A 72,089-nucleotide genomic window follows, 5' to 3' on the forward strand; every position below is an offset into this window, starting at 1 on the left:
CTCAAATGTTTTTTGATAGACATTTTTCAAATAATGACTAAGGTTTTTTAAAAAAAAAAAATTCACTTTTAGAAAATGCTGAATTCTGATTGGTTGATTTCCAACAAACAGTGTTACTAAAAAAATACTCAATTCTGATTAGTTGATTTTCTCTTATGAAAAGCAAAAAAACTTATTTCATTCTGATTTTCTTTTACGTTAAAAGCAACTGCTCTATACTTTGATTAACTACTTGAAATAAATTTCAAATATTTTTAACAATTCAAAGTAAGTAAAAATTTTTTTTACTAAACTTTTTGGAACATTTTAAATCTCCCAATTTGATATGTACCAAGTACTAACAGCTTTACATTAATACCTAAAAATTCTCCCATTTTTAGATGCCGTCGCTGAATAGAAACGAGAAAATACAGTGTGGGGATTGTGGAAACATGTATAATCGTCAACATGCGGCTCGACACCGCAAAAGCTGTCAAGCAGGGATTATTTCTTGTCCTGATTGTAAGTATTTCACTTACAATAAACAAGAAATGAATTATCACGTGGCCAAAAAACATGCTCCATCAACTTCCAAGCAATCAACGGTTTGCTCGTCTTGTGAGCAGGAGTTTCCGAGTTACTACTCTCTCCAACAACATCGGAGAAAAGAACATGGGGTGAAACAACGGAAACCAAGTGATACGGTGGCAGACTTGAACAAGATTGTGGAGGAGGAAGGGGAAGATGGAGAGAAACTCAAAGAGGAGTTGAGTGCTTGTCAACACTTCCTGGTTGACACTGAGATGGAGAATGGGAGGCATAAGGTTTTTAACTTTCAAATGTCACAGTTAGATACCAAGATTATCAACGAGAAGCTTGAAGAAGTCTTCAACAAGCTAGATTCCGCTGCAAAAATCAATATTTCTCTGGGATTCGTTCTCCGTAATGTCGAAACGGGAGAATATCGGTATTATTATGCACACGAAAACAATACTTTGTTCGAAAAATCGCATTTACTGTGTACGAAAGCGGATTTGATTACAATCCATGGAAAAGTTGAAAAGTTTGATATCGTGGAGCAATGCACCCAATAACGTCAGAACACAAAGTGGAGGTTTATGTTGATCACAAATGTTACTGTTTTTGCTGCACTACTGAAAAACATCCCAATGGGATGTCCAGACTCTGTGTTGCCTGAACCTTTACTACGACATACGCAAGTAAAGTGTCTTTTATCGGATAAAGATAAACAACCATACAAAGATCATCTTTGTCTTTTCCGTGCGTTAACAATGTATTTGCTCATACATCTCAACTATTTACAGAGTTTATATCAAAATCTGGATACGATCCGAAGAACTTTCTCGGAGTTGCCATTGATGATTTACCTCTTGTAGAGGAAATAGTTGAACGAAACATATTCGTTTACGATTTTGACATTCAAGAAGGAGAATATGTTGGAGAATTAGCGAGGCGAAGTATTGGAAAATTTGAAAAAACTAAGAAAATTGCTAAGATTCAACAACCATATCATTCACACGAATGATATTGATTCCTTCTTCAAGTGTTTTCGATGTCCTAGCTGTGACTGTTTCTTCAACAGATCAGACAACTTCAACAGACATCTTATGTCTTGTAAAGATAGAGTGCGACACATTTATCCAAAGAATGTATATACACTTCGAGAAACGCTATTTGAAAAGTTGGAAGGTTTCAATATCCCAGTTTCGAAAGATAACACACTTTTCAACAACCTAGCCATTTTCGATTTTGAGTCGATATGTGTTCCATCAGATGAACTGAAAGCTACCCAAACAACAACTTGGATTGGAAAACACGTTCCAATTTCTGTATCAATATCCTCGAACTTGATAGATGAACCAATTTTTCTTTATAACAAGGATCCGCAAAAGCTTATTATCGATTTTGTAATCAAACTCGAACTTGTGGTTGAGAAAAGAAAGCTCGAAATGAGAACTAAATTTCAAGATGTTGAAAGAGTAGTGAATGAGCGGATATCGAAAATTTTCCAAGAGTTGAATGAAAGATGTCGAAATCTTCCAACTGAAAACTTTGAATACGAAGATGAATGAATAGAAGATACAGAGGAAACTGATACGTCAACTCAGTTTTTGAGAATGCAGAAAAATCAGCTGATTGATTTGAAACAAAACCTGGAGAGGTATGATCACACGTTACCTGTATTTGGGTTTAATAGTGGAAGATATGATCTGAACTTGATCAAGAGCTATCTGATTCCCTACCTAATCAATGATAAAGAAGCTGAACCTATGGTTATCAAAAAGGCTAACGATTTCATATCCTTCAAGTTTGGAGATACACAGTTTCTCGCTATCATGAAATTTTTGGGTGGAGCAACATCTCTAGACTCCTTTCTTAAAGCTTACAAAGCCAGTGAGACAAAAGGGTTTTTTTACCTTATGAGTGGTTTGACAGTCCAGACAAGCTCGAGAGTGAAGAATTACCTCCATACGAAGCCTTTTTCAGTAAACTGAGAAACAACAACCCTCTTGATAAAGACTTTAAAGATTACCAGAACCTGAAGTCAAGTGGACTTGATGAGCAGCAAGCACTAAAGAAACTTCAAATCAGGTCAGTACGTGCATCTGGATGGGATAATTACAAATATTTACAGGAGATTTGGCAGAAACATGGAATGACTACATTTAAAGATTTTTTGCAGTGGTACAACAACAAAGATGTTGTTCCAACCCTTGAACCAATGCAAAAAATGGTTCAGTTTTATCATCAGAAAGAAATTGATATGTTAAAACTTGGATGTACTCTTCCAAATCTGGCAAATATTTTTCTTCACAAATCAACCAATGAAAAATTTTACCCTTTTTGCGAAAGTGATAGAGATTTGTGCGAGAAAATTAGAGAGGATATGACGGGTGGACCATCAATTGTGTTTACTCGAAAAGCTGTTGTGGATGAAACCTTTATCCGGGATTCATCAAATGTCTGCAAATCAATTGTTGGAATTGATGCGAGCCAGCTCTATCCCTATTCAATATGTCAAAACATGCCAACAGGATTGTACACAAGATGGGAGTTTGATTCCGATATGCAAAAATTCAAAGCTAGACATAACCGATCTCGCAATTTTGAGAACATGGTCATGTCTTACTACCAAGAAACCAGACCAGAATGTAGAATTGAGAGCTTCCACACATCTGGAAATCAAAAGAAAATTGACTGTTTCAATGTTGATGGATATTGCAATCACTGCAAAACAGTGTTTGAAGCAATGGGATGCTATTACCATTTTTGTCCTTGCCAGGAGACTCGTCCCTCACTTAGCGATGAAGATATTGAGAGAGGAAACAAAAGGAGAGAGATGGATGACTTGAGACGTGAATATATTCGCGAAAAAGGATACAAAATCGAAGAGATGTGGGATTGTGAGTGGTGGCAAAACTTCAAAACGAACGAAAAAATAAAGAATCATATCCAATCCAACTTTCCCTACAAAAGACCTCTCTCTACTGATTCTTTATTGGAAAAAAGAAGAGATGGATTTCTTTATGGCTATATTCAGTGCGACTTAGTTGTTCCAGACGAACTGAAAGCAAAGTTTTCTAATTTTCCTCCAATTTTTAAAAACACTGATGTTGGAAGAAATGACATTGGGGAATATATGCAAAATTATGCCATTGAAAATGATCTTCTGAAGCATCCCCAGCGTATGCTAATATCTAGTTTCAAACTAGAAAATGGTTCCATCATTACTCCTCTTTTCAACTTCTACATGGAACTTGGCTTACAGTGTACAAAAGTTTACCGCTTTGTACAGTATCTCCCTCGAAAATGCTTCAACCAGTTTGTTCAGTCGGTTGTTGATGCTAGAAGGGAAGGAGATGAGAACCCTTTATCCTGTGTTGTTGCAGAGACTATGAAGCTTTTAGGTAATTCATCCTACGGTTACCAGATAATGGACAGATCGAGACATACGATCACAAAGTATTTGAATGATGAGAAAACACACAAAGCAATTAATGAACCTCTCTTCAAACGATTGAACACTGTTCAGAAAGACTTGTACGAGATAGAGTTACTAAAGTCAACAATTGAGAACAAAGAACCCATAATAGTAGGATTTTTCATTCTGCAGTATGCAAAGCTGAGAATGCTTGAGCTTTACTACAATTTTTTTTGACAAATCTTGTGATGTAAATAAGTTCGAGGAATTAGAAATGGACACGGACTCGCTGTAGTTAGCTCTTGCTGAGGAAAATTTGTATGATTGTATTTGTCCGGAGAAAAAAGGTGAATGGGAAAAATTGAGAGAAAAAGATTGCAGAGATTCATTCAGAGCAGATTCAAAAACAAACTTTTTTCCACGAACATGTTGTAGCGTTCACAAGAAGCACGATAAGCGAGAGCCTGGTATGTTCAAAGAAGAATTTAGGTGTACGGAGATGCTATGTTTATGCAGCAAGACTTATTGTTGCTATGACAACAAATCAGACAAAATGAAGTTTAGCAGCAAAGGATTGAATAAAAGAATTCTAGAGGAATCCGGTGATGGACCTATGGAAAAATACAGTAAGGTACTCGACGAAGCAATCAACTTGACTTCAACAAACAGAGGGTTTAGAACCATTAATCACACGGTTGCTACATACGAGCAAACAAAGAAGGGATTGAGCTACTTTTACCCTAAGAGACATGTTCAGGACGACGGAATACACACAAAACCTTTGAACTTGTAAATAACTGATGGTGTAATAGCATTCAATTCAGTATTGATTAAGTAACTGTAAACTTGTGGTTAAATGATTATACGAAGCAGTGATTTATATACTTCATCTTTTGAATATAATTTTTTTTCTTCAAAAAACATGATTTTTTTCTCGAAGTTTCGTTAGGTTTCAATATGGCTTTTAGATAGCTTTCTCGTTGAATCAAACGTATAAAACAATAACCAAAACATCTAAACCGTAGAAGCTAGCTAAGAAACGCAAGTATCGGCAAAATCGAGCTCAAAAAACTCGGTTGCCAAAATTTTTTTGAAACTTACCATCTGAAACTTTACCATCTTACCATCTGAAACCTTACCATCTTAATACATAGGAAACCTATTCCCTATCTTAATTCATAGGGAAATCTATTCCCTAATGAGTTCTGAATTACCTACAATGAATTTCTTATACATAGGGAAATCTATACATGGGAAATTCGGGCGCCGAAAATTTTTCTGAAACTTACCATCTGAAACCTACCATCTTAATACAGGGGAAACCTATTCCCTATCTTAATATGTTGGAAATCTATTCCCTATCTTAATACATAGCTTGGAGACCGGTTACTCTATTCCCTATCTTAATACATGGGGGTCTCCAACCACCCCCCCCCCCACTCTCCCTCACTCTTCTACTACTCTTTCCATTGTTCGATATTTGTTTGCCAATTTTTTTCCTGCTATTTCGTCAGGAATTTTGGCGTCTACAAATTTTCGATTATAATCTGATGCTATCGAATAGCGATTCCACAATTGTTGAGCCATACTTTTCTCGGTCATCGAAGAGTCGTTTGTTGTATCGGGCGATTCGTTCATTTGTATGTCGTTTCGTACGCGTCGGTTTCCGCGTACTAGTTCGTATCTTGGTTATTTGACTGTTGATTCGTATTTCGGTTTGTTTGTCGGTACGTCGAGTGTCGTATCGGTTTTTGTCGATATTCGTGTCGGTTTTGTTTGTCGAAATTGTTTCAGGTGCAATAATGAATGAATTGAAAGATTTTTAAACTGAATTTGAAAGAGGTGCAGTGATGAATGAATAGAGGGTGTTGCTTAAGTTATCCATATCCGTGGAATTACCAATTTGTTTAACTGGAAAACTAACTGTGGTTTCTGGTGTGATTTTTAACTTGGCATAACCGGCTTGGCCAAATTTATCGAAACAATTATGAGCTTCATAGCGTCAAAATTGGTTCGATAAATTTTAGGCCGTCAACTAAAAGTGTCACTAATTAATTCTTGAGTTTAATTAATTGATTTTCAAGTGTTTAGATTTCATAATCCGTGATTATCATATGCTCCTCAAATGGTTAACTATGGTAATCGGAGGAGATCAATAAATTCTTGAACTACCCAGTTTAACTATACCTTGTAATTATACCCTAGGTTATACCCTTTTTTCCAGTGATTTTTAACTTGTTCTAACCGACTAGGCAAAACGTGGGTAAAGCTTTAGAGCCAGCCGATAGACTTCAGAACCAACTAGAGTCAAAATTGTTTCGATACTTCTTCAGCCGTCAACTAAAAGAGTCACTAATTAACTCTTGAGTTTGATCAATTGGACTTTCAAATGATACATTTCAAAACCCGTGATTATCATACGCTCCGCAAATAGTTAAGGTAATCGGAGGATTTCAATAGTTCTTGAACTCTCGAGTTTAACTATACTTTGTAGTTATACCCTAGTTTATACCTTTTTTCCTGTTATATGGCCCAACATTTTGCTTTCTTGAAAAAAGTTGTAACAGATGTTTCACCCTCTAAAATATTTTTTTCCAGTAATCAAATCACTAATTATATCATTGTTTCTGATTTGGAGTGTACTAGCGCCGTTCAGTTTAATAACCCGCCCCAAACACGGAAATAGTCCGTTCATTTTTGCAAAATCTCAATACTGACAGGAGTTAATGGCGCCGTTAAGTCTATTGCCCAGCCTAAATTATGAAGTAGTCGTTCATTCTAGGTTTTTAAAATCTCAAGTCTTAACGGAGAGGAATGTGTAATGGCGCCGTGCAGTCTATTGCCCATCCCAAATGCTGAAATAATCGTTCGTTCTAGGTTCTAAAAATCTCAAATCTTGACGGAAAGGAATGTGTAATGGCGCCTTGCAGTCTATTGCCCAAATCAAAAACTGAAATAACTTGTTCTAGTTTTGCAAAATCTCAATGGTTCTTGTTGCAGTTCAAATCAATCTTAATTACTGATCAATTTGTTCCAATTTTGTTACAATTTTGTTCCATTTTACAGTACAAATTTAAACTCAAGGAGAAAATCTCAATATTTCATACTGTCAATAGTTCATAGCAATTGCAAAATCCCAAACACTGATAAATTTTTTGCAGTTGTAAAATCCCAAATACTGACAAAAATTCCAATTACCGAAAAAAGTTCTGCGAAATCCCAAATACTGAGTATAGTTCGTTGCAGTTCTTCAAAATCCCAAATACTGACAAGGGATAGTTTGTTGCAGTTCTGCAAAATCCCAAAAACTGACAATCCCGAATGCTCGCAATAACCAATAAATCAACCGTACAATTTCCCCTATTGATTTAGGGGTATAATAACCGGGGATCTTGTTAACTAATTCTCCCATTTTTGCAATGGGGGGAGGTAGTTAACAAGGTACAAAACTCGTGGGGGAGTATTAGGGGCGGGGGTTTGATAACAATGTGCAAACTTCGTGAGGCATATTAGGGGGATATGTCTTTATAGGTTGATATTCCCCGTGTTGCGCCTTCTATGGTGGGCAACCCGCGTCGTTACAAAGGTACCAGAGGAGAGAAAAAAACAAGATCCAAATATTTCCTCCTCTTTATGGTACGTTGTAAGGAATATGCCATCAAAAGATTTAATTTGAATTATTAATTGTTGAAAATTATTTTTAGTATTGAAAAACCGCGGTTGATCCTATCAATTTAATTCAAAACTATTTTCAGGTTTGATTCGGTTTTAATTTCGATTCGATGCCCTTTATCCTTTATCCAATCCAATATATGACTGGCATCGAGTGCAAAAATAAATTTATCATTATCCTTAACGTTTTTCTTCAAGCGTCATTTTTTTCACAAAATGGGTAATAAATGATTTCGATGGTAATAAAAATATTTTGCTTCTCAGATAACCTCTTGTAACAGATTATTTGCAAAGGACGACTGTCCTTAGCTTTCAGTTTTAGCTAAGAATAGTAACGGGTATGATTGCATGGAGGTTACGAATATGGCTACCAAATCAGAGGTCACTGGATCAAGTCTGCGGCTCTGCAAGATGATTTTAAAACAACGAAATAAACGTGCATCACAATTATTGTGGCTTAAAAGATGTTTCTTTTTTAAAAAAATGTTATAATAAAATTTAAGGCTCGCATTTCACAATTGAGGTACCGGTTTCAAATCCTAAAGGGTATCACAAACTTGACGTGGCAAAGGTTCTAAAAGATTTGATCCTGGATTCTAAAAAAAATGATACAGATAGTGCTAAAAATTTTGCGGATTCAACTAAAATTTATTGGCTCTTTTTCCTGTTCCCCCACCTCACATATGAATCAATTTTACTTTAAAAGGAGGGCTTTGCTTTTGTGACGAGGGCTAACGATGTCATAGCCTAATTATAGTCCGAATACTTATTTCTGTCTAATTTTTAATCCTTGACTGATTTTGTTTTTCTTTTCGTTTCCAGAGTGCGACTTACAATTTTCGCAAAAAAGCAACATGGTCCGCCATTTTGCTCAAAAGCGATGCGAGAAGAGGGATCCGAAACTGAAGAAACTGACTTGCATGTTTTGTGGCACGGAGGGCTTCAGCGACTGCTACAGAACTGCAGAGCATGTGTTTTTCGCCTGGATGCTGGGAGAGGATAGAAACCAATCGAAATTCTGGGCTCAAACGAAAGCTGCTCTCTCCCACTAGGAAAAGATATAACTTTGTGCGGGACACTTATGAGGGGTGCCAATTACCATTCAGAGCGAAGCAGAGGAGGGCAAAATTGGTCTGCGAGGATGAAATCGGCGATGATCAGAGAGTGTGCTTTTAAAATAAAAAACGAACCCATCGATCTATTTTTTTTATTTCATATTCAAACTGTTTTAGCACCGAGCAAAAACATTCAGTCCACGTCTGCGCAACTAGATTGTATCATGACAACGACGAAGAGGCAGACGACGAGACGGACTACCGTAAAAAATGCGTTGGGAACCAGCAGAAAGGCGACCAAGAACAAGAGGACGAGCACGACGACCTCCTTGAACAAACATTAGCCGTGCAGAAATGGGAATGATGTGACGACTTCCTGGTGCAAGCAGGAACCAAATGAGCCAGATGCGATTAGCGGGTACAAGCAGAAACAATTGGCGACAACTTTGTGCAAAATGGAGCCTGAGGATGAGGAACTCGTTTTGAACATTTCAATTGTATGTAATAAAACGCCGTGATTATTTGATATAATTGTCCAACCAGTAGTCTGCAAGTATCATTGTCCTCCCACTAGTCTGCATTTAAATCAACATCACTGTTTCAGCCCTCTCTTTCACCGAATGACGGCGAAATCTCAAAGGGCACTGCTCCAAGTACTGTTGGTACTACAGTTACTGCTCCAGAAGGGACAATACTATCAATGAACAAGGGCACTGCCCCAAGGGCACTGCTCCAGGCACTGTTGGTACTACCGTTACTGCTCCAGAAGCGACAAGTACTATCGAAGAACATGCCTCGGAAGTCACTGGCCAGTTGCCAATTGGTGCGCCAGCTGCGCCAATTAGGATGGTACCACTTCCCGAGGTACTGAATGGACCGTGTCTGAGGCCAGATCCACTTCCTCTCGTACCAGAGCTCGCTGAGCCCTTTCCTCTACCAGGCTCCATTTGGCCACTTCATAGTCTGGTTGACGCAGATCTGAGGACAGATCAACGTCTCCTCTGGTGCGGATACAGAAACCAAAAGCTCTTGAGGATAAGTTTTGCCGTGGTTTCATGCAGATCTTGTTGCACGAGTGCCAGCCATATTGACCTGTTACCTCCAATTGTCTCTGGCGAATTAAGAAAAAGACTTTCGCAAGAAAGCATCTGAAACTAAATTTAGCTCAAATTCGTTATAACTAACTTTCGATCATCTTTTTTGGGTATTTTGTTAGATCATTCCTGCCTCAAGTCTAATACTGTGCGTGCCTGTGATTGATCTTGCCAACTGGATCCAATCAGACTGTTTTATTGGCTAACAAGAAGCCTTGTTGGTTCCATCGTCTGAATCCATCCAGGGGTTTAAAAGCCAACTAACAGGACTTGCGGATAGTTGCCAGTTTGACTGCCAAATGTATGGGGACAATTTCATTGACGAAGTTTTGAAGGAATACCCCCGAGAAACTCACAGCTAGACGGTAAATCTTAAAGGAAAGTGCAATCAGTTTGTAAAGTAATTAGTCTCCTATTCACCGAGGTGTCCAGTTTTCAAATTTAAGCCGAATGATGTTCAAACTTTGCTCCGATCAATGCCGCCAATGTTCTGGAACATCAGTGATGCTGATGCTTCCTTGTCGGCCGCCACAAAATTCTCTGTCCCAAAGGCATACAAGGATGTGTCGTTGCGACACATACATAAAAGGAAGATGGAGAAGACAGAAGTACCAACGAAGGAGTCAAGCTACCAGCCGTTATCGCAGGCTGGTGCAATAACACAAATTCACCAGGATTTCTCCGGTACATCTGTGACGTACATTTTAGTGAAATGTTAAGCAAAGATTGGTGCAAAATTTTTTCATCCAAATATAGAAATATGTTCCATTTAGTTTTTCTTTCAGGCTGCAAACATTTTTTTTATGAACCGTCGGTCAACAACAAGCAGATATTTCAGGAATATCTGATGCAGCAACCTCTGGGTAGGAAACCGATGTTACCCGGAATGAACCTCGCTGAGATGCTGGAGCGTGTCAGAAAGTTGTACTGACGGAGCGCCAGGTGGTCGCTATGCCAGTTGGCATGGTACACATGGTTGAAAGGCATTCACAGTCAGTGGCTCTGGGTGTCATTTTCATCCATCGTGGACACCTCCTGACGGCTGCCAGAGCTTTCCGACATGAGCGGAAAGACGAAAAGCCCTTCAGCAGCTGCTACCCTGCTTTTCCGATGTTGGCTCTGAATGAGTTTATGGTACATCTGTGGTTAGTATCAAAGATTAAGCTGATACATTTTTGTCGAATTAGAAGAAAAAAGAGAAAGATATTTTTATAGCACCAGAGACACGCTACCTTCGCAAGAATTAGAAGATCTGGAGGAGGTCTGGAAAATTCTGAAGGTGCACGACAAAGCCTTAGATAACCAACTCGCCAGAATAATTTACGTAAGTACTTCTGGCCGAATTTCATCCCAGATACTGAAACACTTACTTCCGTATCCCAAAAACTGCACGCTGTTTAATCGCATATACTGAAATACTCAATTGATTCCAAAAATTGACTTTCATCGTCCCGTTTACGGAAATGCCAACAACTAAGGAAAGGCTGGCGAATTAGACGAGATGGACAGTCTCTTCCAACACCACTAACTTGAACCTTCCCAATATAAACCACAAAAAAACATCCAACCCTTCCTCCATATCGATCATTTTTTAACTTTGTTCACTTCCTCTGGCACGGAAGAGGTTGATGAGGCAACAAATGAGGATGAGGATGTAGGCGATCAAATAGAGGTGGAGACAGTGGTGCCGTACCGTGACTAGGACTCGGAGTCGGACCGGAGCATTTGAGGAGTGTCTCCGACTTTGATCTGCTCTCGGGCAGTGAAGAGGAGGAGAGCACTGGCTGGGAAACTCCTGCCTTTTCGTAAGTGCGGGGGCGCGGTCGCGGTCGCAGTCGAGGGCACGCTGTGGCCTGGGATGGCCGAATCGTCGACTCATCCAGCGGTAGTGACAATGACACCCTGCCCTATAATTGGGCAAGCGGGCGGGGGGTGCAGTAGCAGACGAGCAGCGCCGTCAGTCGCAAGGACTGCAAACCTGCCAGGCCGGACTCGAGGCCGAGGACGCAGAACCGCTGGGTCATCCCAGCCTGAGGTTGGACCCTCCTCTTGAAGGTTCAAAATCTCGAAACATATTACTAAAATGGTTTTTGACTTGTTAATGAGAAAACTGTTTTTTTTAGCCCTGTAGTATGCTATCAACGTCCATCAACGTCAAACAACGTCAGTCAACATTTATCAATCTAACAACTTCAATCTATCGACGTCAATCAACGTCCATATAAAAGTTCAAAATCTCAAAACTCAAAATATATTACTAAAATTTTTTATGACTAGTTTACTAGAAAACTATTCGAAAAATGTCTCTTTTTAGCCGTCACTCAACAGCGCTCGTCCAGTATGCCCTACAATGCTACAAAATGCCCTAGTTGCCAGTAAAGGTTCAAAGTCTCAAATCTCAAAAAATGTCACTAAAAAACTTTATGACTATTTTATTAGAAAACTGTTTTTTTAACCATCACTCAACAGCGCTCGTCCAGTATGCCCTACAATGCTTCAAAATGCCCTACTTATCAGTAAAGTTTCAAAATCTCTTTTTGCTTCATCTTCATCTATCTTCATTGCCTCATCTGATCTTTATTGGTGCTACATAGTAGTTTAAATTAGTTAAATTTTTTAATGGTAGTTATGCTAAATAGTTGTGGAACCAAAATTCCCAAGTATTTCTTTTTGAGTTGAGAAAGTCGGCTCTTCTGAAGCTAATGGTTATTCTTTTTCGGATCCAATGGATGTTAATGATGCGCCCAAATGATTAAAATCCGGATCCCTCAGATGTTAATGATGCGCCCAAATGATGATGATTTTGGCTGTATAAATTAACCAAGGATAGATGTTAACACTCAATACGGACTCATGAGGATCGAAATGTGGTGGTCTTCTTCTTTCATTAAAAATATGGAAATGTATTTTCAATCCTCATTTGTTTGACTCACTGTTCATATCTTCTTTTCCATTCTATGATTTTGTCAGAATTTCCCGGTCCAATATCAGAATTTCCTGGGGTTTCAATTGATCGCTTCATTAGTGAGAACCTCAAATCTAAGGTTTACTTTCTTTCGTACTGTCATACAGATCACATGGTGGGCCTCAATGATCCTGAAGTCTTCGAAAGTTTAAAACACTATAACTTAAAACCTTTTTGTCAAACAGTTTCGGCTGCTTAGTTGAGTGCATTGCCGCTTTATGTTCATTTAACTCCATGTAAAATTTCTCTGGATTCAGATAATGAGATAACATTGATTGTTTAATCGGAAGGGGACGAGACTCATACTCTAACTGTCAATTTTATTCCTGCCGGTCACTGTCCAGGTTCAGTAATGTTCTTACTACTTTCCAAATTTAATTCTGTCCTTTTTACTGGCAATTTCAGATGGCAAGTTGGTCATGCCAAGCGAATCAATTATCTTTTCGAAAATTTGAAAGAAGCTGCTATTCACAATTTTGATAATATTTACATCGACACAACGTTTTGCAAAACAGATTCCAATTTAATACCTTGTAGGGAGAGCTGTCTTTCAGCCATCTTTCAAGCCGTGTCCGCATGGCTTTGTTCATTTCAAAAAAATGTAGTCCATTTTTGTAACAAAACTTGCTACGGTTATGAGTTTTTAATGAAAAAGCTTGCGTTTAGTTTCAACAGTAACGTTCACGTTTCATTATGTCAGTATCAACTGTACAAATTTATTCCGTCAATTCAAAATTGGCACACCGTAGATGGCGAAAGCAACAAAATCCATTTCTGCAAGCCGGCGTCAGGGTCTGCGAACTTGAAAATGCCTTGCAAGCCGGGCATCCCAAGATCAGAAGTGCTTACAATCATTCCAACCGCATTGTTCTTCACTAAAAACGAGACAATGCCTGGGAGAATGGTCAAAGCAGTATCTGAGAGAACCATTCGGTGCTGTTATTCTTCGCAATCATCAGCTGACAAATTAATTGATTTCCTTTCGAGTCTGCAGTCCGAAAGTCTTACACCCTTCGTTTGTCCGGATAAAGATACTCCACTTGACTCTGTTGAAGATTTTATTTTAAATACGCTCAAACATCACAACCCAAATACGTCAAACGATTCCAATCCAAAGTTGCGGAAAGAGAAAATTAAATTCAATAAAAGAGGTAAACGCAAACTTTATCTAGAGTAAATTTCAACAAACACACCAGACTACTAATATTATAATGAGCCATTAAGACAACAAAGACGCTTTATAGAAGGTGAAGTTTTCGAGGGAAAGGATTCAGAAATAGCCGAGGAGACATATATTTCAACAAAAACACCAGACTAAGAATACCATAGTGAACCAATGAGACAACACAGACGCTTTGTCGAAGGTGGAGATTTCGAGGAAAAGAACAGAGAAGAACAGAGAAAGAACAGAGAAATTTATCCAATTGCTCACTAATATTTAAAAACAATACTGTATTTTTTACCGCTTGTATAAATTTTTCTTTTCAGTTTTATTTCAAAGAGGTTTTTTTATTACAGTTTTTAGAGGACACTTCACTTCAGCTTTCAAAAAATACAATCGAGCCGTCCTTTATCTCGTCTCAAATACTGAACTATCTCATCTCAAATACTGAAACATTTCATCTCAAATACTGATGAGTGCGATGATAATTTCTGAACCAACTGAATAATCTCATCTCAAATACTGATGAGTGACTTAGCTGCCATTTCAAACTGAACCATCTCATCTCAAATACTGATGATGCTTTCTTAACCATAACTGAACCATCTCATCTCAAATACTGATGAGTGACTTAACTGCACTCATTTCAAACATGAACTGCCATTTCAAACCCTGAACAATCATTTCAAACCAATTTCAAACCATCACAAGCCCTAAAGGGCTTTCGATGATTGTATTTTCCGATCCCAAAAATCATCCGAAAAGGAAAGATTTGACTGCCGCATTCGTTTGTGAATTCCGCTGATAAATGAATAAGTCCTTGCTTTCAAATTGCGCGCTCCTACAGATAATAAACCAAATATTCCATCTCTAGCTTTTAATTGTTCATATGCAAGTTCAGTAATAAACAAAAATGCGGAATCCACTCTCAATTTGCAGAATCCGCTTACTGTTGCGGATTCCGCATACAAATTTTGCGGATTCCACTTACATTTAAGGATTCCACTTACAATTTGCAGATTCGAATTACATTTTGCGGAATCCACTTACAGTTGCCGAATCCAGAACAACTAACTATATTAGCTTGCTGCGGAGTCCGCAACAAAATAAATGTGCCGACAAAATTTACGTTACAGGTATATGTATGCGGAATCCACTGAAATTTTGTTTTGCGGAATCCACTTACCTTTTGGAGCATATTAAAGGACTTGTCTCTGGAATCCAGGAACATACAGACACAAAATTGTGCGCCTATCCAGTGCACAGTTTGGCCTCGTAATGCATAAGTGAAATAATTCCAGAAAAAAATTGACGACAATCCTTTTTCCACAGCCTTGGTTATTATGAAAATTTTATTCTCATGATTAATTGCTTAACAAAATTTCAGTAAATGTGTTTCTTCTCCTTCATATCTGTTACAGAAACATGAAAACAAGAAAATTTGAAAATCTGATGGGATTATTCAGGTTTAAACAAGATGAAGTTTCCCCGCACCGAAGTTTCTCCGAGTAATTATCGGGTAATTATCTGTTCTTGGCGTAGAAGTAACTGATTACATTGGCGTTTCATTATTATTATTATCAATCGGTGATTGGTTTTAGTCTAGTGTTATCCAGGGTTGCAATGCTTTAAAAATATTCAAAAACAAAAATTGCTGAGCCTAAATTTTCTGGGGGCTCTATGGAGACGAAAATAGGTTTTTTTATTTAACAAATGATAAAAGGATATAATCGTATCCGAAAATTAAAAAAAAATTGGTGACATATTGTTGTCTTTAAATTGGTGACAGATTGTCAATTAAAATGACAACCTTTTTTGCAAAATTTTCTCAATATAATCTGTTTCCATCCGAGAAACTTCAGTGCAGGACTGCTATATCATTATAATCAGTACTTTACGAAACTGTGTATTTTGTGAATTGTGAGCGGATTCCTTGGTTCTTTCTTTTCTTGCGTTCCGATTAATTTTTCCCAGGTTGACCAAAATCACTAACTTAGAACTTTTCTTATAATCGTCTTAAGACTTCTAACAAAATATTTTCTGAGAATGTTTACAAGATAGGGACTTTTTTTATAAGAAAGTTGTAAGATAGTGCCTTTTGCTTAGAAGAAAATTGTAAGATAGGAATTTTTCTTCAAAAATTTGTCAAAATTGTTTTCGATTATAGTTTAAAAAAAAATTTCAACCAGATTGAAAACTCTCCGCTGTAGCAGAGTACAATACCGGATACTCAAAAGCCAAAAAAGCGTTTTGCTAGAAAGGATAGCAGTCCTGAGAAAGCTTTCCCGAAAACTTTTGTGTAATCAAATTGCGAGAGCAAACAAGGAAACCGATTGTACCCATCCAAGCCATCTTGATTAGAATCGTGCGCGTAAAACTTGAAGAGGACAGACATCGTCCCTGGATCTTAACCGGGCAAATTATTGCGCTGAATCGGATCTCATTAGAGCTGATTAAAGCTCAGAAGTGCGACAAGATGGACGAGAAACCGTACCAAATGGATAAAATCAAGAGAACGGAGAAAGAGAAAACTAGACAAGGACAGCTACAAACGACTCTTGGAGAAAACTAGACAAGGACTCTTGAGTCAGTTATTTAAAAACCGGAACGAGTTACCTTATCACACAGCGGATGGAGTATTAGTATGCAAAAGGAAAGTTGCAGAGAAAATTTTGTTCAGTTACATTGTAATCATTTTTCCACAGTAAAATCAGTAGAGATACTATTCGAATCACATAAAAAAATAAAGTATCAAGGCATGAAAAAAATGTTTAAAACAATACTGCATAGTTTTGATTAACCAAAATATCGGAAAACCTGCGAGGAATCAATCAACGTGAGCTTGTTATGTATACAAGTGAAACAACCCAGGAAGAAAATAATTGCTCTGAAGTCAGTCGAGAGCTCTAAGATCAAATAGGTTCAACAAACTGATCACCAGAAGATCTGTATGAGGAATTTGGAAACAACTACATCTTAGTGATTATAAGTAATACTGCAAAACTGACAGAAATGGAGCCCTGTCAGACAGCAACAGCAGAAGAGACTGTTCCTTCTATCACGAATTGTTACAATTTTTTGCTTTCGCCAATCATGAAGGGAAATTCTTAAGGGACTGAAACACTTCTTCGGATCTCTGTACAAGATGTCAAATTCAATCATTTTTTCAAAAAAAAGTCATTTGTAGTAAATGCTTACTTGTAAGAAAATGAAAACTATTTCCGTATCCCAGATCCACAACTTCATCAAAAGATTTTTCACTTGGAGGTGACTTTTTTCTCGAAGATCACTTAGACATAGCCAATTTTTTTTCTAATTTCTCCAATTATTTTACACTCGAGTTCTCTCCATTCTGAAAGATCTATGAAAATTTGCTCAGTAGACTGGGAGGTTTTATTAAATTTGAGAATCTTGACAGTTTCGGTACCAATTTCAAACTGGATGCAGTAACTCGCCCGTTCTATTCTGATTGGTTTCAACCTTTGGGATAGATTTCCATTTCTTCTAAACACTTTACTCATGCTGATAGAATGAAATGAATTGAAGGAGGTTTTCAAATAAACTGAAATATATATTATTTTTAGCCGTAAGTTTTGCTAAAATTCTCTAAAAACATCTGAACTTATTCAAAAAATTTTCAACATTTGGTTGACTTTAATTGTTTATAAAGGTTTTTGTAGAAAAAGAATTTTTTGTTGACCTGAAGCTAATTTTGAAAAGTTTTTTTAAGGGGAAGAATTTCCTTGAAAACTAATCTTAATAATCACAACCTTGGTTGAGTATCTTTTTTACGATTTAAAAAAACTAGCAAATTAACTAAAATCCACAAATTTTTTCATGAATCTCATCACCTTAGAGTTAGTTCTGGAAATCTGATAGGTTAAATTTTTATTGGATACTTCTAGAATTTAGAAGATTCAGAAAAAAGGTTAATCTGTAAAGACTTCTCATAAAATTCAAGCATTTAATCTGTAGATTCTAAAAATTAGAAGACTCTAGAAGTTAACGAATAATGACGTCAAAATCTCTGGTGGAAATGTTCTACAACTTTACTGTTCTATAAAAATTAAAGTGTAATGACGTAACTTTTCAGGTGGAATTACTTTTTCATTGCCTAAATAAATCGAAAGGCACCTTCTTAGCTCTGTCGAGAATCATGTCAGACCCTCGGATTGATTTTTTTAAAATAATTTTTCTTATGATAACTCAACATTTATTACAAGAAACTTGTCAAAGTTAGTTTTTTTTCCAGCATGAACACTTTTTAACATATAAATCTATATAGATTGTATTACGTGTGCCAAAAACTTTCTCAAGAAATTTTTCAAGAAGTTTAAAGAATTTCGAAACCTTTTTTCAAATTGTGAAGATCATTTTGAATTTTTCACAATTGTGCGGAAATATCAAAGATTTGTTTGATACCAACACATGTTTTTTCTTGGTTTTTTCAAAAATTATGCAAAATTCAAACTTCATTACTCAAACGATTAAGCGAAAAACGCAAATTTTAATGTAAAAACATGTTGATTTATTGCTTAGAAAACTTCTATTTTGATGACTTTCATCGCTTTTCTCAATGTTTGTACATGGGTTTTTTATTGTTTCTGATCAACAGACATGCAAAAATTAGTTTTCTAAAAGATAAAACTTTGAACAAAAATTTCAAAAAGATTAAAAATTAACTGCCAAAAAAACGGTAATGATTTTTTTGGCAAGATGCTTAAGTGTTTCAATTTTTTCTATCAAATGCGAAAAAGGTTTCATTTTGTTCGACAAAATGCGAAATTTGTTTCACTTTTTTCAACAGAACACGAAAAATGTTTCAATTTTTTCAGCAAAATGTGAAAAGTTTTTCAATTTTTTCAAGCGTATGTGAAAAGTTTTTCACTTTTTCCTACAACATAGGAAAAAGTGTTTCAATTGTTTTGGCAAGATGCCACAAGTTTTTCAATTTTTTTGGCAAGATGCGAAAAGTGTTTCACTTTTTTCGACAAAATGCAAAAAGTAGTTCACTTTTTTCCTACAACATGCGAAAGATGTTTCAATTTTTTTGGCAAGATGCCAGAATTTTTTCAATTTTTTTGACAAGATGCGAACAGTTTTTCATTTTTTTTGACAAGATGCGAAAAATATTTCACTTTTTCTACAAAATGCGAACAAGATGCAAAAAACCATCAGGCCTTTTTTACTTGCGAACAAAATTTCTATTGTTTTTATCTCTATTATGTGTGCAAAAATTAATCAAGTTTTTTAACATGTGCGCGAACTCAGAGCACTAAATTAGGCTCTAATTGTTTTTCAATAGTAAACCCTGAACTTCTCATCTATTCTCATGATTAAGTGAAATGGAAAAAACTAATTACAAAGAACGAAATAAATATCAAACATCAAGTATTTACAAAGAATATTCAATGAAGGAGCTGTCGAGAGTTCTGGAGGTTCTCTATAGAAAGCAAAGCAGGACGAGGTTGTAGTGGTTGTTGTGGAACTGGAGACGTCATTGTTTCTGGAAACCCCTCATCTTCATCTATTGTGATGGGGTTTTCGGCTGATCCCATCTCCTCCTCCCAAGGAAAGAGGAAATCGTCGACTGGTTGAGCCAGATATCTAGAGTCAGGAGTGTCGGGGTAGTTCATTCCCACATGCTCAGCCAGTTCCTCAATCATTTGCATTTCTTCAAGTTGATTCTCTGTCATGGGAACTTGCTTTATATGATGTTCGTTGAAATCCCTGCGCATCACTTCAATCATGTGCCAGACTTGGATTGGGATGTCCATTCGTGCCAAAAATACTGAAGAGGCTGTTTCTCGCAATTGAATTTGTACTAGATCAGGCAAAAAATCTACACTCTCATCCATGTCCCGACTACTTGAAGTCGTTTGAAAGTTCTGATGAAAACTCCGACCATATCCTGAATTCCTCGGTACGTTTGATCACATCTTCTTCCACTTCCCATCTTTGTTCCATAATTGGTTTTACATTCTCGCATCCAATGATCTAATGAACCGCATCGAAAACATCATCGTTGCTGACCAGATCTTCTTTTCGGCGATCTGTAACTCCCTCTTCCTCTCTGGTTTTGGCCTCTGTTTCCCATTTGATATCTGCTGCTGTGGTTCTGGATGAATAGGATATTAGAGGTTTAGTTCTCCTTTACTGTAAGTTGTCTCAGTGTCTGTTCCAACACGGTTGGGTCCGTTCTTGCTTCTGTTCCCCGTGTCTTTTTTGTTTCAGGCTATGTTTTCAGTATTAACTTTAGTTGCTTCGTCTAGGTTGGATCTTTCTAGGAGCGCTATGCGAAATACTCTGTCATTGATTGTCATTTTAGCTTCGTTCATCTTCCTCCGATATCGCTTCAATCTTTTTATGTACTCATCCCAACTTATCTCCGGACCTTTTTCACATACTTTTCATTGTCTGTAAGTTTGGCCAACTTTAAAAACGGATTTGGTTTCAAGTACTCATCCAGTAGTTCTGGTTATTCCAGATTCAGTATCGTAACAACGACTTCGTTCAATTCTGCATTTGTTATCCCATTCATAGTGACATGTGGTGGCTGAATTTCCAATGGGACTTGCGTACCTTATGGGACTTGCGTACCTTCACTCCAACACAGTAAATTTTCTTTCACCTCCGATATTCGCCTACTTCTGTTGACTTTAAAATTGGCACATTCACATCTTTCACCCTGACTCTGATTCTCTTCCCTCCAGTGCTTCTTTCTTTTCCAATGCTTCTAACCTTCTTTTCTTTCTTTCTAATTCTGCTCCCGCATCCTCTTACTTGTACCCACCTCGGTACTCCCCACAGATCTCTGTGGAATCCATTTAAATTGCGTTGTTACTTCCTCTGTCCCCTGTTGGTGTTCCTTCGTCATTTTCTTTCATATGCGATGTTTTTCTCATTTTCATCATCCTTTTCTCGTTTCACAAACCTCTGCGTGTCATCCGGTTTTTTTCGAAGCTTAACTCTTGCTACCATGTTGAAGTTTCTCTCGAGGTAAAACAACTGGTTACGAAATGGTTAAATTGTTGCAAAAGTCTCTCACATTTTATCCTAATTAAGATAACTATGTGACGTCACAGACGTCTTTACATGTTGACCTTGTGTACTGAAGATCATTCTATCAGTCACAATACATATCTTACAGGAAGAACATTCAAGGCCCGCAAGCAGCAACTGAAAATGTGGTTACATTATTGTTGCAACCATTCAAAAGGGGAAAAAATTTGGTATTCGGTTGTTTGTTTTTTTCTTCTTTTTTATTGTTCCGACGACTTGAAAAATGTGGAGGAACTTAGTACTCGGCGGTGTTTAGTTCCTTTTTTTCTGATTTCTAACGCAAAATCAGGTACCACAAATAATCATAGGAACGGGTTGAGAGAAAAACCAATATCAAGCACTTTCAGCCGTCATTTTAACAATAATAAATAATTTTCAAAAAATTTTCTGAGTATCGAGACGAACTGACTTGAAATTTTTTATGTTTTATTTCAATTTTGAACGAATAAAGCTAGCGGGCAGGCTTACAACAGCTTAATTATGCTTATTTTAAGCCCTAAAAAGCATAATTTCAAGCAAGAAAATTTAATTTCCCGAGTTTTTAAGCTACTTTTTGGGAACCATTAACTTCAAAAAATTGAATAAAAACACTACAATTGGAGAACACCAAAATTGATTTTTTTGTACTTTTCTAAAAACTATGGTCGGGAACACTCTGTGCTACTTGTCTGTAACCGGCTATCCTTGTTTACTTTTTCTTTTCCACGCAAAATCAGGTACCAAAAATAATCATTGAAACGTGTCGAGTGATATATCCTATTTACGCACTTTCAAGCGTGATTTGAAAGACTTTAAAAAAATTTTCAGTGTCGAGAAAAACTGGTGTGAATTTTTAGATTTTTTTTTCTAATTTTGAGCGCTTTAAGCGAGCGAGCATGCTTGTTGATGTTTAATTTAGGCAGGTTACAATAGCTTGTTTATGCCTAATTTTAACTTAAACCGATTAAAAATAGTTTTTGGAGTTTTTTAACGTCATTTTGAAAAACTTGAAAAAAATGTTAATTTTATTTTGATTTTTTGATGATTTGTTCTTGTTTTAGTCATTTTTAAGCGAATACTGTCTCTTGTTCAGTTTGCTTATCTTGCTATGCCTTTCGAATATGCCTAAACTGTAGTTGTTTTGTTCAGATCCTTTTATCACACCACGCAGAAAAGAAAACGACACTAAATTGAAAACATGTGTTTTTTAAGACTATGGTCGGAAAATTCTGTGCTACATGCACAGTAACCGGCTATCCTTATTGCTGTTACTAATCTTTTTATCATCTGTTTTCTTTTGTTTAAAAGCTTTCCCTTGTTGCTCCTTATTGATTTTTCTATTTGTGCTTTTTATCTGAAAACAATATTGTTACTTTGTTCCGACCATTTGGCAAGGTTTGAAGAAACAATGGCTGCGCTGATGTTTTGTTTTCCAGGCACTACCTCAAAAAAATCTCTTAGGGGTAAAATACAGAAAGAAAAAACAAAATGATTTCCGACGCAATTCAGATTCCCATGAAAAATTCAAAACAATTTGTAGTTCCGAGAAAAGCTGGTCTGAGTTTTTTTGGTTTTTAGACTAAATACCGCAAAAATTAGGAATGCTACGATGAAAGATTGGAGACTATTTCTATTTCTTCTGCAGATATCATGTTAATTTAGTTATTATTATCTTTCATTTGGCCGACTTTACCTAATTCATATGGCCTTCACTTGAAAAAAAAACAAGAAGCGGCTATGATTGTTACAGACTGTTATGATGAGGACTGTTCGTCAAAAAAGTTGTTTTTCAACATTGATGTTTTTCCTGAGATTATATTGAATTATTACTGCACTCTTGAGCTATTGCGAATATCCTATTACCCGTCAATGCCATTTTCAATCGAATAAAAAGGGCACTTTATTTTTACGCATTATCAATGATCTGAAGTTGCAATTTGTAGTCACAAGCAAAACTAAAGAAAAGTTGAAGCGTCTAACATGAAAAACTTTGACAAAAAGTAAAACCTTTTTGAAGTTTTGTTTAGCTCCCCCACGCTCTGATAAAAACACAGTGACATCATTCTTGTCTAGTAACACTTTTTTTGAGACAAACAAGGCTATCTTAATTCAATTTTTAAAAATTGCTAAATCGGATTTAATCTCTACTTAATGAATGCGTTAGTACAGTGCTGGTTTAAATTATCCGAAAAAAATGCACAAAACTTTGCATTAAAAAAATTGCATTAAGGAGCAGCGGAGATGCACAATAATAGCAATTCTTAAAGTTTTTTTTAAGTGCTATGAGTTCTCGTTGGCAGCATAGCTCGAATCAAAACTTCATATTTTTTTAATATCAAGCAACTAGTCGACAATTGACAATGTTTTTCCAAAAGTTTTGTAGACTAGCAACAAGAAAAAAAACAAAAATTAGTTAGCTAAAAAACATTCAGCGGACTATTTATATGAATAATAATAGGCGCGCAACCTCTTTGCAAACTTCTGCAAAAAACGTATGTAATCAGACAGCGAAATAATTAACAAAAAAATGAAATCACAGTAAAAACAAGGATAGCCGGTTGCTGTGTACTACAAAATGTTCTGACCATATTCTAAAAATAAATAAATAAGTTTTTTTTTCAAATTAGCGTTGTTTTTTGACATTAAAGCATCTGAAGAAAACCTGAAAATTAGGTTTATCGAAAGTTACAGTAAAAAGAAAAAATCGGGCCACGGATTTCGCCAAAAAATGACTAGAAAAAAGTTCATAACAATTTCAAAAATTCTGTTTTCAACTTTTTTTTTCGAATTTTTGATTGCAAAAATGGCGGTGATATTCTCATAATTTTACAAAAATTTCAGGGCTTGTCCTTCTATGATCAGCATGCTTGCTTGCTTTAAGTGCTTGAAATTAGGCTAAAACTCAAATTAGACAAAATAAAACAATTCAAACCAGATTTTCTCAACAGGTAGAAATTTTCGAAAGTTTTTCTTTGTAGATGTTCGAATTAGGATTGAAAGGGCCTTAATAAGAAAAATTAATCGACTCATTCTGATGATTTTTTTCGGGTATATCTTTCGTTTGAAAAACAAAATAAGCCAGCTTGCAGGAAACAAGTAATCAAACGTGAGAAAGAAAAAAGTATTAACTCGCTTAAGATTAGATGAAATTGAAAAAAGAAATTTCGTCGAACTAATTTAACTACTCCTGTTGAAAACCTAACTTAAATTCCGAACGCGCTGATTTTTTGTTTATTTTTGGAGTTGATTATTGAAGTTTTCTTCGCTGACGTTTTCAAACGTTTTTTTCCAACGTTATTTTTTTTCCAACGTTTTTTTTTAGTTTAAGAAAACTGCAGAGTAATTAGATGGACAAAAACAGCGATTAGATTGAATAGTTTTGCAGAATGAAAAAAAAGGAAAAATATTAACCAGTTTTCTCAAAATTGAGACAACCTTTTTGGAAACTTTCGTAAATCAAAATCTTACCTGACAGAAAGGTGAAGCTGCGGTTCGCAAAAAACTGATAAAACTCCAAAATTGACTCTTAAAAATGAAGTAAGAAAAGAAAATGCCTAAAGAAGCATTGAAAAATAAAACTTACGCCACGAGCCGTTGATCGAACCCCCAACTTTGAGATAAAGAACCTCACATCTTCTGTCTGCCATATGCTCTTCAGTTTTTCAAAAAATTAGTCAACGACAACGCAGAGAAACACATTTCTATGCAGCAAAAGCTTTTACCAAATTGATCTTTATATGTATCAGTAAAAGCTCGATTGAGCTATTATGATGCAATACTTGTCCCCTCCTACGAGTTTTCTTTGAGGTAAACAAAAGCTGAAAAATTCACACCTACACCATAAGTTTTCTGGACATCCTAAGCCATAATTCTTCCCCTTCACTCGAAGTGCTCACAAAAAAGCCAACAGATGGCTGGAAGTCTAACAGAACTCAGAAAACCGAAAAAGTTGATTGAAAATTTTTTTATTCCTCTGGGATTTCAGAAAATTGAAAACCACTTTTGAACTTAAAATTCGATCGTTTTATGTGACCTTAGAATTTTTCTTTTGTTCGATAGCGGAGTTTGCTTTCCTTTTAACAAAGAAAATGAACTGAACGTACATGTGAAACACAAGTGAAACCACGTAAACATCCAATTTGAGCGTGAACAAATTTTACGACTCCTAAAAAAAAGAGAAAGAATCATTACGACCAATATAAGACAATCACTTTGTTCTTGTACATTTATAAATTCAACTCAAAAATACGAAGCCTAAAAAATGGTTTACCTCCCCAAAAATTAAAAACAATAGAAAAAACATAGCGAAAAAGCTTCTTGAATTTTTTCAAACAAAATGTGAAAACTCTGGTTTAGAGCCCCCTCTGTTAATCATGCACCTGCAAAGAACCCATTTTACCTTCTAACACAGATCTTTCCAACGGCTGAAAAAATCATTACATCGGAATGCCCTTTGCAAGGCGGAAAGTTTAGCAAGAAGGTAGAACTAATTAACAAGTTATTCGGACGATAAAATATCGCTTGACACCCGTTCACGCAATAAAGGAGTCGGTAGTGTTAGCTACTACTTCCTTTTGAATCGACAAAAAGGTGAAAACTTTTTTTGGGGATGGTGCTTTTTGGGGATGGTACAAGCAAAAAAAACTTTGCCTTTTTCAAGAAAGTACGAGGCAACTCATCAAAACTAAAAGTATTAATTTTTCCTAACAGCTTTCAATCCTTTTCGTGATATAATTATCCAGGCTATAGAAAACTTCTGTACAAGAATTAATTAAAATGTTTGAAATGAGTTCTGAAGCGGAAAGTTTTCTTGCGTAGGAGTAAGGGATCTGAACGAATATCATTTAAATAGATAGCAAATTTGTAACTTTCTAATCTGAAATGTTGCAATCCAATATATCATGTTAATTTAAGCACCTTGACGTCTGAAATGAGTTCTTGTGAGATATATTAAGCAATAATGTTCAAAATATATTGTTGGAAAGGAAAGATCTATTATGAGGCTTTGGTATGCTCTAATTTTAGAGAGAAACGCATTTAAAAGTTTGCAGCAAATACAACCTAGCAAAAATGAACTCAATATTTTAATTTTTTTCGCGTTGAATTCTTAACAACTTAGCAATTAAGTTAGCAAAACTATAAAAACCGATTTGAAATTCAAATCAAGCATTGCAAATCAATTGAAACTCAAAACAGATAATAAAATGATTTCTTTAAAGGCAGTTTGAGCACTAAAGGTCGATGTTAATATTTATATTTCTGCTGCGAATTCGAAAATTTCGGCACAATTTTTGTAAAATGTAGTTAAGTAGACAATGATATTGAAATATATTTACAAAATTACGAACTGTGAGATCATCAGATAAAGCTACTACTCAACGATGATGTAAAAGCGAAAGATAGATTGAATACCAAAGTATGCCAGGCTGTCTGAGACCAGTTATTTACTTCCATTTAATCTAAACTACTTGTGAATGATTTCTAAATGAACGCGAACATTTTCTAGCATTCCAATCAAATGATACCCTAGCGCACATTTTAAAACCAGTATAGTACAAGACAACAACTAAATTTGACAGTTAGCTAGAGGGTATATTTGATAGTTTTTCAGTTCAGAATAGCATAGCCGATTCCACTGTCGTCAGACTAGTCTGAGGCGTGAAATGATGCAAATTAGTTGAATCAGCTTGTTGTGAGGTAAAAGACGAAGTAAGCGGCAAGTTTTCAGCATCAGTCACATCTGACATCGAAACGGTTTTTTCGTCCCTATTTTTCACAGAAATCCTTTGATTTACCTCATTCGACAGAGAAGTGTCGTCTTCGTCTACCTCGGCGAGTTCTTCGTCATTGTAGTTCAGACAGGGATCTTTGCTCAGCTTAGATTTTGTAGTCTGCTCTCGGTAAACTACTAAACTATCTTGTGCTTTCGGTCCGACAATCTTTGCCAAATTACCAACTGTTGACTCAATATTTCCTTCGCCAGCAGAGGCACCATACCATTCTTGTTTCGAAATCGGAGTCGAATTCCGATTGACACTCGAATTATTATTACTTGAGGTTTTATCGTCGCTGATCACACTAAGCACTGTAGGACTTACAACAGGCGCTTTCTTCTTCTGCGAACCACTTCTTTTGCTATTATTACTGTTGTTGTTGTTGTTGTTGTTAATATCGTCGGGAGATAATGGCAAAGCATTAGCAATCACTGAAGGCTTGAATTCGCCTATGTCACCTCCCCAATCGTTAGACGAAATTCTTGACTCTGAAACAAAAGAAAACAAGGCCCTTAGATTAAGTAAACAACACTAGCGCAAATTTTTGCTCAATTACCCGATTCGACCCGATATTTAGCAATCATTTCTGAAAATTTTCATTTTGTCGTCTTTAATTATGCCTCTATCTCTTAGTGAAAAAGCACCACAAGCTAGCTAGTTCCTGACTCACCTCCAGTTTTACCATCGGATATGCTTTTATTCGAAACTCCTTGTCCACTTTTGTTGCCTGATGTTGCAACTCTTTCGGATCCTGCAGCAATTCCAGGTGTATTAACATCAGTAGTCGATCCCCAGGGCGAAAAGAGGTCATCTTCATGAGATGCCAAAGGCGCTGGTTCCGAATCGTCTTCAATCGTAGCCCCAGTTCCCGCTGTCAGTCGTTCATTACTGGTCATAATAGAATCGGATATGTTCGGCTCGCTTCGCTGTTTAGCTTCGTTCCCAGAATTCGCAGAGGAAGAATTAAAGGTCTGCTGCTGCGTTGGTTGGTGATTATTCGGTGGAGGTGTCTTCATTTGTTCGAGCTGATTTTCTCTCAATTCCTCTTCACTTGTCCAGAACACTATTGGATACTCGTGCACGTAGACATCCTCGTGGAATGAGATTTTCCTTTTGCTGCCACTTGAACTGCCGTTACCCTAAAAGAGAAACAAAATTTGGCTCTTTTCCAGTCCCCCCTCCAAAATACCGAGTTTTATGTTTGTTTTACGTGTTATTACGGCTAAATGCGTGATGTTACGCTGTCAAGTATGAACAACATATCTGTTCACAGGTGTCGATTTGTTCACCACGCCAAAATTCATTGCATTATGACAACGTTAAATAAGCTTTTCAAAATTGATTTTGAAAGGGGGGACTGGAAAAGAACCCAAAATTTATTGAGACCATTTGGTACCAATTTTCTAGTAACCACGCCAATCAAAACTTAAAAAAAAAACTTCTAACTCATTTTCCCACACTTTGCATAAGCCAGCAAACCTTACGTACAGACAAAAGGGCGACTGAAAATTTTAGCGCATACGTTTTGCAAGCTCCGAGATTTTAGCATTAGTTAACTTGATTCCGAAATTTAAGCATTAGTTAAAGCCTAAATAACAAACTGCTATTTCGTTTAACCAGCAATTGATTGTATGCAAGCTTTGAACATGACTTCTAATTCACAACAACATTGTTTTGGTTTGAAATTAATAATCTTTTCCAAACTTTAGAAATAAAAACTTAAGTATAATTGGAGTAGCATTTCCTGTCAGAAGAATAGAAGGAGAAAAATTAAAACAGAGGCAAAGCGGAGCTTCGCACCACTTACGATACAACACAATCAAATAAAAAGTAAAAAAAAGGAAAAGGTTGCCAAAAAATAGGTACTCGAAACTTCGGTATGTCTCCATAAAAGACAACAAGGGGTTCAGCTCAAGCTGGATGTACGTGTTGGATAGTTTTTGAATTTGTTAAACTGATTCGAGACGAAATGCGTAATTTCAAATGATGTCCTTTGCCTAAAACCTTAGTTGTATCTCGACTAAAATAAGTTAGAAGAGAGAAAACTTTTGAGATATTAGAATTTTCCCAAGGACAACATTTTTCGAAAGAAAACGTAAAGGAGTCGTCGCTTCGCAAGGAAAAATTCTTGCAACCGGTTCTTTCGATTGAACTTTCCATCTCAGATTTGATAGGTTAGTTTTAAAGAATTCAAAAAATCTCTAAAGAACTCACTTTCTGAAATCCATAACTTTTTCCTGCAAAAAGGTAGGTCGCGGCCACTAAAGTAGAGAAGATTCACAAAAACGAGTTGCTCAATTAAACCTTAGATTTTGCACAGTAGTTTTCGAGTGAAGTCAAAAGATTTCAAAACTTTGATTCTTGTGAAGACAATATCTTTTTTTGCAAAACAAAATGGTCATAACCATTTACAATGGTATGCTTTCAATAATCTGTTGTTTCGCTTAGACCTATCATATCAGATTTAGCAAGTTATTGAAAACAAAGTCTAAAAAAGGATCAAAAAACCAAAATCTTGACATTCCAAGGAATAGCTTTTTGTTTAAATTGAGTGTAAAGCAGTTACACTCAATTTAAACAAAAAGCTATTCCTTGGAATGTCAAGATTTTGGTTTTTTGATCCTTTTTTAGACTTTGTTTTCAATAACTTGCTAAATCTGATATGATAGGTCTAAGCGAAACAACAGATTATTGAAAGCATTGAGAAAGATTATTGAAAGCTTATGCAGAAAAGATTCAAACAAACTGCATCTTCGACTGAACCAAAAACTCAGATTTGTGACGGTAGTTCTCGCGAAAATCAAACTGTTTCATAAAACGGCCAAACAACAAAAAGTTTTCCAAAGGGCCACAAATTTGGGTGTTATCACCTATGCAAAAGAGCTTTTCACATTCTATTCTTTGGGTTGAACCCAAAATCACAGATATGGGAGGGTTATTTTCGCAAGTCAAAAAATACAAAAACGGTCAGAAAATCAAAAATTTGCGACAACTCCGAGGGCTATAACTTTATGCAAAAACAATGGGCGTAGCCACTTGTTCGGGACAGCTTTTTAAACCCGTTCTATTCATTGAAACCAAAATATCAGATTTGGGAATATTTGAGAAAGATTATTGAGAAAGATTATTGAAAGCTTATGCAGAAAAGATTCAAACAAACTGCATCTTCGACTGAACCAAAAACTCAGATTTGTGACGGTAGTTCTCGCGAAAATCAAACTGTTTCATAAAACGGCCAAACAACAAAAAGTTTTCCAAAGGGCCACAAATTTGGGTGTTATCACCTATGCAAAAGAGCTTTTCACATTCTATTCTTTGGGTTGAACCCAAAATCACAGATATGGGAGGGTTATTTTCGCAAGTCAAAAAATACAAAAACGGTCAGAAAATCAAAAATTTGCGACAACTCCGAGGGCTATAACTTTATGCAAAAACAATGGGCGTAGCCACTTGTTCGGGACAGCTTTTTAAACCCGTTCTATTCATTGAAACCAAAATATCAGATTTGGGAATATTTTTAGAGAAAACGAAAAAATATATATAACGTCTACAAATATAGTCTAAAAAAGTCTGCCTGTATATCCATATCTATATCTATATCTATATGTATATCTATATCTATATCTATATCTATATGTATATCTATATCTCTCTCTCTATATATATATATATATATATTTTCGTTTTCGCTAAAAAATATTCCCAAATCTGAAATATGTATTGGTCAAGTATTACCCCCAGACTTTTTCGGTTAGTATGCAGGCAGACAGAGAAGCAGGCAGTCTTTATATTGATACCCTTTCTTGAAAACCGGTAGAATAGTTTTTGAGAAATGAAATTTTTGCCAAAAATGAAAAAAAAAGTGGTTTTAATCATTATATATAAAAACCCATTCCGATACAATTTCCTAAAACCTGATCAATCAAACAGGAATTCAAGGCAAACATGCTAAGCAAGACATTGGAATGTTAGATTAGCAACGGAACAAGACTTAGGAAGCGGAAACGCAGCCGACAATCTTCGAGCAGACACCAGTTGAGCCGAAAAAAAACTGAAAAAATAAATTAAAAATTTGAAGTCCCCTACAATGAACAACCCTTTAAACTAACAAGATACTTGCTTACAGAGCAAAAACAACCCGTGATGTGACAACTAAGCCGACAAAACTTGAGGAAAAAAATTATCAATTGCATACATGCTGAAAACAACAAAGTCCGGTCGGGGTTCGAGCCCCTGAATTCAGGGCGCAAAAGCGACGGCGTTACCCATAGGCCAAGAGCGAAGGAACCTGTCAGTTTTTTATATTCAACAATAAAGGCTGAAAATTTGTTTTAAAAAGTTGTTTACGGGGAAAAAAGTCTAGTTCCCGATTGCAAGACAGTTGGTTTCGCAAGTGTAATCAATTTTCTGCTTTTTAACTTAAACAGGAAACATATGAAGACTGAGCAAAAATTATTCTTGCCCAATTTCATTATTGCTCAAGCCCAGGGGGTTAACTGGTCTGACAAAATATTTTTATCATTCCTTAATTACCACTGTTATTTTGGATCCCTGCTAAATAAATTTAACATACACATTTTTTTGTATGAATTTCATTTAGACCAATCACCTCTTTTCCTTTTTGGTTTATGCATGATTTCAAATCCGAAGGTGGCGGCTCCACAACTATCGTCAACTTCTCTCGAGGTCGAATTCGAGGCCCTTCTATCTTCCTAGCGTCACTTACTAAGCCGGGTTGTTCTTTCGCAGCAGCTTGAGGGGTTGGACTTTCATTCAAATTTGGTTCATTTTTGAAGGAGGTTACAAGAGGCAGTCCTACTTGCTCCACCAAAAATGGAGGACCTCTCACCTGGTCTTCCTTCGGGACTATCTTCACAGAAGCAGAGGCTGATTTAGGTCCAGTCGCAAATATTTCAGTCGATCCACCTTCCACCTCTGGTGTTTTTACTTCGAAAGTTTTTGCGGCTGGAATGCCCGAGGTGATGTTTTTTGGTATAGAATCCTTCATTTTGAAATCGCTTTCTGCTTTCCCGGTATCTAATTCAGCTGAATCTTGTTTTTCTATGAGAATTACCTCAGGTGTGTTTAAATTCAAATTTAAAGGCTGCGAATTGAAAGCGTGTTGTACAACTGATTGCTGCGAGTTTGATACAGAAGATGCGAAGTACTGATTACCTGAACCAGTCGAAGTTTTCGCGGTGACAGGTGCATGTTGCGTCACAATTTCGAATTCAGGTTCAAATCTACTGACTTCTTTAGGAATTAGCCGATAGGTAAAGGAATCCCTGATGATTGAATTCATGAGATGTGTCAATTTGTCGCTTTTATACTCGTGTACGAACTTTGGCATGTAACTTTCGACGTAGAAGTAATTACAGTTGTATAAACCTTGTTGTTGAACAGTTGCATTACCTTGTTTCGAATGTAGCGCTGTCAAATTTGGACTAGAGACTGTTCTTTGGCTCTCAATATTTGACACTTTTTTGCCGTCATTTACTTCTTTATATATTGGCAATACTTCAATCTTTGACTTATTTTTATTCTCCAGTACATTTGTGGGCAACGGAAATGTTTTCACGGGGTTGCTAGTACCCATGCTATAGTTAACGGAGCTTGAACTTTGAGTACTCGTGCCCATGTTGGTGCCAGCCAGTTGTTTATTTGGATCTAACTCGTTCGAGATTAAACGAGCACTTTTGTATCTTTGCGACAAATTGTTGTCGGACATAGATCTAGTGGATTTTGCGTAATTCCCTGCTTTCAATACAGGTGTTGGACTTGCTGATTTCGTTTCTTTAAACATAGGCGTAGGGCTCTTTTCTCTTTTCACTGCTCCAAATGCAGCGTTGTGCGACGGCGTTGGACTCTTTCTTTCCCAGACGCTTTTGAGATTGGATACCGTATTCGGTGCAGGCATCTCATTTTGTGTAAAATCGACGATTCCATCTTGATAAACCGGCAGGGTCACTTCATTGCTCACAACATTTCGGCTACTCACATTTTGTGACAATTCGACCTTTTTACCTGGGATTTTTTGAAGTTTAACATCAAACTGAGAAAATGGTGATATCAAATTATTATTGCTTTGATAATTTGCGTTTGAAAGCTTTCCTTGTGCTTGAAAATTAGTTGGACTCCTCAAAGGTTCGGTTTTTCCATTTCGAGAACTTTTCTCGAAGAGATTTCTTACTTGTGAATAATCATTGGCAACTGGATAATCCAAAGAGTCGTGACTGTTGTTTAGGTCGGTTTCTAGAACAGCTTCTGGAGTCTTGTTTTTGAAATTTTGATCGGAAATAATACCAGGTGATCGAAAACTTTTTTCAGCGTACGGCGAAGACACACGGGGTTCTTCGAGCTTGATTTGATTTCCACTCCTCTCAACTCTGGTGGCAGTTCTTAACTGTTTTGCTTCCAAAAACTTAAAAGGGTTTTCTTTAACCTTTACCACAGCTTCCTCGATAACATCGGTCTGATCAGCGATACTATTTCTGAGCGTAGGTTTATATGGTTGCGGGCTCAGAAAAGCCGCTTGTTTCTTAGTAAATCCCATTTGACTTCTCTGATGATAATCATGAGAGTTGCTGACACTTTGGAACATGGCTACCGAATCTGACACTCGCATTGTTCGCTCCTCTTCAAATTGCGAAGATCCACCAGGGACTTCAGACTTGACTCTTTTGTTATACATAGCTTTTGAATTTTAAAAATCTTGCCTCATTAAGTATTATCTGTTAATTTTTAATCGTTCTTTCGATTGCATTATAGAACCGTTGTTTTTTTCTCAGTAGATTGCCGACTCAAACCGATACCAGCTTAACTATCAATCAAATCGATTAAGTTTAACGATTAATCAAATCTGAAAAAAAAAACCTATAATAATAAATGCGGCTTCCACTGCTTCTTTTATCAGATAAAACCCCAGCCGGTGTAAAAAAAAAACTTAATGAATAATTCATATACATAAATGAAGGAATGAAAAATTATTCCGGTAATCAGAAGGACAAAAGTATCAAAGTAACCGAGTTTACAGACAGGAGTCCCGTCATCACAAATTCCAGTCAAAATCCTGTAAACTTTCTTGGTAATCAGAAGGTCAAAAGTATCAAAGTAACCGAGGTTATAGTCAGGAGTTCCTTCATCATATATTCCAGTCAAAATCCTGGGAATTTTCTAGACATGGAAGTGATAATGATAAAAAAGGATGATTATTCTTGATATGTTCAAATATTAACTTGATACGGGTTACGTTTCTTCAATAAAAACCCGCAATTCGACACGAGAAATTATTTATAAATATATTTTGTACTACCAATAAAAAAAATACGTCGGCTGTTTTGTCGTTAATTGTGCCAAGTAGACAAGCGGCGTTCGCAATCTGTATTTCCATGGAGATTCTGTTTAAAAAAGCTGCCTTCCCTGGGTTCCTCAGTTCCTATGCTTAGGTTCTTACAAAGCTTACACAAAAAATCTTCTGTGCTGGGGCCGGCTGCGCCCTGAATCTCAAAATCTATCATCTCCTAAGTACTTATACTTCTGATTTCATCGCTCTTCCGCTTCAGCCGTACCAGGGTAACAAACCAACCCAGCACTAATCCTACTGGGGGCTACGAAGATTATTACTGTTACATCCCACATGTGTTGCTTACCAACAGTCCATGGAACGAGCGTCAAACCGTCTGGCTGCTTCTGATCGGTGTTGCCCAGGTTTCGTGGCTCTAAAACGCAAGGACCGTGAGACGAAAATATATTCCGCTTTATAAAGGCATTCAAAGAAAGCCTCGAGAATCTCCCTGCACTTTTGAAGCAAGAAATGCCATGTCAACCATCTTCGGTAACTCCTTTTTTGCACACGCATTTATGGAATTTTTCTAGACGGAAAAAAGAGAGTCAGATGTTTGGGAACCAAGCCAACAGAACTGAGAAAATTAACACCAGCACAGAATGAACCGGAGTTAAAAAAAAGTCACAGAGATTGACCTAATGAGGCTACGGGTCTACTAGGTACTTATATTAAGCTGGTCTTTTAAACCCTCGTCTCTATAAATAAAGAATTTCTTCGAACATTCTTTTCATTAAAAGAGCCGATTACACAGGCAGTGTTCGCAACCTGTATTGCGAGGGAGATTCCTTGCTTAAAAAACTACCTGCCATGTTCTCCTCGGTACTATAAGTCGTCCACTTCAGGCACACATGAGGTTAAGAAAAATAGGCCTTATAACCATTCGCTCAAGGGTCAGGGACACTACATCTTGCGTTTTGTAACTCAATCTGTTCGAGCCAACTCGGTTCACTTAATACATGGGACATCGAGATCGTGTTACAGCTTAAAGGCTACTATCAAAATACCCCCACTCTAGAAAGAGTCCCATCGCCATGTAACGCCATTAAAAACAGGGTTGAGAACTGAAGTAAATACTATTTGTTTTTTTTGGACAGTGGACATTTGATCCATTTCAGATGGATCAACCTAGAACTCGCCTTATCTCAACACAACTGCATAAAATTGCTCTCTAGTAATTTATTTCAGATACTCACATCTAGACGACCGGGCTGCAAAAAATCCCAGACTCTATCAAGTAACATAGCTATGATAACTTAGGAAGTTCTGATAAAGCAATAAGTTTTGACTCAAGAAGCACGGGGTTGAAACCCAGCCTGCGCTTATTCTACTAGGGGCTAGGGAGTCGACTATCATTACATCCCACAACAGCTGCCAACCAACAACCCATGGGGGAGTTAAAGCTTATTGTTGCTTCTGATCTGTCCTAAGGAGTTTCCGTGGCTCTGAAGCAGAGGGAATGTGAGTGGAGGCAAAACTGCTCTAGTAGGGCATTCACATTTAAATGCTGAGAGAACCTCGTGCGCTTTTCAGACGAGACAAGCCATGCCTTCCATCTTCGGTTAAATCTTTTCCGCAAACGCATCTGTTTTTCACAAATTTTGACTGAAGCTAGGCTGAATCCAATTGCAATTCCAAGCTGCCGATTTGACTATTTTAATCTGAAGATTATTTTTTTCGTATAATATTCAACTTTTTTACATCAATAGATTTTGATTTCTAAATGAATTGAGAAACTTGGTTATCAAAAAAAGAGCCATTCAACCAGAATGCTGTTGACTTTCATTCATAAGAATACAGGCGTACGACATGTTAAAAAGGAAGATTAACAACGTTATTTGTATTTTGAACAGGAAAAAAAAGGTTACTTTCAGACCGTTTTTTTGAAATTTCTATATGGACGTGCATGCATGACACCTGAGAGTTTTCTTTCGAAAAACTGAAAATGCACGAAAATCAGAGAGACAATTTTCGCTGTGAAAACAAGACGGCAAAAGTTTAGAAAAACCACAGTGTTAATGCGTATAACGAACATTCGGTATTGGAAGAAAAATTTTCCGAGTATTAACAATTGTGAATTTACAATCGTTATTGGACATACTCCACGGATCGGGATGGCTGGAAGCAAAGACAGCAATCCTTCCAGGTGGTGAAGAAGGAGCTTGTTCAACGAAGACCAGAAATTTCTAAAGAGTATAATTTTCCAATTTCTTTTTAAAATTTTGGGCTATTCTGAGTTACACTACATAGATATGATTGTATTACATCAATTTTAAATCAAATTAGCCAAGAAACTTGACCAACAGATAATTTCTCTGAAAAAGAATTATTCCTTGCTTTTTACAACATATACACATCTTATCGACCTTAAAAGGAAAAGGATGCATATGCTCATGCTCGTGTGATGATTTGTGTTACTAAACATCTTACCTCCTCTCAAGTAGAAGTCTACCATGACTTTAAGGACTTTCCTTGTACTTGCACAATAGATCTTGGTACCTCACCTTTGACTGTCGCATGCGTTTATGTACCTCCTTCAGACAGTCCTTACAGCATATCCTTTCAAAAACTCAATTCAATGCTTAATTTTCTCTGCAAACTGACCTATGACCACCTGATCTTTACAGCCGATTTCAAATTTCATGAGATCAACTGGACTATTTAATCCTCAAAAACTGAATCAGAAACATCTTTACTCGATTTTATGGATGAAAACAGCTTTCAACAACATGTGGATCTCCTCACCACAAATTCAAGCATATAAGATTTCTTTATTACTTCCGAAGATTTCGAAATTGAAAAAATAATGCCATTACGGAATCTAGATGTGTCAGATCACTTTGCCATAGAAGCCACAGAATCCAAAAAAATGTTACTTCTGAAATTACACCGCGATGTCTACTTTAGCTATTGTAATTGAGATTTTGAAAAGATAAACGACACTATTATTCAATCCGGTTTTCAACAATATAGCTTGTCTGGTGAATTCTCATAGATTCCAATATAAAAGGTTCCAAAATAAAAAATCAGTCGCATAAGTTCAAAAATTTAACTTCTTGAATTTTGATTGGTTGAAATTTGGGCCAACGAATTTATGGATTGAGTGTTTACTGTTCAACCAGTATAAACTCAAGCTGCAGAACAGCTTGCCACCAAACGTGTTGCGAGCTTGCCACCAAAGAGTAGGACTCTATTAGAGCCGGTTATCGCAGCAAAGCGTCGACGCGCGCGTGGCGCATCCGCCGGTCATCTCAAACCGAGACTCGGCTAATTGAGTCTCTTGACCATTTCAAAAGATTTGAAACTTTTGCGACTGCTTTTTTGGAACCTATGGGACTGATTCTTTTTTTTGGAACCTATGAATACGCACCGCACCTGCTGGTCTAATGTATCGTTTCTCATTGAACAATGGTATCATTGATTGAATGAAAAACTGCGAAAAACCCTTCCTATTTGAACAAAACACAGACGTTCACTTCCTCCCTGGGTAACTTATGAGACCTCGAATTTGTTTGAGCGACTTGAAACAACTTCTCGAAAGTATGGTGCTAAAGTGTCTTGCATTATCTATAATTTGTCGAAGATCTCTTCAAAATGACAAGATTGAATAATACGAGAAAGGTCTAGCAAATGGCGGAAACAAAAATGCTTTGTTTAAATTTTAAAGGCCTCGAAATAAATCACGGTTATCGTAAACTTTGCGCTTTCGCAGCGCAGAACCCTCGACTGACCTCGAGAAGGCTGAGATAATTGCTATTTTTTTGCAGAAAACTACATCGAATCTTCTCAATATCAAATAAACCATCATTCTATATCAAATTGTCCAATTATAGATGATTTTATTATGAACGAGTCCTTGAATATGGTTATTTCTTTAAACCTAGATATTAAAAAAGCCAGTGGTCCGAGTTACCTTACAGCTTTTTTAGTCTCTTAATGTGCTAAAACAAGCTGTTGTTCACTATATCAATTATTTTAAAAATTAAAGCAATCTTCAACATATCCAGAAACATTGAAATAATCAATAACTTCTCCAATAAAAAAAAGCTGCAAAATTACAGTAGAAAACTATCGACCATTCTTTTTTATTGTCAAAACCTTCAAAAATTACTTGAGCGATGTTTTGTTTATCGCTATATGATTTTTGCAAACCTTTTTTGTCTACCCAAGCGACAAAAGTACTCGTTCATTGGAGTCTTTTCAAAAAAATTGATTTTGGATCATTGGTCATAAAAATTATAAAGACGCCCTAATTAAACCGAACATTTTACCAATACCATATTATCTTCAAATGCTAAGCTTTTTATACTTATCCAAACTAATGAACGGGTCCTACGATTTCGATTTTGCTACTAAAGTGGTCAGTTATTCACCCAATGAAATTTTTTTCAATACAAGGTCTGCTGTTTCTTGTTTGTTTCAGGTACAACAACAAAATTGAAGCTACGTGAGCAGAACTTCTAGTTTCGTTCGACTCGACTTGCAAATTTAGCACCAAGTTATGTTGACATTATCGATTACAGATATTGGTTCTCTCAGAAAAGGCCTTCTTCGATGGTTTTGGAATTATTTAACTTTATATTACGATGACGATGTTATGTTCACTTGGAGAATGCATTATGATTGTGTACAGTACAACTGCAGAAATTCAATAAGAAACTTACCAACTTGAAAATCATCTCAGAGGCTTGATGAACCCTCACGGACTCTCCCGTAGAATTCTTGTTAGTTAATAGTAATAATAAAAAATAATATACTCTCAAGGTTACCCAACCTCCAAATAAAAGATCTAATCTAATTTTTGAAATTTATCCAAAGGAAATTCAGTTTTCTACCGGTACAACTACATCCAGCTATACAGTAGCAGCAACAGAACTACGATTCACTCCGTATAAAGATCGTTGGTCAAACTCCCAGAAATCACGAAGGAATTGTATAGAAAACAGTTTGGTACAAATTTTTAGTTTTTACAAATTTTTACATGATTACCTAAATTGTCGCGCCCTCTTACACTTGTCCAATCAAGTATCATGAATTTCTTCTGGGATTATTACAACACAAATGACAACGTTCTGGGCATCTGTTGTTGTTTTTTTTTCAATTTGCTTGCCATTGCAGCTTCTGCCTCCAATGCATTACAAAGCAGCATCATTGATTTTATATTGGGCTCGCCCCCTTCAATGATTTGATTGTAAAGCCATAATAATCATGATGATAATAATAATATTAAAAAAAAAACAGTTATGAAGTCATCTTTATATCTATTGTAGGTCATGCTTGTTTTTTTTGGTCCACCTCTTCTCGTCTTAGTTGATAGAGGGTTGACGGGTTCCACTGATTTTTGCACCTAATCCTAATCTGTCTTTTTCCAGTACTCCTCTACGTAGAAGCTTTCTTCTGAGTCCATTTCAACTTTTTTGTTGTCGCTCAAGCTTGAGGTATTGTTGTTGTCGTTTTTCTCCCTGGTTCCTTCCTCATTAATTTCAATTGCGGTTCCACTACTAGGTATTCCAGACCCTCCATGTCTTGAGGCGCCTTCTGTCAATGGGACGTGCAATTATGGGTTTTCGTAGTAAACAACGCGTCCAGTGCTCGAGCGATACAAAATATTCTTTTGGTGCATTTGGTGATTGCAAAACGTCCCCACCACTTCTTTAGCAGCTTTTTGCCCCCATTGGTGGGATTACTTTTTGGAAATTCCAAACATATTGTCCCATTTTGTATGGTTTTGCCCCTATCACATTCTCGCTATATTTTTTTCATTGACGCTTTTGGGCTTGGACAATATTCCGTCTGCATAGATCGTTGAACTCCTATTTTCTCTGGATGGGTTCTCGTACGTATGCTTGAGAAGAAACTTTCTGTTCCTGATACTCTGGAGAAATTAACGTTATTGGCGTTGCTGTTTCCTTACCCGTCAACAACTTGAAGGGTTTTATGCCAGTAGTTGCGTTGAGTGGCCTATTATTTGCCCCAACTATCTGAGGTAGGTATTTTTCCCAATCTGTCTCGTTTCAAGACTTTTGTACCCTCAGCAATTTACTAGGTCCTGTTTCGTCTTTTTGCTAGTCGATATCTCTGCGGATGATAAGTTGTTGAGTGAGCTAGAGCAATGCATGGTCGATTCGTTTTTTTCAGGACTCCTACGAAGTCTTTTTGATTAGAACTTAGATAATGTCTCTTGAACTTTTTCCGAATTAGTTGTTTCTTTGCAATACTAGGTATCTTTTCGGCTCCTTTCTATCGTAAGTAATGTTCAACTGCTCGATAAGCTGATTGAATACTTCTCCATTAGAAGTAACCTTACTTGAATGGAACCTGTGTTTGAACAAAGTGTGAAGACAGTCAATTTAATATTTATCTAATCTCTGCAAAATTTGGCTAAAAGATTTTCCTATTAAAACCATATGGAAAATTCAATTCTCCAAAGAACATAAAGAATTGTGGGTAGACACACAATAATCTTGGGTTACTATGTTTTTTTCGTAAAACTCGTTGAAAGCAGAAAAAATAGCGATTTTTTACCGGAATCAAAATAAAAGTTGGGAAGAGCTTGACACATAGCAGCTGCCATTGGTAAGAATGAATTTTGCAGAAAATTATGTATTTATATAGGAGAAGTAACGCCTTCACGCTTATAAGGGAAAATTCATATAAAACCTTCCATATTTGGTACTACTACCATACATGGAAATCGCGATGACTCACATTGTTTATTCCCATTTTCATTTAATCTCAAAATAATTTCTCTCAATTTTCCTCATCTGATCAGTTTGTTCTTCAAAAATGTACTCAAGAAAAGACGCTAGTACATTTATATTGATTTCTCAAAAAACAAAACAAAAAATGGTAGATTTGTTTGGTTCCAAAAACGCTACAAGGGGAAAAATTTTTTTGAACCCTGCTTTCAACAATCAAAAATTAATGATTTGAGACAATTTTCCAACAAATCGATCTTAGTGAAGTGTGTGTAACAATCAAGAAGTACAATTTGAACAAACCGCCCGACTTCACTGCAAAGGAAAATGAACATTTGAAGCAAGTTGCCTACGTCAAGTATATTTTGAATGAACTCAAACAGCTGTCCCAAATTTTAGGAGACTTTATATTTGTTGATAATTGTAAGTTTCTGTGATGTTTTTTAAACCTCTGTGATGCATTACAAACATTGTAATGCTTTTTGATGTTTTGTATGTTTGGTAATTTAGAAATTATTGTTTCAAAACAATTTTTCCTCACTGATGTGTACATTTAGAGCTCGGAAATCTGAGGAAAAATCAGACAAAAAACATACAATTTAGTTAAAACTGAAAAGAGACATTAAGCAATTATCAGTTGAATTTCCAGTATTTATTTACAAAATTTCAGAAAAACAATGTTTTAATTACGGTTTACATCTAAATTTAAGTGAATTTTGTCCTTTTGAACAAAATTACAACCAAAATTTAGTTTTAGTTAAAAACTTTGTCAATGATTTTGGAATTTTTGTATTTCATTGGTTGTTTACTATATTTTTTAACATAATTTGAGCTTTTGATTGACTACATGAATTTCCTAAAATCAAATTAGTTTCTAAGTAGGAGAAAAACTTTTATTGGGGATTGGTAATACAAAATAACTGAAAAACGGTACACCAATTCGAGTTTTTTTCAATTTTCGTTGCATAATTCAGTAAGAAATATGTTTGTATCAAAAGCTTTTTTAATGTCTGAAATGGACATTTATCAGATTTTAAGGTTGAACTACTACAAAAACTTAGAAAAATGATGAACACATGGATATTGTAATAGTTTCATTTTGTATAGAAACATAGAAAATTCAATAGTTTTGTTAAAAAGATGGAGAGGAGATTTCAGAAAAAGTAAGTACTGCCAAATTTATTAACAATCTTTTTATTTAGAAGAGTTAACTCAGATTGAGTGGTCGATCAGTAAAAAACAAAACAATGGAAGAGCCAATGAAACAAAAATTGAAGATAAGGAACATCATTTCGATTACTGTTTTGAATTTGATAAAAATGCAAATCTGAAAGACTTCCGGTTGTTTATATTACAATATACCACAAAGAAAACAATAAAAATGTATATTTTCTTAAATTCGTTTTTCACTGGTTAGAAATAGAACAAATCAAAGACATTTTGTTCGAAATTTCAAAAATTTGTTTTGAATATCAGAAAAATCGTACAAAACAGACAAGAAAATTCATTTATCTCGCTTTGGTGTCAAATTTATATGTTAGTTAATTTGAAATTTTTAAAAAAAAGTGATTAATTGGAAAGTTTCATAAATCTAGTTTTGTTCCGATCAACATGGTAAATTTGTTTTTCACTGGTTAGAAATAGAACAAATCAAAGACATTTTGTTCGAAATTTCAAAATTTGTTTTGAATATCAGAAAAATCGTACAAAACAGACAAGAAATTTCATTTATCTCACTTTGGTGTCAAATTTATATGTTAGTTAATTTGGAATTTTTAAAAAAAAGTGATTAATTGGAAAGTTTCATAAATCTAGTTTTGTTCCGATCAACATGGTAAATTTGTTTTTCACTGGTTAGAAATAGAACAAATAAAAGACATTTTGTTCGAAATTTCAAAATTTGTTTTGAATATCAGAAAAATCGTACAAAACAGACAAGAAATTTCATTTATCTCACTTTGGTGTCAAATTTATATGTTAGTTAATTTGGAAATTTTCAAAAACAAATTGATTAATTGGGAAGTTTCATAAATCTAGTTTTGTTCCGATCAAAAAAAAATTGTTCCGAATATTTGATTTTGATTGGTTAATACCACAAACACTACCTGTAAAGGAATGCTCGATTCTGATTGGTTGATATCAAAAATTTTGAACACTACATGGTTAGATTGGATGATTTTTATTTCAGCTTGCTTAAACAGAGTGATATCCATTCTGATTTTCTTTCACGTTAAAAAACAATTGGTGAAGAATCTTACATAACCGTTTTTAATTACTTTTATTCACTTTTGAGACTATTAAACTCTTCTTTTATAAAAACATGGGATATTCTAAATCTCCCATTTTTTCTCAAGTTCTTTCTTTACTTATTTAGTTGCTGTCACTGATTAGAAACGAAAGAGATGCATAGAATATACACACGTAGAGATGCGTCAAGACATCGTAGAACATGTGGTGTTTTGAAGTGTTCCAATTGTAACTTTTATACTTATAGCAGCGAGGAACTCACTAATCATATCAAGAAGACACACTCCAAATAAAAAATTGATACATTTTAAAAAATAAACAGAGAAAAATACTATGAATAATAGTTTTTACTGAATGTGAAAAGTCTACACAAAAAATTTGAAATCAATCTAGTAAAAACTATACATTTTTTTCATCACAGTTCTTGATCTGTCATTTTTTTATTCAAAAATTCTAATTGATGATAAAGCCAGCACCAATCAAGTTCAAATTGTCGTGAAAATATCATTGGAAATCGATCCGAAGCTCTTTCTTCAACAGAAAAAACTCCATTGTTTGCATGCTTGCGAAGTTTTTGTCATAATGAATTTGTAGTAAAATCGCATAACATACGCTAATGATTGGTTAAGTATATATTCAAACTGGATATTGATAAGACATCGACTAATTGAAAGGTTTGGCCTAGTTACCATTTTAAAGTTTTTCATGTTTATTGCTTGTAAAAGTGTTTATAGAGTAGTGAGTTTTGAAGCAGATAATAAGGGTTGATTTATTAAGAATTATGGTTTTCTACTGGTTCAAAAAAGAAACTGATAACTGATCTAGTATAGATGAAAAATTGTCTGTTTTTGCTATACTTTACAAAAATCAAGAAAATAATATAGATATTTCTCGACCAAAATTTTACTTCTAGAAAGAAGTTCAGATTTCAAACAGCAACATTCAGTTCTCAGGTTGAGATATTAATTTGAAGATTGTTAGTTAAGGATTAATGGTATCAATTCTGCTTCGGATTATTGAACGTTCGTTGAGATGATACATTTTTGCATCTAAATATCCTTTTTGAATTAAAATTTTGTTAAAATTAGATAAAAATGGGAGATAGAAAATCGAGCATAAACTGAGAAAGTTCCAAACTGAGATTAAAAAAATCAATTCATTTCATTAGTGCAATTGAAATAGTTTTGCTAAAAAGTAGCTTATAAATTGTATCGTAAGAAAAATCCATCATGAAAAGTCTCAAAGGTTTATATTTATGTGTAATTTAATGAAAAATTTGTGATCATTTGATAGATCTGGCATCTTGTTAAAAAAATTGAAACATCTTTCGCATGTTGTAGGAAAATAGTGAAATACTTTTCGCATTTTGTCGAAAAAAGTGAAACATTTTTCGCATCTTGTCAAAAAAATTGAAAAACTTCTGGCATCTTGGCAAATCAATTGAAACACTTTTTCCTATGTTGTAGGAAAACAGTGAAAAACTTTTCACATATGCTTGAAAACATTGAAACACTTGTCACATTTTGCTGAAAAAAATGAAACATTTATCGTGTTCTGTTGAAAAAAGTGAAACAAATTTCGCATTTTGTCGGAAAAAAACTGAACGCTTTTCGCATTTGGTAGAAAAAATTGAAACACTTAAGCATCTTACCGAAAAAATCATAACAATTTTTCTGGCAGCTAATTTTTAATCTTTATTAAATTTTTGTTCAAAAGTTTATCCTTTAGAAAACTAAATTTTGCTTGTCTGTTGATCAGAAACAATAAAAAACCCATGTATAAACATAGAAAATAGCGATGTAAGTCATCAATATAGAAGTTTTCTAAGCAAAAAATCAATATAATTTTACATTAAAATTTTGCGTTTTTCGCTTAATCGTCTAAGTAATGAAGTTGGACTTTTGCATAATTTTTTCTATTTATTTAGGCAATGAAAAAGTAATTCCACCCAAAAAAAATACGTCATTACACTTTAATTTTTATAAAACAGTAAAGTTGTAGAATTTTTCCACCAGAGTTTTTGATGTCATTATTCATTAACTTCTAGAATCTTCTAATTTTTAGAATCTACAGATTATATGCTCGAATTTTATGAGAAGTCATTACACATTAACCTTTTTCTGAATCTGCTAAATTCTAGAAATATCCAATAAAAATTCAACCTATTAGAATTTCAGAACTAACTCTAAGGTGATGAGATTCATGAAAGCATTTGTGGATTTTAGTTAATTTGCTAGTTTTTTTCAGTCTATAAAAATAAATACTCAACCAAGGTTGTGATTAATAGGAATAGTTTTCAAGGCAATTCTTCTCTTTAAAAAAATTTTCAAACTTAGCTTAAGGTCAACAAAAAATTCTTATTCTACAAAACTCTTTATAAACAATTAAAGTCAACCAAATAATGAAAATTTTTTGAATGAGTTCAGATGTTTTTAGAGAATGTTAGCAAAATTTACGGCTGAAAATAATATATATTTCATTTTATTTGAAAACCTCCTTCAATTCGGCTCATTCTATCAACATGAGTAAAATTTTTAGAAGAAATGGAAATCTATCCCAAAAGTTGAAACCAATCAGAATAGAACGGGCGAGTTTCTGCATCCAGTATGAAATTGGTACCGAAACTGTCAAGATTTTCAAATTTAAAAAACCTCCCAGTCTACTGAGCAAATTTTCATAGGTCTTTCAGAATGGAGAGAACTCGAGCGTAAAAGAATTGGAGAATTTAGAAAAGAATTGGCTATGTCTAAGTCACCTTCAAGAAAAAAGTCACCTCCAAATGAAAATTTTTTTGATGAAGTTGTGGATCTGGGATACGGAAATAGTTTTCATTCTTTACTAGTAAGCATTTACTACAAATGACTTTTTTTGAAAAAATGATTGAATTTGACATCTTGTACAGAGATCCGAAGAAGTGTTTCAGTCCTTTAAGAATTTCCCAACAAGATTGGCGAAAAATTGTAACAATTCGTGATAGAAGGAACAGTCTCTTCTGCTGTTACTGTCTGACAGGGCTCCATTTCTGTCAGTTTTGTAGTATTACTTATGATCACTAAGATGTAGTTGTTTCCAAATTCCTCATACAGATCTTCTGGTGATCAGTTTGTTGAACCTATTTGATCTCAGAGCTCTCGACTGACTTCAGAGCAAATTTTATCTTATCATGTGTTGTTTCACTTGTATACATAACAAGCACTTGTTGATTGGTTCCTCGCAGGTTTTTCCGATATTTTGGTTAATCAAAACTATGCAGTATTGTTTTAAACATTTTTTTCATGCCTTGATACTTTATTTTTTTAATGTGATTCGAATAGTATCTCTCCTGATTTAACTGTGGAAAAATGATTACAATGTAACTGAACAAAATTTTCTCTGCAACTTTCGTTTTGCATACTAATACTCCATCCGCTGTGTGATAAGGTAACTCTTTCCGGTTTTTATATAACTGACTCAAGAGTTTGTAGCTGTCCTTGTCTAGTTTTCTCTTTCTCCGTTCTCTTGATTTTACGGTTTCTCGTCATCTTGTCGCACTTCTGAGCTTTAATGAGTTCTAATGAGATCCGATTCAGCGCAATAATTTGCCCGGTTAAGATCCAGGGACGATGTCTGTCCTCTTCAAGTTTTACGCGCACGATTGTAATCAAGATGGCTTGGACGGGTACAATCGGTTTCCTTGTTTGCTCTCGCAATTTGATTAAACCTTAGAATTTGCACAGTAGTTTTCGAGTGAAGTCAAAAGATTTCAAAACTTTGATTCTTGTGAAGACAATATCTTTTTTTGCAAAACAAAATGGTCATAACCATTTACAATGGTATGCTTTCAATAATCTGTTGTTTCGCTTAGACCTATCATATCAGATTTAGCAAGTTATTGAAAACAAAGTCTAAAAAAGGGTCAAAAAACCAAAATCTTGACATTCCAAGGAATAGCTTTTTGTTTAAATTGAGCGTAACTGCTTATGCAGAAAAGATTCAAACAAACTGCATCTTCGACTGAACCAAAAACTCAGATTTGTGACGGTAGTTCTCGCGAAAATCAAACTGTTTCATAAAACGGCCAAACAAAATATTTTCCAAAGGGCCACAAACTTGGGCGTTATCACCTATGCAAAAGAGCTTTTCACAATCTATTCTTTGGGTTGAACCCAAAATCAGAGATATGGGAGGGTTATTTTCGCAAGTCAAAAAATACAAAAATGGTCAGAAAATCAAAAACTTGTGACAACTCCGAGGGCTATAACTTTATGCAAAAACATTGGGCGTAGCCACTTGTTCGGGACAGCTTTTTAAACCCGTTCTATTCATTGAAACCAAAATATCAGATTTGGGAATATTTTTAGAGAAAACGAAAAAATATATATAAAGTCTACAAATATAGTCTAAGAAAGTCTGTCTGTATATCCATATCCATATCTATATGTATATGTATATCTATATCTATATCTATATGTATATCTATATCTATCTCTCTCTCTATATATATATATATATATTTTCGTTTTCGCTAAAAATATTCCCAAATCTGAGATATATATTGGTCAAGTATTACCCCCAGACTTTTTCGGTTAGTATGCAGGCAGACAGAGAAGCAGGCAGTCTTTATATTGATACCCTTTCTTGAAAACCGGTAGAATAGTTTTTGAGAAATGAAATTTTTGCCAAAAATGAAAAAAAAAGTGGTTTTAATCATTAAATATAAAAACCCATTCCGATACAATTTCCTAAAACCTGATCAATCAAACAGGAATTCAAGGCAAACATGCTAAGCAAGACATTGGAATGTTAGATTAGCAACGGAACAAGACATAGGAAGCGGAAACGCAGCCGACAATCTTCGAGCAGACACCAGTTGAGCCGAAAAAAAACTGAAAAAATAAATTAAAAATTTGAAGTCCCCTAAAATGAACAACCCTTTAAACTAACAAGATACTTGCTTACAGAGCAAAAACAACCCGTGATGTGACAACTAAGCCGACAAAACTTGAGGAGGAAAAAAATTATCAGTTGCATACATGCTGAAAACAACAAAGTCCGGTCGGGGTTCGAGCCCCTGAATTCAGGGCGCAAAAGCGACGGCGTTACCCATAGGCCAAGAGCGAAGGAACCTGTCAGTTTTTTATATTCAACAATAAAGGTTGAAAATTTGTTTTAAAAAGTTGTTTACGGGGAAAAAAGTCTAGTTCCCGATTGCAAGACAGTTGGTTTCGCAAGTGTAATCAATTTTCTGCTTTTTAACTCAAACATGAAACATATGAAGACTGAGCAAAAATTATTCTTGCCCAATTTTATTATTGCTCAAGCCCAGGGGGTTAACTGGTCTGACAAAATATTTTTATCATTCCTTAATTACCACTGTTATTTTGGATCCCTGCTAAATAAATTTAACATACACATTTTTTTGTATGAATTTCATTTAGACCAATCACCTCTTTTCCTTTCTGGTTTATGCATGATTTCAAATCCGAAGGTGGCGGCTCCACAACTATCGTCAACTTCTCTCGAGGTCGAATTCGAGGCCCTTCTATCTTCCTAGCGTCACTTACTAAGCCGGGTTGTTCTTTCGCAGCAGCTTGAGGGGTTGGACTTTCATTCAAATTTGGTTCATTTTTGAAGGAGGTTACAAGAGGCAGTCCTACTTGCTCCACCAAAAATGGAGGACCTCTCACCTGGTCTTCCTTCGGGACTATCTTCACAGAAGCAGAGGCTGATTTAGGTCCAGTCGCAAATATTTCAGTCGATCCACCTTCCACCTCTGGTGTTTTTACTTCGAAAGTTTTTGCGGCTGGAATACCCGAGGTGATGTTTTTTGGTATAGAATCCTTCATTTTGAAATCGCTTTCTGCTTTCCCGGTATCTAATTCAGCTGAATCTTGTTTTTCTATGAGAATTACCTCAGGTGTGTTTAAATTCAAATTTAAAGGCTGCGAATTGAAAGCGTGTTGTACAACTGATTGCTGCGAGTTTGATACAGAAGATGCGAAGTACTGATTACCAGAACCAGTCGAAGTTTTCGCAGTGACAGGTGCATGTTGCATCACAATTTCGAATTCAGGTTCAAATCTACTGACTTCTTTAGGAATTAGCCGATAGGTAAAGGAATCCCTGATGATTGAATTCATGAGATGTGTCAATTTGTCGCTTTTATACTCGTGTACGAACTTTGGCATGTAACTTTCGACGTAGAAGTAATTACAGTTGTATAAACCTTGTTGTTGAACAATTGCATTACCTTGTTTCGAATGTAGCGCTGTCAAATTTGGAGTAGAGACTGTTCTTTGGCTCTCAATATTTGACACTTTTTTGCCGTCATTTACTTCTTTATATATTGGCAATACTTCAATCTTTGACTTATTTTTATTCTCCAGCACATTTGTGGGCAACGGAAATGTTTTCACGGGGTTGCTAGTACCCATGCTATAGTTAACGGAGCTTGAACTTTGAGTACTCGTGCCCATGTTGGTGCCAGCCAGTTGTTTATTTGGATCTAACTCGTTCGAGATTAAACGAGCACTTTTGTATCTTTGCGACAAATTGTTGTCGGACATAGATCTAGTGGATTGTGCGTAATTCCCTGCTTTCAATACAGGTGTTGGACTTGCTGATTTCGTTTCTTTAAACATAGGCGTAGGGCTCTTTTCTCTTTTCACTGCTCCAAATGCAGCGTTGTGCGACGGCGTTGGACTCTTTCTTTCCCAGACGCTTTTGAGATTGGATACCGTATTCGGTGCAGGCATCTCATTTTGTGTAAAATCGACGGTTCCATCTTGATAAACCGGCAGGGTCACTTCATTGCTCACAACATTTCGGCTACTCACATTTTGTGACAATTCGACCTTTTTACCTGGGATTTTTTGAAGTTTAACATCAAACTGAGAAAATGGTGATATCAAATTATTATTGCTTTGATAATTTGCGTTTGAAAGCTTTCCTTGTGCTTGAAAATTAGTTGGACTCCTCAAAGGTTCGGTTTTTCCATTTCGAGAACTTTTCTCGAAGAGATTTCTTACTTGTGAATAATCATTGGCAACTGGATAATCCAAAGAGTCGTGACTGTTGTTTAGGTCGGTTTCTAGAACAGCTTCTGGAGTCTTGTTTTTGAAATTTTGATCGGAAATAATACCAGGTGATCGAAAACTTTTTTCAGCGTACGGCGAAGACACACGGGGTTCTTCGAGCTTGATTTGATTTCCACTCCTCTCAACTCTGGTGGCAGTTCTTAACTGTTTTGCTTCCAAAAACTTAAAAGGGTTTTCTTTAACCTTTACCACAGCTTCCTCGATAACATCGGTCTGATCAGCGATACTATTTCTGAGCGTAGGTTTATATGGTTGCGGGCTCAGAAAAGCCGCTTGTTTCTTAGTAAATCCCATTTGACTTCTCTGATGATAATCATGAGAGTTGCTGACACTTTGGAACATGGCTGCCGAATCTGACACTCGCATTGTTCGCTCCTCTTCAAATTGCGAAGATCCACCAGGGACTTCAGACTTGACTCTTTTGTTATACATAGCTTTTGAATTTTAAAATTCTTGCCTCATTAAGTATTATCTGTTAATTTTTAATCGTTCTTTCGATTGCATTATAGAACCGTTGTTTTTCTTTTCAGATTGCCGACTCAAACCGATACCAGCTTAACTATCAATCAAATCGATTAAGTTTAACGATTAATCAAATCTGAAAAAAAAACCTATAATAATAAATGCGGCTTCCACTGCTTCTTTTATCTGATAAAACCCCAGCCGGTGTAAAAAAAAAAACTTATGTATATACATAAACGAAGGAATGAAAAATTATTCCGGTAATCAGAAGGACAAAAGTATCATAGTAACCGAGTTTACAGACAGGAGTCCCGTCATCACAAATTCCAGTCAAAATCCTGTAAACTTTCTTGGTAATCAGAAGGTCAAAAGTATCAAAGTAACCGAGGTTATAGTCAGGAGTTCCTTCATCATATATTTTCCAGTCAAAATCCTGGGAATTTTCTAGACATGGAAGTGATAATGATAAAAAAGGAGATGATTATTCTTGATATGTTCAAATATTAACTTGATACGGGTTACGTTTCTTCAATAAAAACACGCAATTCTATTCATTGAAACCAAAATATCAGATTTGGGAATATTTTTAGAGAAAACGAAAAAATATATATAAAGTCTACAAATATAGTCTAAGAAAGTCTGTCTGTATATCCATATCCATATCTATATGTATATGTATATCTATATCTATATCTATATGTATATCTATATCTATCTCTCTCTCTCTATATATATATATATATTTTCGTTTTCGCTAAAAATATTCCCAAATCTGAGATATATATTGGTCAAGTATTACCCCCAGACTTTTTCGGTTAGTATGCAGGCAGACAGAGAAGCAGGCAGTCTTTATATTGATACCCTTTCTTGAAAACCGGTAGAATAGTTTTTGAGAAATGAAATTTTTGCCAAAAATGAAAAAAAAAGTGGTTTTAATCATTAAATATAAAAACCCATTCCGATACAATTTCCTAAAACCTGATCAATCAAACAGGAATTCAAGGCAAACATGCTAAGCAAGACATTGGAATGTTAGATTAGCAACGGAACAAGACATAGGAAGCGGAAACGCAGCCGACAATCTTCGAGCAGACACCAGTTGAGCCGAAAAAAAACTGAAAAAATAAATTAAAAATTTGAAGTCCCCTAAAATGAACAACCCTTTAAACTAACAAGATACTTGCTTACAGAGCAAAAACAACCCGTGATGTGACAACTAAGTCGACAAAACTTGAGGAGGAAAAAAATTATCAGTTGCATACATGCTGAAAACAACAAAGTCCGGTCGGGGTTCGAGCCCCTGAATTCAGGGCGCAAAAGCGACGGCGTTACCCATAGGCCAAGAGCGAAGGAACCTGTCAGTTTTTTATATTCAACAATAAAGGTTGAAAATTTGTTTTAAAAAGTTGTTTACGGGGAAAAAAGTCTAGTTCCCGATTGCAAGACAGTTGGTTTCGCAAGTGTAATCAATTTTCTGCTTTTTAACTCAAACATGAAACATATGAAGACTGAGCAAAAATTATTCTTGCCCAATTTTATTATTGCTCAAGCCCAGGGGGTTAACTGGTCTGACAAAATATTTTTATCATTCCTTAATTACCACTGTTATTTTGGATCCCTGCTAAATAAATTTAACATACACATTTTTTTGTATGAATTTCATTTAGACCAATCACCTCTTTTCCTTTCTGGTTTATGCATGATTTCAAATCCGAAGGTGGCGGCTCCACAACTATCGTCAACTTCTCTCGAGGTCGAATTCGAGGCCCTTCTATCTTCCTAGCGTCACTTACTAAGCCGGGTTGTTCTTTCGCAGCAGCTTGAGGGGTTGGACTTTCATTCAAATTTGGTTCATTTTTGAAGGAGGTTACAAGAGGCAGTCCTACTTGCTCCACCAAAAATGGAGGACCTCTCACCTGGTCTTCCTTCGGGACTATCTTCACAGAAGCAGAGGCTGATTTAGGTCCAGTCGCAAATATTTCAGTCGATCCACCTTCCACCTCTGGTGTTTTTACTTCGAAAGTTTTTGCGGCTGGAATACCCGAGGTGATGTTTTTTGGTATAGAATCCTTCATTTTGAAATCGCTTTCTGCTTTCCCGGTATCTAATTCAGCTGAATCTTGTTTTTCTATGAGAATTACCTCAGGTGTGTTTAAATTCAAATTTAAAGGCTGCGAATTGAAAGCGTGTTGTACAACTGATTGCTGCGAGTTTGATACAGAAGATGCGAAGTACTGATTACCAGAACCAGTCGAAGTTTTCGCAGTGACAGGTGCATGTTGCATCACAATTTCGAATTCAGGTTCAAATCTACTGACTTCTTTAGGAATTAGCCGATAGGTAAAGGAATCCCTGATGATTGAATTCATGAGATGTGTCAATTTGTCGCTTTTATACTCGTGTACGAACTTTGGCATGTAACTTTCGACGTAGAAGTAATTACAGTTGTATAAACCTTGTTGTTGAACAATTGCATTACCTTGTTTCGAATGTAGCGCTGTCAAATTTGGAGTAGAGACTGTTCTTTGGCTCTCAATATTTGACACTTTTTTGCCGTCATTTACTTCTTTATATATTGGCAATACTTCAATCTTTGACTTATTTTTATTCTCCAGCACATTTGTGGGCAACGGAAATGTTTTCACGGGGTTGCTAGTACCCATGCTATAGTTAACGGAGCTTGAACTTTGAGTACTCGTGCCCATGTTGGTGCCAGCCAGTTGTTTATTTGGATCTAACTCGTTCGAGATTAAACGAGCACTTTTGTATCTTTGCGACAAATTGTTGTCGGACATAGATCTAGTGGATTGTGCGTAATTCCCTGCTTTCAATACAGGTGTTGGACTTGCTGATTTCGTTTCTTTAAACATAGGCGTAGGGCTCTTTTCTCTTTTCACTGCTCCAAATGCAGCGTTGTGCGACGGCGTTGGACTCTTTCTTTCCCAGACGCTTTTGAGATTGGATACCGTATTCGGTGCAGGCATCTCATTTTGTGTAAAATCGACGGTTCCATCTTGATAAACCGGCAGGGTCACTTCATTGCTCACAACATTTCGGCTACTCACATTTTGTGACAATTCGACCTTTTTACCTGGGATTTTTTGAAGTTTAACATCAAACTGAGAAAATGGTGATATCAAATTATTATTGCTTTGATAATTTGCGTTTGAAAGCTTTCCTTGTGCTTGAAAAATAGTTGGACTCCTCAAAGGTTCGGTTTTTCCATTTCGAGAACTTTTCTCGAAGAGATTTCTTACTTGTGAATAATCATTGGCAACTGGATAATCCAAAGAGTCGTGACTGTTGTTTAGGTCGGTTTCTAGAACAGCTTCTGGAGTCTTGTTTTTGAAATTTTGATCGGAAATAATACCAGGTGATCGAAAACTTTTTTCAGCGTACGGCGAAGACACACGGGGTTCTTCGAGCTTGATTTGATTTCCACTCCTCTCAACTCTGGTGGCAGTTCTTAACTGTTTTGCTTCCAAAAACTTAAAAGGGTTTTCTTTAACCTTTACCACAGCTTCCTCGATAACATCGGTCTGATCAGCGATACTATTTCTGAGCGTAGGTTTATATGGTTGCGGGCTCAGAAAAGCCGCTTGTTTCTTAGTAAATCCCATTTGACTTCTCTGATGATAATCATGAGAGTTGCTGACACTTTGGAACATGGCTACCGAATCTGACACTCGCATTGTTCGCTCCTCTTCAAATTGCGAAGATCCACCAGGGACTTCAGACTTGACTCTTTTGTTATACATAGCTTTTGAATTTTAAAATTCTTGCCTCATTAAGTATTATCTGTTAATTTTTAATCGTTCTTTCGATTGCATTATAGAACCGTTGTTTTTCTTTTCAGATTGCCGACTCAAACCGATACCAGCTTAACTATCAATCAAATCGATTAAGTTTAACGATTAATCAAATCTGAAAAAAAAACCTATAATAATAAATGCGGCTTCCACTGCTTCTTTTATCTGATAAAACCCCAGCCGGTGTAAAAAAAAAACTTATGTATATACATAAACGAAGGAATGAAAAATTATTCCGGTAATCAGAAGGACAAAAGTATCATAGTAACCGAGTTTACAGACAGGAGTCCCGTCATCACAAATTCCAGTCAAAATCCTGTAAACTTTCTTGGTAATCAGAAGGTCAAAAGTATCAAAGTAACCGAGGTTATAGTCAGGAGTTCCTTCATCATATATTTTCCAGTCAAAATCCTGGGAATTTTCTAGACATGGAAGTGATAATGATAAAAAAGGAGATGATTATTCTTGATATGTTCAAATATTAACTTGATACGGGTTACGTTTCTTCAATAAAAACACGCAATTCGACACGAGAAATTATTTATAAATATATTTTGTACTGCCAATAAAGAAAATACGTCGGCTGTTTTGTCGTTAATTGTGCCAAGTAGACAAGCGGCGTTCGCAATCTGTATTTCCATGGAGATTCTGTTTAAAAAAGCTGCCTTCCCTGGGTTCCTCAGTTCCTATGCTTAGGTTCTTACAAAGCTTACACAAAAAATATTCTGTGCTGGGGCCGGCTGCGCCCTGAATCTCAAAATCTATCATCTTCTAAGTACTTATACTTCTGATTTCATCGCTCTTCCGCTTCAGCCGTACCAGGGTAACAAACCAACCCAGCACTAATCCTACTGGGGGCTACGAAGACTATTACTGTTACATCCCACATGTGTTGCTTACCAACAGTCCATGGAACGAGCGTCAAACCGTCTGGCTGCTTCTGATCGGTCCTGCCCAGGTTTCGTGGCTCTAAAACACAAGGACCGTGACACGAAAATATACTCCGCTTTATAAAGGCATTCAAAGAAAGCCTCGAGAATCTCCCTGCATTTTTGAGGCAAGAAATGCCATGTCAACCATCTTCGGTAACTCCTTTTTTGCACACGCATTTATGGAATTTTTCTAGACGGAAAAAAGAGAGTCAGATGTTTGGTAAACAAGCCAACAGAACTGAGAAAACTAACACCAGCTCAGAATGAACCGGAGTTGAAAAAAGTCACAGAGATTGACCTAATATGAGGCTACGGGTCTACTAGGTACTTATATTAAGCTGGTCTTTTAAACCCTCGTCTCTATAAATAAAGAATTCCTTCGAACATTCTTTTCCTTAAAAGAGCCGATTACACAGGCAGTGTTCGCAACCTGTATTGCGAGGGAGATTCCCTGCTTAAAAAACTACCTGCCAAGTTCTCCTCGGTACTATAAGTCGTCCTTTTCAGTCACACATGAGGTTAAGAAAAATAAGCCTTATAACCATTCGCTCAAGGGTCAGGGACACTACATCTTGCTTTTTGTAACTCAATCTGTTCGAGCCAACTCGGTTCACCTAATACATGGGACATCGAGATCGTTTTACAGCTTAAAGGCTACTATCAAAATACCCCCACTCTAGAAAGAGTCCCATCGCCATGTAACGCCATTAAAAACAGGGTTGAGAACTGAAGTAAATACTATTTGTTTTTTTTGGACAGTGGACATTTGATCCATTTCAGATGAATCAACCTAGAACTCGCCTTATCTCAACACAACTGCATAAAATTGCTCTCTAGTAATTTATTTCAGATACTCACATCTAGACGACCGGGCTGCAAAAAATCCCAGACTCTATCAAGTAAAATAGCTATGATAACTTAGGAAGTTCTGATAAAGCAATAAGTTTTGACTCAAGAAGCGCCGGGGTTGAAACCCAGCCTGCGCTTATTCTACTAGGGGCTAGGGAGTCGACTATCATTATATCCCACAACAACTGCTAACCAACAACCCATGGGGGAGTTAAACCTTATTGTTGCTTCTGATCTGTCCTAAGGAGTTTTCGTGGCTCTGAAGCAGAGGTAATGTGAGTGGAGGCAAAACTGCTCTAGAAGGGCATTCACATTTAAATGCTGAGAGAACCTCCCTGCGCTTTTCAGACGAGACAAGCCAAGCCTTCCATCTTCGGTTAAATCTTTTCCGCAAACGCATCTGTTATTCACAAATTTTGACTGAAACTAGGCTGAATCCAATTGCAATTCCAAGCTGCCGATTTGACTATTTTAATCTGAAGATTATTTTTTTCGTATAATATATGCAACTTTTTACATCAATAGATTTTGATTTCTAAATGAATTGAGAAACTTGGTTATCAAAAAAAGAGCCATTCAACCAGAATGCTGTTGACTTTCATTCATAAGAATACAGGCGTACGACATGTTAAAGAGGAAGATTAACAACGTTATTTGTATTTTGAACAGGAAAAAAAAGGTTACTTTCAAACTGTTTTTTTGAAATTTCGATATGGACGTGCATGCATAACACCTGAGAGTTTTCTTTCGAAAAACTGAAAAAGCACGAAAATCAGATAGACAATTTTCGCTGTGAAAACAAGACGGCAAAAGTTTGGAAAAACCACAGTGTTAATGCGTATAACGAACATTCGGTATTGGAAGAAAAAATTTCCGTGTTTTAACAATTGTGAATTTACAATCGTTATTGGACATACTCCACGGATGGGGATGGCTGGAAGCAAAGACAGCAATCCTTCCTGGTGGTGAAGAAGGAGCTTGTTCAACGAAGACCAGAAATTTCTAAAGAGTATATTTTTCCAAATTCTTTTTAAAATTCTGGGCTACTCTGAGTTACACTACATAGATATGATTGTATTACATCAATTTTAAATCATATTAGCCAAGAAACTTGACCAACAGATAATTTCTCTGAAAAAGAATTATTCCTTCCTTTTTACAACATATACACATCCTATCGACCTTAAAAGGAAAAGGATGCATATGCTCATGCTTGTGTGATGATTTGTGTTACTAAACATCTTACCTCCTCTCAAGTAGAAGTCTACCATGACTAGAAGGACTTTCGTTGTACTTGCACAATAGATCTTGGTTCCTCACCTTTGACTGTCGTATGCGTTTATGTACCTCCTTCAGACAGTCCTTTCAACAATTCCTTTCAAAAACTCAATTCAATGCTTAATTTTCTCTGCAAACTGACCTATGACCACCTGATCTTTACAGCCGATTTCAAACTTCATGAGATCAACTGGACTATTTAATCCTCAAAAACTGAATCAGAAACATCTTTACTCGATTTTATGGATGAAAACAGCTTTCAACAACATGTGGATCTCCTCACCACAAATTCAAGCATATAAGATTTCTTTATTACTTCCAAAGATTTCGAAATTGAAAAAATAATGCCATTACGGAATCTAGATGTGTCAGATCACTTTGCCATAGAAGCCACAGAATCCAAAAAAATGTTACTTCTGAAATTACACCGCGATGTCTACTTTAACTATTGTGATTGAGATTTTGAAATGATAAACGACACTATTATTCAATCCGGTTTTCAACAATATAGCTTGTCTGGTGAATTCCCATAGATTCCAATATTCAAAGGTTCCAAAATAAAAAATCAGTCGCATAAGTTCAAAAATTTAACTTCTTGAGTTTTGATTGGTTGAAATTTGGGCCAACGAATTCATGGATTGAGTGTTTACTGTTCAACCAGTATAAACTCAAGCTGCAGAATAGCTTGCCACCAAACGTGTTGCGAGCTTGCCACCAAAGAGTAGGACTCTATTGGAGCCGGTTATTGCCGCAAAGCGTCGACGCGCGCGTGGCGCACCCGCCGGTCATCTCAAACCGAGACTCGGCTAATTGAGTCTCTTGACCAATTCAAAAGATTTGAAACTTGTGCGACTGCTTTTTTGGAACCTATGGGACTGACTCTTTTTTTTGGAACCTATGAATACGCACCGCACCTGCTGGTCTAATGTATCGTTTCTCATTGAACAATGATATCATTGGTTGAATGAAAAACTGCGAAAAACCATTCCTATTTGAACAAAACACAGACGTTCACTTCCTCCCTGGGTAACTTCTGAGACCTCGAATTTACTTGAGCGACTTGAAACAACTTCTCGGAAGTATGGTGCTAAAGAGTCTTGCATTATCTATAATTTGTCGAAGATCTCTTCAAAATGACAAGATTGAATAATACGAGAAAGGTCTAGCAAATGGCGGAAACACAAATGCTTTGTTTAAATTATAAAGGCCTCGAAATAAATCACGGTTATCGTAAACTTTGCGCTTTCGCAGCGCAGAAGCCTCGACTGACCTCGAGAAGGCTGAGATAATGCTATTTTTTTGCAGAAAACTACATCGAATCTTCTCAATATCAAATAAAACATCATTCTATATCAAATTGTCTAATTATAGATGATTTTATTATGAAAGAGTCCTTGAATATGGTTATATTTTTAAACCTAGATATTAAAAAAGCCAGTTGTCCGAGTTACCTTCCAGCTTTTTTAGTCTCTAAATGTGCTACAACAAGCTGTTGTGCACTATATCAATTATTTTAAAAATTAAAGCAATCTTCAACATATCCAGAAACATTGAAATAATCAATAACTTCTCCAATATATAAAAAAGCAGCAAAACTACAGTAGAAAACTATCGACCATTCTTTTTTTATTGTCAAAACCTTCAAAAATTACTTGAGCGATGTTTTGTTTATCGCTATATGATTTTTGCAAACCTTTTTTGTCTACCCAAGCGACAAAAGTACTCGTTCATTGGAGTCTCTTCAAAAAAATTGATTTTGGATCATTGGTCATAAAAATTATAAAGACGCCCTAATTAAACCGAAAGTTTTACCAGTACCATATTATCTTCAAATGCTAATCTTTTTATACTTATCCAAACTAATGAACGGGTCCTACGATTTCGATTTTGCTAATGAAGTGGTCAGTTATTCACCCAATGAAAAATTTTTCAATACAAGGTCTGCTGTTTCTTGTTTGTTTCAGGTACAACGACAAAATTGAAGCTACGTGAGCAGAACTTCTAGTTTCGTTCGACTCGACTTGCAAATTTAGCACCAAGTTATGTTGACATTATCGATTACAGATATTGGTTCTCTCAGAAAAGGCCTTCTTCGATGGTTTTGGATTTATTTAATTTTATATTACGATGACGATGTTATGTTCACTTGGAGAATGCATTATGATTGTGTACAGTACAACTGCGGAATTTCAATGAGAAACTTACCAACTTGAAAATCATCTCAGAGGCTTGATGAACCCTCACGGACTCTCCCGTAGAATTCTTATTAGTTAATAGTAATAATAAAAATAATATACTCTCAAGGTTACCCAACCTCCAAATAAAAGATCTAATCTAATTTTTGAAATTTATCCAAAGGAAATTCAGTTTTCTACCTGTACAACTACATCCAGCTATACAGTAGCAGCAACAGAACTACGATTCATTCCGTATAAAGATCGTTGGTCAAACTCCCAGAAATCACGAAGGAATTGTATAGAAAACAGTTGGTTCAAATTTTTAGTTTTTACAAATTTTTACATGATTACCTAAATTGTCGCGCCCTCTTACACTTGTCCAATCAAGTATCATGAATTTCTTCTGGGATTATTACAACACAAATGACAACGTTCTGGGCATTTGTTATTGTTTTTTTTCAATTTGCTTGCCATTGCAGCTTCTGCCTCCAATGCATTCCAAAGAAGCATCATTGATTTTATATTGGGCTCGCACCCTTCAATGATTTGATTGTAAAGCCATAATAATCATAATGATAATAATAATATTAAAAAAAACAGTAATGAAGTCATCTTTATATCTATTGTAGGTCATGCTTGTTTTATTTGGTCCACCTCTTCTCGTCTTAGTTGATAGAGGGTTGACGGGTTCCACTGATTTTTGCACCTAATCCTAATCTGTCTTTTTCCAGTACTCCTCTACGTAGAAGCTTTCTTCTGAGTCCATTTGAACTTTTTTGTTGTCGCTCAAGCTTGAGGTATTGTTGTTGTCGTTTTTCTCCCTGGTTCCTTCCTCATTAACTTCAATTGCGGTTCCACTACTAGGTATTCCAGACCCTCCATGTCTTGAGGCGCCTTCTGTCAATGGGACGTGCAATTATGGGTTTTCGTGGTGGACAACGCGTCCAGTGCTCGAGCGATACAAAATATTTTTTTGGTGCATTTGGTGATTGCAAAACGTCCCCTCCACTTCTTAGCAGCTTTTTGCCCCCATTGGTGGGATTACTTTTTGGAAATTCCAGACATATTGTCCCATTTTGTATGGTTTTGCCCCTATCACATTCTCGCTACATTTCTTTCATTGACGCTTTTGGGCGTGGACAGTATTCCATCTGCATAGATCGTTGAGCTCCTATTTTCTCTGGATGGGTTCTCGTACGTATGCTTGAGAAGAAATTTTCTGTTCCTGATACTCTGGAAATTTAACGTTACTGGCGTTGCTGTTTCCTCAATTGTCAACAACTTGAAGGGTTTTATGCCAGTAGTTGCGTTGAGTGGCCTATTATTTACCCCAACTATCTGAAGTAGGTATTTTTCCCAATCTGTCTCGTTTCTAGACTTTTGTACCCTCAGCATTTCACTAGGTCCGGTTTCGTCTTTTTGCTAGTCGATATCTCTGCGGATGATAAGTTGTTGAGTGAGCTAGAGCAATGCATGGTCGATTCATTTTTTTCAGGACTCCTACGAAGTCTTTTTGATTAGAATTTAGATAATGTCTCTTGAACTTTTTCCGAATTAGTTGTTTCTTTGCAATACTAGGTATCTTTTCGGCTCCTTTCTATCGTAAGTTATGTTCAACTGCTCGATAAGCTGATTGAATACTTCTCCACTAGAAGTAACCTTACTTGAATGGAACCTGTGTTTGAACAAAGTGTGAAGACAGTCAATTTAATATTTATCTAATCTCTGCAAAATTTGGCTAAAAGATTTTCCTATTAAAACCAAATGGAAAATACAATTCTCTAAAGAACATAAAGAATTGTGGGTAGACACACAATAATCTTGGGTTACTTTTTTTTTTCGTAAAACTCGTTGAAAGCAGAAAAAATAGCGGTTTTTTACCGGAATCAAAATAAAAGTTGGGAAGAGCTTGACACATAGCAGCTGCCATTGGTAAGAATGAATTTTGCAGAAAATTATGTAATTATATGGGAGAAGTAACGCCTTCACGCTTTCCAATAAGGGAAAATTCATATAAAACCTTCCATATTTGGTACTACTACCATACATGGAAATCGCGATGACTCATATTGTTTATTCCCATTTTCATTTAATCTCAAAATAATTTCTCTCAATTTTCCTCATCTGATCAGTTTGTTCTTCAAAAATGTACTCAAGAAAGACGCTAGTACATTTATATTGATTTCTCAAAAAACAAAACAAAAAATGGTAGATTTGTTTGGTTCCAAAAACGCTACAAGGGGAAAAATTTTTTTGAACCCTGCTTTCAACAATCAAAAATTAATGATTTGAGACAATTTTCCAACAAATCGATCTTAGTGAAGTGTGTGTAACAATCAAGAAGTACAATTTGAACAAACCGCCCGACTTCACTGCAAAGGAAAATGAACATTTGAAGCAAGTTGCCTACGTCAAGTATATTTTGAATGAACTCAAACAGCTGTCCCAAATTTTAGGAGACTTTATATTTGTTGATAATTGTAAGTTTCTGTGATGTTTTTTAAACCTCTGTGATGCATTACAAACATTGTAATGCTTTTTGATGTTTTGTATGTTTGGTAATTTAGAAATTATTGTTTCAAAACAATTTTTCCTCACTGATGTGTACATTTAGAGCTCGGAAATCTGAGGAAAAATCAGACAAAAAACATACAATTTAGTTAAAACTGAAAAGAGACATTAAGCAATTATCAGTTGAATTTCCAGTATTTGTTTACAAAATTTCAGAAAAACAATGTTTTAATTACGGTTTACATCTAAATTTAAGTGAATTTTGTCCTTTTGAACAAAATTACAACCAAAATTTAGTTTTAGTTAAAAACTTTGTCAATGATTTTGGAATTTTTGTATTTCATTGGTTGTTTACTATATTTTTTAACATAATTTGAGCTTTTGATTGACTACATGAATTTCCTAAAATCAAATTAGTTTCTAAGTAGGAGAAAAACTTTTATTGGGGATTGGTAATACAAAATAACTGAAAAACGGTACACCAATTCGAGTTTTTTTCAATTTTCGTTGCATAATTCAGTAAGAAATATGTTTATATCAAAAGCTTTTTTAATGTCTGAAATGGACATTTATCAGATTTTAAGGTTGAACTACTACAAAAACTTAGAAAAATGATGAACACATGGAGATTGTAATAGTTTCATTTTGTATAGAAACATAGAAAATTCAATAGTTTTGTTAAAAAGATGGAGAGGAGATTTCAGAAAAAGTAAGTACTGCCAAATTTATTAACAATCTTTTTATTTAGAAGAGTTAACTCAGATTGAGTGGTCGATCAGTAAAAAACAAAACAATGGAAGAGCCAATGAAACAAAAATTGAAGATAAGGAACATCATTTCGATTACTGTTTTGAATTTGATAAAAATGCAAATCTGAAAGACTTCCGGTTGTTTATATTACAATATACCACAAAGAAAACAATAAAAATGTATATTTTCTTAAATTCGTTTTTCACTGGTTAGAAATAGAACAAATCAAAGACATTTTGTTCGAAATTTCAAAAATTTGTTTTGAATATCAGAAAAATCGTACAAAACAGACAAGAAAATTCATTTATCTCGCTTTGGTGTCAAATTTATATGTTAGTTAATTTGGAATTTTTAAAAAAAAGTGATTAATTGGAAAGTTTCATAAATCTAGTTTTGTTCCGATCAACATGGTAAATTTGTTTTTCACTGGTTAGAAATAGAACAAATCAAAGACATTTTGTTCGAAATTTCAAAATTTGTTTTGAATATCAGAAAAATCGTACAAAACAGACAAGAAATTTCATTTATCTCACTTTGGTGTCAAATTTATATGTTAGTTAATTTGGAAATTTTCAAAAACAAATTGATTAATTGGGAAGTTTCATAAATCTAGTTTTGTTCCGATCAAAAAAAATTGTTCCGAATATTTGATTTTGATTGGTTAATACCACAAACACTACCTGTAAAGGAATGCTCGATTCTGATTGGTTGATATCAAAAATTTTGAACACTACATGGTTAGATTGGATGATTTTTATTTCAGCTTGCTTAAACAGAGTGATATCCATTCTGATTTTCTTTCACGTTAAAAAACAATTGGTGAAGAATCTTACATAACCGTTTTTAATTACTTTTATTCACTTTTGAGACTATTAAACTCTTCTTTTATAAAAACATGGGATATTCTAAATCTCCCATTTTTTCTCAAGTTCTTTCTTTACTTATTTAGTTGCTGTCACTGAATAGAAACGAAAGAGATGCATAGAATATACACACGTAGAGATGCGTCAAGACATCGTAGAACATGTGGTGTTTTGAAGTGTTCCAATTGTAACTTTTATACTTATAGCAGCGAGGAACTCACTAATCATATCAAGAAGACACACTCCAAATAAAAAAATGATACATTTTAAAAAATAAACAGAGAAAAATACTATGAATAATAGTTTTTACTGAATGTGAAAAGTCTACACAAAAAATTTGAAATCAATCTAGTAAAAACTATACAATTTTTTCATCACAGTTCTTGATCTGTCATTTTTTTATTCAAAAATTCTAATTGATGATAAAGCCAGCACCAATCAAGTTCAAATTGTCGTGAAAATATCAATGGAAATCGATCCGAAGCTCGTTCTTCAACAGAAAAAACTCCATTGTTTGCATGCTTGCGAAGTTTTTGTCATAATGAATTTGTAGTAAAATCGCATAACATACGCTAATGATTGGTTAAGTATATATTCAAACTGGATATTGATAAGACATCGACTAATTGAAAGGTTTGGCCTAGTTACCATTTTAAAGTTTTTCATGTTTATTGCTTGTAAAAGTGTTTATAGAGTAGTGAGTTTTGAAGCAGATAATAAGGGTTGATTTATTAAGAATTATGGTTTTCTACTGGTTCAAAAAAGAAACTGATAACTGATCTAGTATAGATGAAAAATTGTCTGTTTTTGCTATACTTTACAAAAATCAAGAAAATAATATAGATATTTCTCGACCAAAATTTTACTTCTAGAAAGAAGTTCAGATTTCAAACAGCAACATTCAGTTCTCAGGTTGAGATATTAATTTGAAGATTGTTAGTTAAGGATTAATGGTATCAATTCTGCTTCGGATTATTGAACGTTCGTTGAGATGATACATTTTTGCATCTAAATATCCTTTTTGAATTAAAATTTTGTTAAAATTAGATAAAAATGGGAGATAGAAAATCGAGCATAAACTGAGAAAGTTCCAAACTGAGATTAAAAAAATCAATTCTTTTCATTAGTGCAATTGAAATAGTTTTGCTAAAAAGTAGCTTATAAATTGTATCGTAAGAAAAATCCATCATGAAAAGTCTCAAAGGTTTATATTTATGTGTAATTTAATGAAAAATTTGTGATCATTTGATAGATCTGGCATCTTGCTAAAAAAATTGAAACATCTTTCGCATGTTGTAGGAAAATAGTGAAATACTTTTCGCATTTTGTCGAAAAAAGTGAAACATTTTTCGCATCTTGTCAAAAAAATTGAAAAACTTCTGGCATCTTGGCAAATCAATTGAAACACTTTTTCCTATGTTGTAGGAAAACAGTGAAAAACTTTTCACATATGCTTGAAAACATTGAAACACTTGTCACATTTTGCTGAAAAAAATGAAACATTTATCGTGTTCTGTTGAAAAAAGTGAAACAAATTTCGCATTTTGTCGGAAAAAAACTGAACGCTTTTCGCATTTGGTAGAAAAAATTGAAACACTTAAGCATCTTACCGAAAAAATCATAACAATTTTTCTGGCAGCTAATTTTTAATCTTTATTAAATTTTTGTTCAAAAATTTATCCTTTAGAAAACTAAATTTTGCTTGTCTGTTGATCAGAAACAATAAAAAACCCATGTATAAACATAGAAAATAGCGATGTAAGTCATCAATATAGAAGTTTTCTAGGCAAAAAATCAATATAATTTTACATTAAAATTTTGCGTTTTTCGCTTAATCGTCTAAGTAATGAAGTTGGACTTTTGCATAATTTTTTCTATTTATTTAGGCAATGAAAAAGTAATTCCACCCAAAAAAAATACGTCATTACACTTTAATTTTTATAAAACAGTAAAGTTGTAGAATTTTTCCACCAGAGTTTTTGATGTCATTATTCATTAACTTCTAGAATCTTCTAATTTTTAGAATCTACAGATTATATGCTCGAATTTTATGAGAAGTCATTACACATTAACCTTTTTCTGAATCTGCTAAATTCTAGAAATATCCAATAAAAATTCAACCTATTAGAATTTCAGAACTAACTCTAAGGTGATGAGATTCATGAAAGCATTTGTGGATTTTAGTTAATTTGCTAGTTTTTTTCAGTCTATAAAAATAAATACTCAACCAAGGTTGTGATTAATAGGAATAGTTTTCAAGGCAATTCTTCTCTTTAAAAAAATTTTCAAACTTAGCTTAAGGTCAACAAAAAATTCTTATTCTACAAAACTCTTTATAAACAATTAAAGTCAACCAAATAATGAAAAATTTTTGAATGAGTTCAGATGTTTTTAGAGAATGTTAGCAAAATTTACGGCTGAAAATAATATATATTTCATTTTATTTGAAAACCTCCTTCAATTCGGCTCATTCTATCAAATCTATCCCAAAAGTTGAAACCAATCAGAATAGAACGGGCGAGTTTCTGCATCCAGTATGAAATTGGTACCGAAACTGTCAAGATTTTCAAATTTAAAAAACCTCCCAGTCTACTGAGCAAATTTTCATAGGTCTTTCAGAATGGAGAGAACTCGAGCGTAAAAGAATTGGAGAATTTAGAAAAGAATTGGCTATGTCTAAGTCACCTTCAAGAAAAAAGTCACCTCCAAATGAAAATTTTTTTGATGAAGTTGTGGATCTGGGATACGGAAATAGTTTTCATTCTTTACTAGTAAGCATTTACTACAAATGACTTTTTTTGAAAAAATGATTGAATTTGACATCTTGTACAGAGATCCGAAGAAGTGTTTCAGTCCTTTAAGAATTTCCCAACAAGATTGGCGAAAAATTGTAACAATTCGTGATAGAAGGAACAGTCTCTTCTGCTGTTACTGTCTGACAGGGCTCCATTTCTGTCAGTTTTGTAGTATTACTTATGATCACTAAGATGTAGTTGTTTCCAAATTCCTCATACAGATCTTCTGGTGATCAGTTTGTTGAACCTATTTGATCTCAGAGCTCTCGACTGACTTCAGAGCAAATTTTATCTTATCATGTGTTGTTTCACTTGTATACATAACAAGCACTTGTTGATTGGTTCCTCGCAGGTTTTTCCGATATTTTGGTTAATCAAAACTATGCAGTATTGTTTTAAACATTTTTTTCATGCCTTGATACTTTATTTTTTTAATGTGATTCGAATAGTATCTCTCCTGATTTAACTGTGGAAAAATGATTACAATGTAACTGAACAAAATTTTCTCTGCAACTTTCGTTTTGCATACTAATACTCCATCCGCTGTGTGATAAGGTAACTCTTTCCGGTTTTTATATAACTGACTCAAGAGTTTGTAGCTGTCCTTGTCTAGTTTTCTCTTTCTCCGTTCTCTTGATTTTACGGTTTCTCGTCATCTTGTCGCACTTCTGAGCTTTAATGAGTTCTAATGAGATTCGATTCAGCGCAATAATTTGCCCGGTTAAGATCCAGGGACGATGTCTGTCCTCTTCAAGTTTTACGCGCACGATTGTAATCAAGATGGCTTGGACGGGTACAATCGGTTTCCTTGTTTGCTCTCGCAATTTGATTACACAAAAGTTTTCGGGAAAGCTTTCTCAGGACTGCTATCCTTTCTAGCAAAACGCTTTTTTGGCTTTTGAGTATCCGGTATTGTACTCTGCTACAGCGGAGAGTTTTCAATCTGGTTGAAATTTTTTTTTAAACTATAATCGAAAACAATTTTGACAAATTTTTGAAGAAAAACTCCTATCTTACAATTTTCTTCTAAGCAAAAGGCACTATCTTACAACTTTCTTATAAAAAAGTCCCTATCTTGTAAACATTCTCAGAAAATATTTTGTTAGAAGTCTTAAGACGATTATAAGAAAAGTTTAAGTTAGTGATTTTGGTCAACCTGGGAAAAATTAATCGGAACGCAAGAAAAGAAAGAACCAAGGAATCCGCTCACAATTCACAAAATATACCGTTTCGTGAAGTACTGATTATAATGATATAGCAGTCCTGCACTGAAGTTTCTCGGATGGAAACAGATTATTTTGAGAAAATTTTGCAAAAAAAGGTTGTCGTTTTAATTGACAATCTGTCACCAATTTAAGGACAACAATTTGTCACCAATTTTTTGTAAATTTTCGGATACGATTATATCCTTTTATCATTTGTTAAATTAAAAAAAAACCTTTTTTCGTCTCCATAGAGCCCCCAGAAAATCCATTTTAAAAATGAATCTCCGAATGCATGGTTTTTGATTTTAATGAACATTCAGGCACAGCAATTTTTGTTTTTGAATATTTTTAAAGCATTGCGACCCTGGATAACACTAGACTAAAACCAATCACCGATTGATAATAATAATGAAACGCCAATTTAATCAGTTACTACTACGCCAAGAACCGATAATTACCCGATAAGGGATAAACCTCGGAGAAACTTCGGTGCGGGGAAACTTCATCTTGTTTAAACCTGAATAATCCCATCAGATTTTCAAACTTTCTTGTTTTCATGTTTCTGTAACAGATATTAAGGAAAACAAACACATTTCCTGAAATTTTGTCCAGCAATTAATCATGAGGTTTAAATTTTCATAAAAACCAAGGCTGTGGAAAAAGGATTGTCGTCAATTTTTTTTCTGGAATTATTTCACAGTTGCATTACGAGGCCAAACTGTGCACTGGATAGGCGCACAATTTTGTGTCTGTATGTTCCTGGATTCCAGAGACAATTCCTTAAATATGTTCCAAATTGTAAGTGGATTCCACAAACAAAATTTCAGTGGATTCCGCGTACATATACCTGTAACGTAAATTTTGTCGGAACATTTATTTTGTTGCGGACTCCGCAACAAGCTAAAATAGTTAGTTGTTCTGGATTCGGCAACTGTAAGTGGATTCCGCAAAATGTAAGTGGAATCTGCAAATTGTAAGTGGAATCCGCAAATGTAGGTGGAATTCGCAAAATTTGTATGCGGAATCCGCAAAAGTAAGCGGATTCCCCAAATTGTGAGTGGATTCCGCATTTTTGTTTATTACTGAACTTGCATATGAACAAGTAAAAGCTAGAGGTGGAATATTTGATTTATTATCTGTAGGAACGCGCAATTTGAAAGCAAGGACATAATCATTTGTCAGCGGAATCCACAAACGAATCTAAAAACAATGGTTAACTATGCGGATGTCAAATCTTTCCTTTTCGGATAATTTTTGGGATCGGAAAATACAGTCGTCGAAAGCCATTTAGGGCTTGTGATAGTTTGAAATGGGTTTGAAATGGCTGTTCAGAGTTTGAAATGGCTGTTCCTGCTTGAAATGAGTGCAGTTATGTCACTCATCAGTATTTGAGATGAGATGGTTCAGTTATGATTGAGAAATCATCATCAGTATTTGAGATGAGATGGTTTAGTATTTTAGACGAGATAAAGGACGGCTCGATTGTATTTTTTGAAAGCTGAACTGAAATGTCCTCTGAAAACTGCATTAAAAAATTCTCTTTTAAATAAAACTGAAAAGAAAAATTTATAAAAGCAGTAAAAAATACAGTATGGAAAGTAAAATTTTGTTTTTAAATTTTTTTGAGCAATTGGATCAATTTTTCTGTTCTTCCACGAATGTTTCTGAATCCTTTTTCTCGAAAACTCCACCTTCGACAAAGCGTCTTTGTTGTCTTAATGGCTCACTATAATATTCGTAGTCTGGTGTGTTTGTTGCAGTTTTCTCCAGATAAAGTTTGCGTTTACCTCTTTTCTTGAATTTAATTTTCTCTTTCCGCAACTTTTGATACGAATCATTTGACGTATTTGGGTTCTGATGTTTGAGCGTATTTAAAATAAAATCTTTAACGGAGTCAAGTAGAGTATCTTTATCCGGACAAACGAAGGGTGTAATACTTTCGAATTGCAGACTTGAAAGGAAATCACTTATTTCGTCAGTTGAAGAGTGCGAAGAATAACAGCACCGAATGGTTCTCTCAGACACTGCTTTAACCAATCTCCCAGGCATTGTCTCGTGTTTAGTGAATAACAATGCGGTTGGAAAGATTGTAAGCACTTCTGATCTTGGGATTCCCGGCTTGCAAGGCAGTTTCAAGTTCACATACGCAGACGACGGCTTGCAGAAATGGATTTTGGTACTTTCGCCATCTACGGTGAGCCAATTTTGAATGGACGGAACAAATTTGTACAGTTGATACTGACATAATGAAACGTGAACTTTACTGTTGAATCTAAACGCAAGCTCTTTCATTAAAATTTCATAACCGTAGCAAATTTTGTTACAAAAATGGACCACATTATTTTGAAATGAACAGAGCCATGCGGATACGACTTGAAAGATGGCTGAAAGACAGCTCTCCCTACAAGGTATCAAATTGGAATCTGTTTTGCAGAACGTTGTGCCGATGTAAATTGATGTATTGTCAAAATTGTGAACAGCAGCTTCTTGTAAATTGTCGAAAAGATGATTGATTCGCTTCGCGTGATCAACTTGCCATCTGAAATTGCAAGTAGAAAGAACAGATTTATCTTTGGAAAGTACTAAGAACATTACTGAACCTGGACAATGACCGGCAGGAATAAGATTGACAGTTAGAGTATGAGTCTCGTCCCCCTTCCGATGAAACATTCAATGTTATCTCATTATCTGAATCCGGAGGTAATATATATGGAGTTAAATGAACATAAAGCGGCAATGCACTCAACGAAGCAGCCGAAACTTATGACAATAAATTTTTAGTTTTTGATTTGTTTTGACCTTTCGAAGAGCTCAGGCTCACTAGAGCCACCATGTGATCTGTATGACAGTGCGAAAGAAAATAAACCTTAGATTTAAGGTTCTCACTATTGAAGCGATCAATTGAAACCCCAGGAAATTCTGATATTGGACCGGGAAATTCCGACATAATCATAGAATGGAAAAGGAGATATGAACAGTGAGTTAAACAAATGAGGATTGAAGATAAATTTCCATATTTTTCATGAAAGAAGAAGACCACCACATTTTGATCCTCATGAGTCTGTATTGAAAGTAAACATCTATCTTTGGTTAATTTATACAGCCAAAAAATTAATTATTTGGGCGCATCATTACATCTGGTGGATTCGGATTTAAACCATTAGCTTCAGTTGAGCCAATTTTCTGAAGTCAAAAAGAAATACCTCGGATTTTTGGTTCCATAACTATGTAACATAAGTACCATTAAAATATTTAACTAATTTATTCTACTATGTAGCATCAGCACCAATAAAGATCAGATGAGACAATAAAGATAACGATAAGGCAAAAAAGTAAAAGATAACTAAAACTCAGTTTTATACCCTTTACTGAAGAACCTTTACTGATAAGTAGGGAATTTTGTAGCATTGTAGGGCATACTGAACGAGCGCTGTTGAGTGACGGCTAAAAAAACAGTTTTCTAATAAACTAGTGATAAAATATATTAGTAATATTTTTTGAGATTTGAGATTTTGAACCTTTACTGACAAGTAGGGCATTTTGTAGCATTATAGGGCATACTCCACGAGCGCTGTTGAGTGACGGCTAAAAAAGACAATTTTCTAATAGTTTTCTAATAAACTAGTCATAAAATATTTTAGGAATCTATTTTGAGATTTGAGATTTTGAACTTTTACATGGACGTGGATTGACATTGATAGATTGACGTTGTTAGATTGATAGACGTTGATTGACGTTGATTGACGTTGACTGACGTTGATTGACGTTGATGGACGTTGATAGCATACTACACGGCTAAAAAAAGTTTTCTCATAAACAAGTCAAAAACCATTTTAGTAATATATTTTGAGATTTTGAAACTTTAAGAGGAGGGTCCAACCTCAGGCTGGGATGACCCAGCGGTTCTGCGTCCTCGGCCTCGAGCCCGGCCTGGCAGGTTTGCAGTCCCGGCGACTAACGGCGCTGCTCGTCTGCGACTGCACCCCCGCCCACTTGCCCAATTATAGGGCAGAGTGTCATCGTCACTATCGCTGGATGAGTCGACACGATTCGGCAATCCCAGGCCACAGCGTGTCCGCGACTGCGACCGCGACCGCGCCCCCGCACTTACGAAAAAAAGGAGCGTCCGAGGCAGTGCTCTCCTCCTCTTCACTGTCCGAGAGCAGATCAAAGTCGGAGACACTCCTCAGCTGCTCTGGTTCCGACTCCGAGTCAGAGTCACGGTAGGGCACCACTGTCTCCACCTCTATTTGATCGCCTACATCCTCATCCTCATTTGTTGCCTCCTCAAGCTCTTCTGTGTCAGAGGAACTGAACAAAGTTAAAATATGATTGATATGGAGGAAGGGTTGGATATTCTTTTGTGGTTTATTTTGGGAAGGTTCAATTTAGTGGTGTTGGAAGAAACTG

At 35.5% G+C, this 72,089-nt stretch overlaps 1 protein-coding gene across 2 annotated transcripts; it reads right to left on the reverse strand.

The window, feature by feature from the left end:
* Window positions 1-25,954: 25,954 nt before the first annotated feature.
* Window positions 25,955-50,642, reverse strand: LOC134853934 (uncharacterized). Of its 2 annotated transcripts, none has more exons than XM_063869922.1 (3): window positions 48,399-50,642; window positions 27,356-27,824; window positions 25,955-27,173 (listed from the first exon to the last, which is right to left on the reverse strand). In XM_063869922.1, exons 1-3 carry the CDS (start codon window positions 50,478-50,480, stop codon window positions 26,524-26,526), a joined length of 3,201 nt encoding a protein of 1,066 aa, XP_063725992.1. In that variant the 5' UTR covers window positions 50,481-50,642; the 3' UTR covers window positions 25,955-26,523. The 2 variants fall into 2 exon arrangements, with proteins under 2 accessions (XP_063725992.1, XP_063725991.1); XM_063869921.1 differs by lacking the exon at window positions 48,399-50,642 and adding an exon at window positions 31,295-33,540.
* Window positions 50,643-72,089: the final 21,447 nt, after the last annotated feature.

Source organism: Symsagittifera roscoffensis, chromosome 9 (genome assembly GCF_963678635.1).
Source record: "Symsagittifera roscoffensis chromosome 9, txSymRosc1.1, whole genome shotgun sequence".
In the NCBI taxonomy this organism is placed as follows: Eukaryota; Metazoa; Xenacoelomorpha; order Acoela; family Convolutidae; genus Symsagittifera; species Symsagittifera roscoffensis.

Excerpts from the sequence above, each read along its gene's own strand:
- LOC134853934 (XM_063869922.1), bottom strand. The coding sequence starts at position 50,480 with ATGTATAACAAAAGAGTCAAGTCTGAAGTCCCTGGTGGATCTTCGCAA. Across the intron at positions 27,825-48,398 it reads TAAACCAGAAAGGAAAAGAG|GGTAACGGCAGTTCAAGTGG; the intron begins GTGATTGGTCTA and ends TTTCTCTTTTAG. Across the intron at positions 27,174-27,355 it reads ATCCGATGGTAAAACTGGAG|AGTCAAGAATTTCGTCTAAC; the intron begins GTGAGTCAGGAA and ends CTTTTGTTTCAG.